The sequence below is a fragment of the Lactuca virosa genome, chromosome 3 (assembly GCF_052849685.1).
Source record: "Lactuca virosa cultivar CGN04683 chromosome 3, Lactuca_virosa_CGN04683_v6, whole genome shotgun sequence".
Lineage (NCBI taxonomy): Eukaryota > Viridiplantae > Streptophyta > Magnoliopsida > Asterales > Asteraceae > Lactuca > Lactuca virosa.
In genome coordinates, this window is record NC_136428.1 from 400,680,243 (window position 1) to 400,752,331 (window position 72,089).

At 38.6% G+C, this 72,089-nt stretch overlaps 2 protein-coding genes and 1 long non-coding RNA gene across 3 annotated transcripts; 2 read left to right on the top strand and 1 right to left on the bottom strand.

Annotated features, from left to right (window-relative positions):
• Positions 1-11,139: 11,139 nt before the first annotated feature.
• On the bottom strand, positions 11,140-11,706 carry LOC145165013 (uncharacterized). The gene has a single exon (XM_079083653.1). It carries the CDS (start codon positions 11,704-11,706, stop codon positions 11,140-11,142), a length of 567 nt encoding a protein of 188 aa, XP_078939779.1.
• Positions 11,707-30,442: 18,736 nt separating this feature from the next.
• On the top strand, positions 30,443-32,396 carry LOC145167749 (pectinesterase 2-like). Its single transcript, XM_079086986.1, has 2 exons — positions 30,443-31,432; positions 31,515-32,396. Exons 1-2 carry the CDS (start codon positions 30,448-30,450, stop codon positions 32,201-32,203), a joined length of 1,674 nt encoding a protein of 557 aa, XP_078943112.1. The 5' UTR covers positions 30,443-30,447; the 3' UTR covers positions 32,204-32,396.
• A 927-nt stretch (positions 32,397-33,323) lies between these two features.
• LOC145163194 (uncharacterized) lies at positions 33,324-34,519 on the top strand. Its single transcript, XR_013739634.1, has 3 exons — positions 33,324-33,559; positions 33,946-34,048; positions 34,388-34,519. It is a non-coding gene; the product is annotated as an uncharacterized LOC145163194 (long non-coding RNA).
• The last annotated feature ends 37,570 nt before the right edge of the window (positions 34,520-72,089 follow it).

Sequence of the window (72,089 nt, forward strand, 5' to 3'; positions counted from 1 at the left end):
ATTACGATAACAAATAACACATAACATTATTCTATTATAGTATTATACATATACTTACTATAACAGAAAACTTGAATTATTATTCTAATAGAATATTATACGCACAATCTTTAATTTTAAACTCATCTAATATGTGAAAGATATTACTATCATTACATGACATAAACTATAACATTACATGTATTATTCTTTAACATATAACTATTGTCCAACCATAATATTGTTTTATTAAACTTTCACCAATATTGAAACCTTCAAACAATAAATATTGTTTACCAAACATTCATCCATACATATTGTTCAAAATATAAAAAATATAACCAACATTCAAAGAGAATAATACTCCTAATAACGATTAAACTCTTGCAAATATTTTATCAAGTGGATCAACAATCCTCATTCTGTTGCATCCTTTCTTACACCATTTGAAGATGCTTTTCTCAATCACATTTTGCAAACTCCATGGATTGTTCAAATTGTGCATATGTAGGTTAGAATTTGGTTTGCCTAGATCAGGAAAAGTATAAAGGTAAATAGGAAGCTATTACTGCATAAACTCACAGGTTTGTTTTATTGAAGAAATATAACTCAAAAACTTCAATCGATGATGAATACGGGAATTGAGGAACCTGTTGATTATATATACTAAACAAAAACTAATTAGTCTATAATTAGGATTCCTAAAAGTAATCTAAAACTTTCCATGTAGAGAATGCTTATGGCTCAAGGAAATTCTCTGGAACTTGGACAACACTCCAAGGAATTTGCTTCTGGACCGAAGCACACCTTCTATCCACTTCCGAACTCAGGTATTCACTAACAATCGACCCCTGAATTTCTTAATCGAGGGTAATTCTTGCACACCAAGCAAAGCTCTCATCTCTGCAGACCTTATTCGACCTAAGACCTTCATAAGTGGTATGCTCGTTGCTTATCTCCCGAAAGATGTTCAACAATCACTTGCTTATTTTCCACATGCTCTCGAATGAAATGAAATCAAGTGTGAATGTGTTTGATTATTCCATGAACGACAAGATTCTTTGACAGTGCAATTGCTGATTTGTTGTCTATGCGAATCAGAACCTTCTGTTTCTACATTCCTGTCAGCTCAGCCAATAACTGCCTTAACCAAACTGCCTGACATGTAGCTGCAGTAGCTGCCATGAACTCAACTTCACACGAGGACAATGCTACTGTATCTTGCTTCTGGTAGCACCAAGTGATAGGAGAGTCACCAAGGTAGAAAACATGCCATGTTGTACTTCTTGATGGGTTTCGAGCAATACATCATTCCTATGGTGTACTGCAAACCCTAATAGCTTTTGGATCTAGTTTGTCTAATGAACATGCAATTGATAATCCAAAGCCATAAACCCTAGATCTAATAAACTATAACTGAAATTAGGGTTTAGATCTTACCTTTGATTGTTATATAGTAATAACAATCAATTCCTTGCTTTGATTTGCTTCAGAAAGCTTAGTGCCTCAAGTGTTGCACCTCTAATGGAGTCACAAACACCACTAACCAACTTGGATGAAGAGGGAGGAGAGAGGAGACACCAAAACCGGCTGGAAACCCTAATCCAAGTGTTAGCCACGTTTTTGGTGCCCAAGGGTTCCTTATATACTTAGGCTATTAGGGTTATCCAACAAGGAAACCCTAATTTGACTGCCTAAGCCCTAAACAGCCCATGGACCCCTTCTGGAACATGCCTTGGACGATTTCTAATGGGCTTCCCCATAGAATTCGTCCAAACTATTATTCCAAGGTCATCCATAGCCCAATTGCAATTATCCTCTAATTACAATTCCAGTCCCCTAAGTTTAATTAATCTCTTTTAGTCACAAAATTAATTCTTAATTAATTCTTGACTAATATTACTTAAACAATATGATTTCTCTTTTAATATATTATTCTTATAATATATTAATAAATCATAATTAAACCTTTCTCTCCTTAATTCATCCTACATATTGCTATGGTGAAGGCAACCCAAAAGGACCATGCTCATAATCGGGTCAAGTACATACCAAAATAGTTATGGACTTAGACACTAATCCAACAGTCTCCCACTTGGATAAGTCTAATAACTATTTTGTATAACTTCAGAACCTGATCAACAATCGTAGCTTTCAAAAGCCGCTGTCAACTCTGATCTTATCAGATATGCGTGTCCTTTAGATAAGGGATCATATATTCCTCCATTCTCAAGATATCGTATAGACATGAGACATGGATTTAAATCATTCTCTCTGCCTATGTATTGTTTCCCAACATCTGATTTATGACGACTGACAACAGACTATAATTGAACACATCAACTTAGTCCCGGCTTGGCCAAGCGCTTAGGGTGTCATCACTAAATCATCGAGGGGCCCACAGATATCGCTTTTATCCCACTTTGGGTAAAAGGAATGGATAAACTTTGACTCAAATGCTCGCTTGCACCTACTGATCGAATCACACACAACAATAAGTTTTATAACACCAAGTTACTGGTGCGTTTACTTATCATCAATGTGTAACCGCCCAGCAAATAACAACTCACACGTCTCGGTTTTAAGAATATACAATATTATCGACTCACAATCACTCGCGATATAATCCATGAAGTGATTCACGTGAGCGTGGGTTTAATCCAATACTCTAATCTTATCAAAGCACTCATGAACTCTGCAGCAAACTTGTGCTATGTCTAAACACTCTAGACAATCTACAGACATATTCATGACAGTCTTCCTTCACACCTACTCCCAACGTATGACCGACTGTGGATGTTTGAATAACCCAGTTATTCTGGAAGTCAAAACATGCAAAGTGAAACACAATAATAATATTAATCCTATATGGCCCCAAAGCTTTTGAGCGTAAATAAAAACACTTTTATTTAAACACCATATTGATTACTCATTATTCATTGCTTACTGTTTCAGAAAATCAACTTATTACTCGAATTATAACCACAATTGTCCCATGCTCCAAGCATGCACACTTTGGTTTCCTATGGTCCATACTTTGTGAAATAGATCAATTGAAAAAAATTTTCCAATGAAAATCATTTCACAATCCCCAATCCTTATTATTAGTATAAGAATACCAAATTCTTACCACTTTTAGAATATGTCAGATTCTAACATTTTATGCAATGATTCTTTCGTAATGTCATAGCACAAAAGTTACCAAGACCCGGCTAATGAAATTACAAGGTATTCTATCGGAAATTGTTACAAGACAATTCCATAGACGTGAAGTCTCACATTCAAAGTACATTCCTTTGAACATCCTTCTCGCATAAAAGTTTCTAATCTAGACATATTTCTTAATATCCAACTCCCATTAATGGAAACATTTCCATATTTGCCATACGACAACTCATTCTTAATAGAATCTTATCTATTCATAATAATGTCAATATAGTCCATTCAGTACTATACTTCCAACTACTTACAAGCGACAAATCCTCAGTGAACCTCAGATCGTCCTTTGATAGTTGTTTAATTATTTTAGTCAAAACCGATTCTAGTCCCTTTTTCCCTCTTAATGCCCTAGGCATTTGGAAAATTTTAGAACGGTCAAATACTATAGCATATGCAATCGATCCTATACTCGAAGCGTATTGGACACGATGCATAATGTCTCACATAAAGACGTGATACTTTATCATCCTTCTGCCATAATATTTTATGTGCCATGTTCCCACAATTCGAACTATGAAGAGGGATGTCGTAATCATAATCGAATTTTGAGAATGCACTATGTATCCTTGACTAAATTTATTAACATCTCTCGATCTAAGCTTTTGAATTTTGAAACGAAGTATAATATTCTCTCCCTTAATTATAGCAAAACAACTTTTCAACCTTTGAAACTTTGCAAAGTGAATCTTTGTTTTCTATAATTAATATTGCTAACTTGCAATACTTACCATAATAATCATGCTCCCACTAACATGATGATTATTTTCCTACCAGCATAACACTTATGCTCCCACTAGCCTTTGCATGTATTCAAAAAACAATTGAACTTCCAGAAAACAATGCTTATTGAATTCCTTAAGTTCATATTTCTAATACCTAATGCTTTGATAAGCCTTTATCTAAGCTTTTTAAGCTCATACACCTTTGCCTTAGATAGCTCACATGTGTGTCTATACAATTCAGAATTTATGTTACTAAGTCCCAAATATTCAGACCAATTGCCAAATCTCACAATTCGAGCTATGAAAAGGGATGTCGTAATCATAATCGAATTTGAGAATACAATTTTTCACAATTGCTATCTTCTTAAAATCTCTCTTAGTGAAAGTATTTCCTCACAATCATTTTCATGAAGGAGGGAAACCTTATGACACTTAGATTTTATGATGTATGTGTTCCTATCCATGTGAATTTGTGAAAACGAAGGTTTGCGACAAATCCAAAACCATATGGACTGAACTTGTTCAATCTTGATTTCTTGCCTCATGGTAACACGAGTGCCTACCATGTCTTCCAAGCAACTCACCCCTACATATCAATGTACTTTCCATTGATCAAGGTGCTTTGTCTTTGTGCATTCAAATGAGAACTCATAGAACTCACATGCACAAGTAACTCAACTGGAAGGGTACATAAACAAGATAACGTCAACGCGATAGGTTATATACCTCAAGTCGTGTGCTAGTGATGATCAATTAGGTTTATTCTTGATTTGTTCTTGAAGCCTTTCAAGACCATTAAGACTCCCACTGACTCCTTGACATATAAGATTCTCTTGTCAAGAAACATTCCTTGACAAAACAAATATTCAAGAGTTAGTGTAGTTTTTATCAAGACTATCACTTCACATAACTGTTTCTAGTTGGTCTTTGTCTTATCCAAGACATCACAACTTACCAATCTCAAATGTGCAGGAATAAGAAGACTTTTTCCAATTCCACATTTGTTGAGTGTTATAAACCTACTAAAGGCGTGTCACTCAAGTCAGAATCTTGGAGTATGATTCTTAAGACTTGATATTGGAACGAAGTATGATTGACTTATTGATTTAACTATTTCCATAATTCTCGATTCCTCTTCTTAGACATGAAAATGCACTAAGACTCACTTAAAGGACCAATTGAGAAATAGTTCTTAATCATTAAGACCTATCATAAAACACAATAAAAGGTACTCTCCCTTCTTCTTAGAATAGAGAAACTTTTATCTTTCTGCCTACTTGATTCTTCTTATTCGTTCTGCTATTGATTGAAGCTCTTTCAATCAACTCAAAATTATACTTAATCTTATAAGTATAACCATATTTACCAAACTTGAGTAAATGATGACGAATATCTTTATCACTCTTGTGGTGGACTTGATCAAAGCACAACCTAGTGTACTTGATCTCCCAGTCCTTCTCTTGACACTTTGTCAAAATAGTCTAATTTCCAAATATGAAGTTTCTCATTCATCACGCAACCTAGTTGTATGATTCCAAGTTTCTTTCCAATTGAAACTTGGGCGATGAGAATCTTCCCTTATTTGGCAAATTCTCAACATTTCCACAAATAACATAATTAAGAATCAAATCCATTATTGCTAATAATAGAAACAATTAAACATCAATTTTTCATACACACCATTGCAAGGATAAATAAATAAGACAAAATCAAAGTTTATTTTATTGCGGAAAAATTTGTCCTTACAATGCAATTCAACTGAAAACTATGCTATTACATATTCCTAAGCAATCTATTCTAAGTCCAAGTAGTAGCTCAAAAATCCAATCTTCAAGCAATGCGATCGAAATCCATTTCTTCACGATTAGATTCAGCTCACTTCTTCCCTTAAGCTTCCTCTCTTTTCTTCGATCCTACAAAACATCAAAATGTAATCTTATCACATCATGTATTAAGAATCTAGAATAGGAACTTAAAAAAGTTAGATGGTGACTTTTACCTGAAGTAGAGCCATATTCCTTGACTCTCCCATCTCTTAGATCTCTCAGGTAGTTTGGGCAGCTTCGTCTCCAATGCCCCTTCTCTAGGCAATAAAAGCAAATGGACTCCTTTGGCACAGCACATGGGACAATCTCATGCTTAGTCCTTTCTGGACTTCCAATGTTGCCAGTGTCCATTGAAGTTTGGGAGTTTGATTCACCAGACAAATTTGCTTGACCTGCACGCCATATCATTGCTGATTCAGCAGCTATAAGCAAATAGGTGAGATCAATGAGGGTCACGTCGTGGTCCATCATATAGTACTCTCTAATGAACTCAATATATGATACAGGAAGCGACTGAAGAACCCAGTCAACAGCCAACATCTCTGAGATATCGACACCTGTCATCCTTAACCTATCAATGTGTGACTTTATCTCCAAGACGTGTGCACACACAGGTTTCCCATCTTCGTGTTTACTTGCCAATAGGGCTTGAGTGAGCTTGAACTTTTCAAGCCTTTGAACTTGTGGGTTAGGGAGAATAATTGGAGGAGGTGGAGGAAGTGAAGGATGACTCTCATTTCCTTGATCGTATCGTGGAACGTCATCTTCATTTGGAAAGCTTGTTCCAAGGGACTTGGGAAGACCATTGAAAGATTTAGACATCTACAAAACGGGAGAAAATTCAAGTTAGTTGATAAGAATCCTTGATGTAACACCCAAAAGAAACATCAAGGCTAGGATCCAAGACAATACTCTACAACCTAGAAGAGGGATGTCGTAATCTAGTTGCAGAATATTTGAAGGTAGGTAAATGACGATTTACCAATTCCCACCATGAAAAACAAAAAATGAAGTTTAAGTTTTAAATGAATTGAAACTCCTAGGTCTTTTGAGATTCATTGAACTTTTCAATGGCATGTTTAATCTCGATTATGCCCTTCAAATTTGCGACTGGGATGCCGAGGATCACAAACAAGGTATGAAAAACCATGCGAACCTACGTGGTGCACTCAATGCTACTACCACCTAATCAATGTGCCGGTTAACCACACACGCTCCATTGATCTATGATAAACATCAAGCCACCCTTCACTACCAATGTCAACCCCCAATTAGTGTGCCGGTTAACCACACACGCTCCACTAACGTTTGACAAGGGTACGAAGTGTAATTCCATGGATTAGCATACAATTTCACATTTTGCTTAAAGTAACTATGATTTGGGAATTTGTAAAAGCATTTAGTTACTTTGTACTTCATTATACTTATAATGGAAGGTTTCGTCCTATCCTACCCGTTCGGCTAACGACCCTCCACTAGTCAAGAGTGCGGTGGGTAAGAGTGGATACCCATTCAATCGCCATTTTATAGGCAATTTCCTTAAACACCCCTTATAGACCAGCTTCGTGAATAAGGCCTACTAACGGTAAGACTGACTGTTTACTCATACATATATATAATATTAGACTTTTAGTGTTATATATATAGTAGAGGGTGTATTTTACACTTTTAAAATACTAGGTGGTCTAATTTAATAAATTATACTTTTAATTTAATTAAATGTAAACCAAAACTTTATGGGTTTATTAAATATCTTTTAATTATACACCTTAATTAATTAATAAAACCATAAGGGTGTAATTTGAACTTTTTCAAAAATACTAGGGTTTTAGAATTTAATATTTCAAAATTAAACTTTTAATCAACTTTTAAATTCCAAAACTTGAGGGCAAGTTTTGAAACATTTCAAAACACTAGGGTTTAGAATTTAATTATTTCAAAATTAAACTTTTAATTAAAAATTTTAAATTCCAAAACTTGAGGGCAAGTTTTGAAACTTTTCAAAACATTAGGGTTTAACTATTTAAATTTCAAAAACAGAACTTTTAAGTTCAAATTTAAACTATAAAACCTAAAGGGGAAAATTAAAACTTTTTCACAAGATAATTCAAATCTTAATTACAAATAATCAATCTTTATCTAATAAAACAAAAGATTATCTAAATTTTGACAATTATCTTCTATTTTGGCAAGGATAATCACCATATATACATAAAATTCGGATTTTATTGATAAAAACTGTTTTGGTAATTATCCCACAGCAAAATCAGCAAGAAAATCGCAAAAATAGGCTGCCAGATCCAAGGACTCGCCGAGTCGGCCTGACTCGCCGAGTTCATCCACTGACTCGCCGAGTCAGAAAGGCAGAGGACAAAAAACTTTGTTTTTCATGCAAAAATCGATCAACCAAACATCAAATTCACTAACAAACAGCCCTAGACTTTGATACCACTGATGGGTTTCGAGCAATACATCATTCCTATGGTGTACATGCAAACCCTAATAGCTTTTGGATCTAGTTTGTCTAATGAACATGCAATTGATAATCCAAAGCCATAAACCCTAGATCTAATAAACTATAACTGAAATTAGGGTTTAGATCTTACCTTTGATTGTTATATAGTAATAACAATCAATTCCTTTCTTTGATTTGCTTCAGAAAGCTTAGTGCCTCAAGTGTTGCACCTCTAATGGAGTCACAAACACCACTAAGCAACTTGGATGAAGAGGGAGGAGAGAGGAGACACCAAAAACGGCTGGAAACCCTAATCCAAGTAGGGTTCCTTATATACTTAGGCTATTAGGGTTATCCAACAAGGAAACCCTAATTTGACTGCTTAAGCCCTAAGCAGCCCATGGACCCCTTCTGGAACATGCCTTGGACGATTTATAATGGGCTTCCCTATAGAATTCGTCCAACCTATTATTCCAAGGTGATCCATAGCCTAATTGCAATTATCCTCTAATTACAATTCCAGTCCCCTAAGTTTAATTAATATCTTTTAGTCACAAAATTAATTTTTAATTAATTCTTGACTAATATTAATTAAACAATATGATTTCTCTTTTAATATATTATTCTTATAATATATTAATAAATCATAATTAAACCTTTCTCTCCTTATTTCATCCTACATATTGCTATGGTGAAGGCAAACCAAAAGGACCATGCCCATAATCGGGTCAAGTACATACCAAAATAGTTATGGACTTAGACACTAATCCAACACTTCTACCATCATCAACATCAACATTATGACATCTATCAATGTAACCTATCAAGCTCATATTTTTACTTCGTTTATATACTATCCCAAAAGATGGAGTACCATGTAAGTAACAAAGAATTTGCTTAATAGCGCGTGCGTGATATTCTCTTGGACTTTGCATATAACGGCTAGCTACTCCAACCGAATATGCTAAATCTGGACGAGTGTGTAAGAGATAACGTAAACACCTTACTATTTTTCGAAAATGGGTAGCTTCAACTTCTGGTTCATCTTCTACTTTTGATAATTTTAGTACCGGCACCATCGAACATTGAGTTGCATTACACTCTTGCATGCCCGCCTCTTTTAGAATCTTCATATCATAACTTTCTTGCTTCACCTTTACACAACCATTTTCTTGCAATACTTCAATACCCAAGTAGAAAGTTAGTTCACCAAGGTCCGACATTTCAAACTGTAACGCCATTAGTCTCTTGAATTGGTTTATAAACTCTAAACTTGTTCCCGTCACGAACAAATCATTTACACAAACCACAACTATTATGTATTCTCCATTTGAAACCTTTCTATAAATCACATTTTCTTGCATGCATCGTTTTTAACGTGTTATTAAGCTTTAAATTCCATGCTCTCGAAGATCGTCGAAGACCGTATAAAGCTTTTGTCAATTTGTAGACTTTTGTTTCTTCACGTTGCTTCACGAAACCTTCCGGTTGGCACACGTACAGTTCTTCCTTTAAGTGATTAATCTTCCATCCGTTCCTAGCCGCGAGAGCAATCAATAGTCTTATTGTCTCGAGTCGAGCTACTTGCGTGAATACTTCATCAAAGTCAATGCCTTGCTCTTGTACATAGCCTTTTGCTACTAGACGCGCTTTGTACCTTGTAATTGATCCATTCATATTTCTTTTAATTTTATACAACCATCTTAACCTAATAGGTTTAGCATCTTTAGGCGGAGGAACTAATTTCCAAGTATTGTTCTTCTCGATGGAGTCAATTTCGGCCTTCATTGCATCGAGCCAATTTTTGTTCACTTTGGCTTCCTTAAAATTCTTTGGTTCTTCATTGAATGACAACATTAAATGATCCACATCTAACTCGTAGTCATTTAATCTTCTTGGAAACACTGAAGTTCGAGAGGACCGCCGAAGTGGGACAAAACTTGCATCATTATTTTGACCATCAACAGGTTGCGATGGGATGCTATCATCGTTATAAGTGTCATTGGTTTGGTCGATTTGGGCCGGATCAGAGAATTGTTCGGTTTCTATTGCAGTTGGGATCGAACCACCATTATCTTGGGTTGCTTGACCATTATTCGACATGACCGTAAATGTACCCGGTCCATTTTCATCTTGATTTTTGGGTTCATTATTCCATTTCCATGTCTTATTTTCATCACAAATTACATGGGCACTAATAATAATTTTATTTCCCCGCGGATTATATAACTGAAATCCTCCTGAATTAGGTTCCTTTCCAAAATATACCAACGGTCGTGACCTATCATCTTGCTTCTTCAAATGTTTTGAGACTACTCTTTCATATGCAATGCAACCAAATACTTTCAGTCTTTAAGGTTTGGTTTTTCACCATAAAATTTCTCGAATGGTGTAGCACCTATCAATGCTCGAGTAGGTGTACGATTTATGATGAACTTTGCATGTCGTACTGCTTCACCCCAAAAGTGGTTTGGAATATTTTTTGCTTTCATTAGGCACCGTGTCATCTCGAGTAGAGTCTGATTTCTCCGTTCGACTATACCGTTTTGTTGAGGTGCATAAGGGGCCGTCAACATACGTGAAATCCCTTATTCGTCACAAAAATGGTTCAACTCAATCGATGTGAATTCTCCACCTCTATCCATATGGAAAGTCTTGATGTCTTTACCGGTTCGTTTTTCAATTGATATCTTGAATCTTTTAATAATTCTGGATGCATCACTTTTGTGCTTCAAAAGAAAATACCACATATATATAGAATAATCATCACTAAGAACTAAAATATAAATATTACCTGCTTGGGTGGGGGGATCAACCGGTCCATAAATATCTCCATACACCATCTCGAGAATATTGTAGCTCTATAAGTAGCTTTCTTTGCAAACGATTGCTTTGTTTGTTTTCCAACCATGCAAGATTCACAAATTTGGTCTTGATGTTAGATTGTTGGTACCCCTTTAGCTAGCTTGTGCATCAAGTTTACCGCGCCAAAATTAATGTGGCCAAGTCGTGCGTGCCATAACCAAGCTTCCTCATTAAACTTGGCTTGTAAGTAATATGGTTTTCCAACTTTTAACTTTATTTTGTAGAATTGGTTTTCATTTCTCGGGACTTTCATAAGTAATCTTCCATCTCCATGTCGCATGGTTAGAAAATCATCTCGCATTGGAATATCATAATCGGCTATTGTAGATTGCCCGAGGCTAATAACATTGCTACGAAGTGATGGGATATAATAAATATCCTTGATTAATTTTTTCTCACTGCTTTTCCCGTCGAACAAAATTGACCCTTTTCCTTTAATGCTAACACACGATCCATCTCCAAATCTCACTCTACCCGTTATATTTTTATTTAATTCAGAAAAATAAGAGTAGTTGTCGTTCATGTGGTTGCTCGCACCATTGTCTAAGTACCAAATTTTGTCTTTAACGGCATTTGCTTCAACTTTTGGAGGGATGTATTTGTCTTCATTTAATAACACCGTTTCTTGAATTGTATTCATCATAAAGAATATGTCTTCTTCATGATTTGTATCTCCTTCCCGTGTCTGATTAAGGTTAGCCTCATGATTTTTGATTTGATCCAGGCATCTTCAAGCGAAGTGTCCGTATTTATCACACCGGTAACATTGGATGTTTGAGAGATCTCTTTGCTCACATTGTTTTCCTTTTTTCTTTTGATCTTCACGATTTTTAGAGGATTCCGAGTGACCGTGCTTTTGGGTGTTACCCCACCACGTCCACTACCACGTCCTCTTCCTCGGTTATTTGAACCCCGACCTCTTCCTCTTGATGAATCGATGTTTCTATTGGATGATTCGGTTTTGGAATAAAGTAATTTATTTTGAGTCTCGATTACTTTGTCTTCACCCTTGATTCTTTCTTCATAAGCTTTTAAGTGACCAACCACGTCTTCAAAGCCTATCGTTTTAAGGTCCAAAACTTGTTCAAGGGTTGCAACTATATAGACAAATTGCTTAGGGAGGCTCATAAGAAACTTCTTCGCAAGCTTCTGTTCGGTCATGACCTCTCCTAGTGAAGCGGATTTTGAGGCAATTCCGGATAATTTTGTAGCTAACTCGTCTATTGTACTAGTATCACTCATATTTAGATTTTCAAATTCCATGATTAGAGTTTGGAGTTGGGCTTCCTTTACACGATCGGGTCATAGGTTACGAGTTTTAATCGCTTCTCATATCTCTCTTCCGGTTTTCAAATTACCGATTTGAAGGATTAAATCCTCCGAAATTGATTGAAACAACAATTGTAACATCCCAAAATTCAAGGCCAAAAATTTCGTTTTGATTAATTAAAAATTGCTTAATAAATCTTGCTCAATCAATTAATAACATTCTTAATAAACAATTATCAGAGTTTTAAATCCCTAAGATCATCTAGTGCGGAAAACATGGTGTGATGCGCTGCGATCGCCCCGAGCTCCTTCCTTGGAAAAACATTAGTACCTGAAAGAAATAGGTGAAAGCCGTAAGCATGAAGCTTAGTGAGTTCCCCAGATACAACATACCATACATATCAACTGATCCATACATGCCATACGTAACCATGAGCCATACATAACAAACATATCCATAATCAAGTAAGGTGCTATGTGCCAAACATAGTCTTGCTGTTTTGCCACAGGCCGCACGTGGTCTTTCTTGTCAAGCATGGGGCAACTCCCTGGGTCTTACAGACAAGTGCCAAGGGCCACCCCCTGGTCTTCCATGTAAGCGTCACAAAGACAACTATACATACTACTCTACTAGGCTACGCAGCATACAGTGTACCATGAGCCACCTCCTGGTCTTTCATACATGTTGCCTACGGCTAACCCCCGAGCCTTCCTACCAAGCATAATGACATACTGTGCGCCAGGAGCCTCCTCCTGGTCTTTCATGCATAATGCCTAGGGCTAATCCCCGGGTCTTCCTATCATAAATAATAACATACTGTGTGCCAGGAGCCTCCTCCTGGTCTTTCATGCATAATGCCTAGGGCCAACCCCCGTGTCTTCCTATCATACGTAAACAAAATGGACCGGCATTGTGGCCGTAGACCCATACAAACAATGAGGAGACTCACCTCACACTGCAGAAGATTCGCCGAACACTTCTGACTGCTAACCGTCACTTCTGAACTGCTGACCCTTCAGCTTCCCAAACTATCAATACCCAAAACAACATTTAGACCATAATAATCCAAAAGTCAACCCTGGTAAAACTTGGTCAAAGTCAACATCCAGTTGACCTGACTCGCCGAGTTGGTCCACCAACTCGTCGAGTCCATGTTACTCCAGCCCCATACAACCCCGAATCCACTCGTCGAGTCTAGCAATAAATCGACGGGTTCTCCTTCAACTACACAATCGGGACCAACTTCATCCGACTCGCCGAGTTCATCCTTGAGCTCGTCGAGTTCATCATCCACCTATGAATGTGTCTAGTCTGTGACTCGTCGAGTTGTATGAACAACTTGTCGAGTCCATCTTCATAACAAAGGAGATTGACTTAGACTCGCCGAGTTCTTCCAAAAACTCATCGAGTATGATGAACTTCATGACCATTATGGACTCGGGCCGACTGAGTCCCTTTCCAAGCTCACTCACACCCTTAATAGAAGCGTTTTGGGGCAAGAACTGGCCTGACTCGCCGAGTTCCAATACTGACTCGCCGAGTCTCTCTATGTCCAACACTATTCAGACAATTTCAGACAAGGTTAAGGCATCCTAGACCCAGATCTGGCCTCCTAGGGTCGTGATATCACACAAAGCCACTACATTTGCACCAATGCATGGCCCTTTTACTAAAAAAGGCCAAAACAACTCCTTAAACTTTGCATGGAGGGGTACAATGGCATAAAGCTTCCACCTTTATGCCCCTACTACTCTGAATACCTCCAAATCTGGAAGGATCTAGTTTGGGGATGTCTAAATCCCACAAGACATCCTTCTTGGATCATAACTCCATAAAAAGGGACATAAAGAGATCTATCAAACTAGAAGTAAAGGTGAGAACTTGATTACCAAAATAAGCAGCAAATGGAGTGAATCTTCTAGATCTACTCCTTCCTCTTTGACCTTCCAACCTCCTTCTTCTTCTTCTAGACTTCAAGAACACTCGAAATCCTTCAATAAAGGCTCACACACTCAAAGATAACACTAAGGTTTCGTGGGACAGGTTCTGGACAATGGAGGCTACAAATGAGGCTGATAGAATGAGAATAAGATGCTTAAATAGGGCACCAACTCCCGATTTAGGGTTTTCCCAAAACCTGGCCAACTCGCCGAGTCAGTCCTCTGACTCGAGTAGGTCACTTAACCCGCGACCAAAATCGTGCTCCTACTTGTCGAGTCACCCATCTACTCGACGAGTCACTCCCTCATCTTGAGGTTTTCTTTCCTTTATATGTCTTCGGAAATCAGGGTGTTACGACTCTCCCCCACTTAAACTAGACTTCGTCCTCGAAGTTCTCCACGGTCAACTACCTTACCATCCGGATACCACTTTACCACTAGCTACACACTCCGCCCATCCGATCCAAACCTTGAAGATGTCATCTTCACAATAACCCGATCATTACTACCTTCGAGTATAACAATTTTACCCAATCGGTAACCTTACGATACTCCTGTTACACTTACCCTCGATGCACAAGGGGTTCACCCTCTTACCCTACACTGTCACTGGCCTTTCCAAGGCACTTTCCACAAGCAACAGACCTTCCCAATCTCCTTCGAAGACCAATCCTCTGCTAAAACCGCAATCCCGGCAACTACCAGTGCCGGAACAATCCCACAACGATGCTCCAATACTGAAAACTCCACTCAGCGTGAGAATTCAGACAATCCTCCGGGTAGCAGATCCCTCTCTGCTACGATTAAGGCTCAGACGAGAACCACATCACCGAGCCAAATCATCTACTCTGAGACCATTTGATTATGCGGTGAGCAACGTAGCACCACCCGATCAGCTCACAGCTCCTTACACCAAATCACTTAGCATCATTCCTTCCTGAAGTCCTGCTGACTCCCATCTGCCTACCGGATGAACCGATACCGTCCTGGTCCCAACTGATCTACCATTACCCAAAATACCGGTCCCCCACCGGTTACCGAACGCAAGAACATTCCCTCAGTCACTCTGAGCGACTTAAGAAGATACAGCGACTACCTGAATTGCTCTACCAGCCCAGCCACTCTGGCTCTAGAAGATCTAGGATCCCGATCCCCTACCTTACCCTAAGGTCTCTACCAGGTCTCACCTGCTGCTAAAAGAACACCGGCCTCGCCCACGGGTCTCACCCATCTATACTTCGGTGCGACCTCTTCCACAAGTCTCAACTATCCAGGGCTATGCAGACCCACTCCTCCTCTAATCTCAACTAGCAAGAATTTCCTGATCTTACCATGCTAACTCGGAGATACGGGCCCCCCGCCCACATTCCGCAAACTAAGTTGCTAATGAATGCTACGGCTTACCCGCAGTCTTACATCACTCCTGGTCTCCAATGACCTACTGCCTTCCGAATCCAAACATATTGTGGCCCACTCATATCCGGGCGGCTGCCCCGCCCTATCTTAAACTATCTGGAAAAAAAAAACCCTGCCAGCGAATCACGCATCTGATACATTCGTACTGCCGAATAGGGACCGACAAATTCTACGGGCCACCCCGTAGTCTTACTATACTTGTTCTGCCAACTAGTGAATGCTACGGGCCACCCCCATAGTCTTATAACACTTATGCGCTACCAGCCAACTAATGCTACGGGCTACCCCGCAGTCTCACCACACTTCTACGCTATCTGCCGACTAATGCTACGGTCCACCCCGCAGTCTTACTATACTAATGCTACAGGCCACACCGCAGTCTAACTATACTAATATACGATTGCTACGGGCCACACCGCAGTCTTACAACTCCCTTACTCTATCTGCTAACTAGTGAACGCTACGGGCCACCCCATAGTCTTACAACACTCCTACACTATCTGCTAACCATTGCTACGGACCACCCCGCAGTCTTACCCCACTTCTCATACTATCTGACCATCGGTGAATGATATGGCTATCCGGTAGTCTGACAACACCTTCCGCACCGACTGGCTGCTAGTGGATGCTACGGCTAACTCATAGTCTTACAACACCTTCCACACTGACTCGACCACTGACCATGGTCTTTCGCTGAATACTAATCCGTACACACCCATAATCGAGCATACAAGCGCAATCTAGTACCCCAATCTGTACTCATGTCCTAACTGAAACTCCCAACCGATTCTTCTGAAACTTGCTATTAGATATCCCGAGAATGCGATCTCACAATTGGCAAGTTTTCCGAACTTCCAATTCACACTATCCTCAATTCATAAAGCCGCATGGGCCGTCTTTCTCCCTGACAGGAGAGCGAAACTTATCCCAGTTTCAGAACCGCTTCTACTCCTGTAACATGATTGTTTCTCCCCCACTTAGCCTCGACTAAGTCTTTACGACATGCGAAAATCCGAGGATTTACATTCCTTCCTCCCTTACACAATAGGCATGATAACTACCATCGCCTTAATCTTGCTAGCGATGCTTCACTAGCCCACCTCAAAAACCGTACGATTACCGAATACTAGATGAACACTTTCTGCATCCCCAATACTGATAATCCCATAAGCTTAGCCTGACGTCCCTCTCAACTTTAACGTCTAATTTGCCGATGTTCGGAGCAACTTCTTCAGCGATAGACTGCTTCTCTTGACGCCCTCACGAACTACTCCTGGCATAAAGACTGTTCTTCACCGAATCCTGACAATGGCGGATAACTACCCTACTAAAGTCTGACCTCGAATTGTCACGTAATGCCCCTGAACCGATCTCGACCGTACTCAAAATAACACTAATTGCTTCCAAACCAGTAAGGGAATTTGACCCTACGCTAGCTGCTAGTTATTCCCGGTATGCAATTGGCATATGACAATTCCGAAAATTTAATCCGAATACGAGCAGAGAGATAACTCATACATACTATCAGCTGAGACCGAGGTAAGAACAATCATGATACATATAGAATCGAAAATAGCCATTGATACATACCTGCAACATTCCCTGCTGTAATCCAGATCTCCCTCATCTGTCACTGCAAGTCCCTACCCTCTTACCCATCCGTAATCCTCAAAGTTGTCGGGGCAGACACACTCCCTGCTCCTCCCCTCATCGTCGGGTAGTCGGCCTTCTTGTAGTCCACCTGATTGCAGTGAAAACACAATGGGCCTGCCCCCTGTGGGCAGTCCCTGCTGACGTGACCATCATTGCCACACTTGTAGCAGCCTGAACCCCTGGAACGACAATCTCCCTCGTGCAGTTTCCCGCACGTGTTGCACTGACTTCGGCCCTACCGACCTACTAATCGCTGATCTGAAGTCTTGGGTCTCTTCCTGGGACCCTCCAAAGTATACATCTGATCCGACCTCCTCTTCGCAATGTGCTCCAAATCAATCTCCCTTTCCCGCGCCCTGGCAATCATAGAGTCAAGGGTCGGGCATGCCAAGAAGCTGACATGCTCCTGAATATCATCTCTCAACATGTCATGATAGCGGGTCCTCTGCATCTCCTCATCCCCTGCATACTGAGGCACCAATAAGGCCCTCTCCCGGAACTTGGCAGTAATCTCCGCCACCGACTCCGTCGTCTGTCTCATGTCTAGGAACTCCCTGGCCAGCTGCTGAAGCTCCACAGCCAGCGCAAACTCCGCCCTAAAATTGGTCACAAATTCGGACCAGGTCATAGCCTCAATGGCTGAGGCTCCCAAGGAATCGCCAACTGACTCCCACCAGTCTCTAGCTCTTTCCCTCAAGCATCCTGCAGCAAATCGAACCTTCGACCCCTCAGGACAGAAACTCGTCAACTGTGCAGACTCAATGTCTGCAATCTATCTCCTGGCAACAATGGGGTCCTTCACCCCATGGAAGTCTGGCGCGCCACTCCTCCTGAAGTCCTTGAAGGACAGTGTGCGCGATCCTGACTGGCTGGATGCCATATCACTTCGGAACGCTCTGAGGCGATCCTCCATCAGCTCAATAATCCCTTCCTTGATCGACCCGAAAATCACCGGGGTCGACTCAAGGATACCTCTCGTGATCTCATACGCGATGAACTCGCGTAGTCCCTCATCCACTAGCTCGGAACCTGCACCCGAACCTGATCCTGAACCGGATCCTGATCCTCCTGCTCCGTTTCGCGTAATCATCACCATTCTGAAACGAAACACATAATTGTCAGGGTCGCACGTAACCCTAGAAGGTCTCACATACTACAAGTTTCCTGGTTCTATCTCGGCCCTCCTTGACTCGAGTACGGATCCTCTGCTTTCAGTAGTACTGGCCTATACTACCTTCAACATCTATCCGTACTTTCTTCAAGGATTGCTTCGACTGCACCAAGTCCCCTCTACTACTGCTGCTCTCTGGTACTCTCCTCCTAGGCTTCCCTAGGTTCCCAAACCCACTCAGTCCTTAGCTGCTGAAAGACTCTTAATGATGCCAATTAACCACTACATGAATACCATCACATGTGATGAGGCTCGGATAATCCTTCGAGTAAAGGAATCATCCCTACAACGGTTAGACTCAGACAAGAGTTGTGCAATAGGGTCAAGTCCAGCACTCTGAGATTATTCAACCCTGATCACATGTGACTTAACGCATTCATCTAGTAGCTAACTCCCACCACTTAAAGTCCCACAAAGAACAAAGCAAGTAGCATTCATACAAACGAAAAATCTAACCAAACAAGCCATTCTATCCTCGTATTAGGAATCTACAGTAGCATGCAATTCAATGGCTTATACACTCAGGCATAACCTAAACAGGCCATCCTACTACTGGCTTATCAGTTCTAGCATGCAGTTCTACAAGTTCACATAAGCATACAAAGGCATCTCTCCTAGATCCTTAGCCATAATCTAGCATGCGAATCACATAATCATAACATACCACATATCTAACATGTATTGGTATTTTGGGAACCACTTACTTGAGCTCGGCCGATTGCACGCATAACACACCTTGTTCTTTTCAAAGTTTGAGTCCAGACACACCCAAGAGTGTGCCCGAATCCCTCAAACCAAGGCTCTGATACCAACTTGTAATATCCCAAAATTCAAGGCCAAAAATTTCGTTTTGATTAATTAAAAACCGCTTAATAAATCTTGCTCAATCAATTAATAACATTCTTAATAAACAATTATCAGAGTTTTAAATCCCAAAGATCATCTAGTGCGGAAAACATGGTGTGATGCGCTGCGATCGCCCCGAGCTCCTTCCTTGGAAAAACATTAGTACCTGAAACAAATAGCTGAAAGCCGTAAGCACGAAGCTTAGTGAGTTCGCCAGATACCACATACCATACATATCAACTGATCCATACATGCCATACGTAACCATGAGCCATACATAACAAACATATCCATAATCAAGTAAGGTGCTATGTGCCAAACATAGTCTTGCTGTTTTGCCACAGGCCGCACGTGGTCTTTCTTGTCAAGCCTGGGGCCACTCCCTGGGTCTTACAGACAAGTGCCAAGGGCCACCCCCTGGTCTTCCATGTAAGCATCACAAAGACAACTATACATACTACTCTACTAGGCTACTCAGCATACAGCGTGCCATGAGCCACCTCCTGGTCTTTCATACATGTTGCCTAGGGCTAACCCCTAGGCCTTCCTACCAAGCATAATGACATACTGTGCGCCAGGAGCCTCCTCCTGGTCTTTCATGCATAATGCCTAGGGCTAATCCCTGAGTCTTCCTATCATACATAATAACATACTGTGTGCCAGGAGCCTCCTCCTGGTCTTTCATGCATAATGCCTAGGGCCAACCCCCGGGTCTTCCTACCATACGTAAACTAAATGGGTCGGCATTGTGGCAATAGACCCATACAAACAGTGAGGAGACTCACCTCACACTTCAGAAGATTCGCCGAACACTTCTGACTGCTAACCGGCACTTCTGAACTGCTGACCCTTCGGCTTCCCGAACTATGAATACCCAAAACAACATTTAGACCATAATAATCCAAAAGTCAACCCTGGTAAAACTTGGTCAAAGTCAACATCCAGTTGACCTGACTCGCCAAGTTGGTCCACCAACTCGTCGAGTCCATATTACTCCAACCCCATACAGCCCCGAACCCACTCGTCGAGTCTAGCAATAACTCGATGGGTTCTCCTTCAACTACGCAATCGGGACCAACTTCACCCGACTCACCGAGTTCATCCTTGAGCTCGTCGATTTCATCATCCACCTATGAATGTGTCTAGTCTGTAAATCGCCGAGTAGTATGAACAACTCGTCGAGTCCATCTTCATAACTAAGGTGATTGCCTTAGACTCGTCGACTTCTTCCATGAACTCGTCGAGTCCGATGAACTTCATGACCATTATGGACTCGGTCCAGCTGAGTCCCTTTCCAAGCTCACTCACACCCTTAACAGAAGGGTTTTTGGGCAAGAACTGCCTGACTCGCCGAGTTCCAATACTGACTCGCCGAGTCTCTCTATGTCCAACACTATTCAGACGATTTCAGACAAGCTTAACGCATCCTAGACCCAGATCTGGCCTCCTAGGGTCGTGATATCACACAAAGCCACTACCTTTGCACCCATGCATGGCCCTTTTTGCTCAAAAAGGCCAAAACAACTCCTTAAACTTTTCATGGTGGGGTACAATGGCATAAAGCTTCCACCTTTATGCCCCTACTACTCTGAATACCTTCAAATCTGGAAGGATCTACTTTGGGGATGTCCAAATCCCACAAGACATCCTTATTGGACCATAACTCCATAAAAAGGGACATAAAGAGATCTATCAAACTAGAAGTCAAGGTGAGAACTTGATTTCCAAAATGAGCAGCAAATGGAGTGAATCTTCTGGATCTACTCCTTCCTCCTTGACCTTCCAACCTCCTCCTTCTTCTTCTAGACTTCAAGAACACTCTAAATCCTTCAATAAAGGCTCACACACTCAAAGAGAACACTAGGGTTTCGTGGGACAGGTTCTGGAAAATCGAGGCTACAAATGAGGCTGATAGAATGAGAATAAGATGCTTAAATAGGGCACCAACTCCCGATTTAGGGTTTTCCCAAAACCTGGCCAACTCGCCGAGTCAGTCCTCTGACTCGTCGTGTAGGTCACTTAACCCGCGACCAAAATTGTGCTCCTACTTGTCGAGTCACCCATCTACTCGACGAGTCACTCCCTCATCTTGAGGTTTTCTTTCCTTTCTATGTCTTCGGAAATCAGGGTGTTACAACAATCCTTTCACGATGTTGTTTTTCTTCACTTCATCTAATTCGACATCAATCACATCCCAAACGCCATGAATCCCGAGTAGCACCTCCATGCACATCCTCCAAATTGTGTTGTTCGTCGATGTAAGATTGTCGGGCATTGGAACGTGAATAATGTGTGTCCGTTAGTCGGTGGTTGCGACGATTATCCTCCCGACATCGTGGTTCAATTTCTGATTCCTCCACACTAATCAAAATTTTGATTTGTTTTTTTTCTTTTTCTTTTTAATTTAAATTGGGCTAGAAACTTATAAGTCAAATATTGATTAAGAAAGGGCCCAAAGTCAAATAAAAAAACCACGCCAATTAAAAGCCAAATAAAAACAGTTAAGTTTCTTTAGGTCAAAAGACGTTTGAAGCACCGATCTCTCGCACCGATCTCTGGTAGGTTCACGATCTTTCTTCCTCATTTCGTGTGTAAACAACTCACGATCTCAGAGCTATTCACGAGTCAAGTTTTAGTCACCGATTACGCTTCGAGCATTCGTCGATTACCCTTCAAACAATCGAACACCTCACGCTTGAGTTCATATTACCCTTCAACTCCCTGCTGCCACAATCCCAGAGTAGGTGCCGATCTGAGTTTGAGGGATTACTTGCAGTCACTAAGTTCTTTTCCCTTGTTGTCGCGATTTGTTTTGCTGCATAAACTCACAAATTTGTTTTATTGAAGAAATATAACTCAAAAACTTCAATCGAAGATGATTACAGGAACTGAGGAACCTGTTGACTATATATACTAAACAAAAACTAATTAGTATATAATTAGGATTCCTAAAAGTAATCTAAAACTTTCCATGTAGAGAATCCTTATGGCTCAAGGAAATTCTCTGGAACTTGGACAACACTCCAATGAATTTGCTTCTGGACCGGATCACGCCTTCTAGCCACTTCCGGACTCATGTATTCACTAACAAAGTAAAATCAATGTAATCAAATATTTATCAGAACAAAATATACAGAATATACAAACTACATTCAATTAATAAACAAAATAAAAAATTTGTAACATATATAAGAATAATTAACAATAGACTTTTATTCAAAAAAATTTAGCATAAAAATAATAACTCAAAAAGTCTAATGAAATCATAAACAAGTTGTGTGAATATTAGAAAACTTTTGTTGATTTTGAGTTTTCATAATAACTTAAAATCTATAGTCATGACAGTTTTGAGTTACCTATAGAGTTAACATCTAGATGCAAATATGCTAATGATTTCACATATTCTACATAAATCAGGGTTTAAATGACAGGTTGTATATACTATATTACATTACATTGTGACTTTTAGCGATAACTTTTACAGTAAAAAATCTCAATTAGAATACATCGTGGAAGATACACAATGATTTTGACTAAAAACTATACTATAATAAGAATATAGAGTTTATAGAATATTCCATATATGAATACATTAATGCAAAATCATACAGAAAGATAAGTTCGATGATTACAATACATTCACTCAAAATCACACGCTAAGATAAAACCGTGAAGAGATTATAGTATTATACGTTACCTATAATAAATCTAGATGCAAAATTTGAATCCGATTGTGTAGAATAAGTCATTTGGTGGAATAACATGCTTCATTTTCTTTAATTTAGGAATGGTTGATGATCCGAAACTTGATCTGATTTCCGAATCAGAATCACAAGCTTGAAAACCCAAATGAGAAGGAATCAGAAATTTTGTTATATCAGAATGCCTAGAATATTAATGTATTAAACCTTATTTTAATGTATGTGTACTACATTATCTAATTAATCAATAGAATAACATTAGAACTCAAATTTTATTAATCATAATACTTAGAATATTACATACTTTAAAACAGAATATGATATATAATTTCAAAATATATAGCATTGCTTCATTATTTTGACTAAAAACTACACTATAATGAGAAGACATAGTTTTATAGAATATTTCATAGGTGGATACATTAACAAAAAAATAATACAGATAGATAAATTTAATGATGATAACACATTAACGCAAAATCACATGCTAAGATAAAACAGTGAAGAGATAACTCTAGATGCAAAATCTAAATCCAATTATGTAGAATAAGCCATTTGCTAAAATAATGAGCTTCAGTTTCTTTTATTTAGGAATGGTTGATGACCCAAAATTTGATATGGTTTCAAAATCAGAATCACAAAGTTGAAAATACAAATGACAAGGAATAAGAAATTTTGTTAAATCAGAATGCCTAGATATTTATGTATTAAACCTTATTTTAATGTATGTGTACTGCATTATCTAATTAATCAACAAAGTAACATTAGAACTTAAAACTAATCATAATACTTAGAATATTACATATTTTAAATCAGAATATGACACATAAATTCAGAATATATGGGATTGCTTCATCATTAACTAAGTACTATTACAATACTTCACAAAAAGGTTCAAAGCCAAGTTGTTTCCAATAAAACAAGAATGTATAAGATCAGATATTACACATCATTTAAAAAAAGGATAAAAACAAGTTGTTTAATTTCAACATAATCATAATGTTTAAAACTGTAATGTGACACATAATTTCAGAATATTTCACATTATCTTATAATGAAAGGTTTAAAGAAAGTAGTTTCTACCAAAAGAACGTCCAAAATCTAAAAAGGAAGCAAGATCTAACTTATCAAATCATAATATGTATAATATCAAGTTATTTAGCACATAATTACTTAACTTTCACCAGTCCATCAAATTAATCAAACAAAATAACACCTAAAATCAAATTATATTTAAAATACATGCATTCTGACAATGATTCTGTTGAACCACCAATAATCTATGATGAATGTACGATTTCTAGTGTTTTTCACTGCTAAAACTCGAATAAGAGCCTTTGGTTTTTCACTAGATCCTTTAATTAATCAATCAAAATAAAACCTAAAATCAAATTATATTTTAAAATACCTGCAATCTGAATATGCAGTTGAACCATCGATAATTTATTATGAATATGCGATTTCTAATGTTTTTTGCAGCTAAAACTCGAATAAGAGGCTAGCGTCTTTCAATCCTATGGTTTTGTCGATGTTAGGGGTTTTCTGAGTACTGATCCATTCGTTTTCTTAATGATGAGTACGATTATTAGGGGATTTTGTTGAAAAACTATGGAATGAAGATTGATGAATGAATTTAATCGAGAAGAATTTGAAGGGGGGGGGGCGGAGGGGAAGGATATTAACAAACTCAAAGAATTTGGAGGAGAAGATGGAAGTGAACGGTGAAGTGATCAGATCCAATCTATTGAGTGAAAAGTACAACTCTACCCCTCTGTGTATTTCAATTAGCGTAAATGTCACTATAGCCTAATCATCTATCATTATTTATCCGATTTGGTCACTAAAGTATTTTTTGCACAATATGTCATTAAACTTACAACTTACCTGTCTATTAAGTCACTTTCGTTAGTTTTTAACATATTCTCCGTTAACCAATTATTATAAATTACATGAATGGTCCCTATGATTTCAATTTCTTTCGTGGTTGGTCCCACACCAACACAGTTCATCACTGACATCACTAACGTTCAATTCCGGCAACCACCACCCTTCACCTCGGGCAACCCCGTTAACCATTATTCCAACATACGATCACTCACAAAAAAAAATCTCAATCGAATTTAATTTTTATAAAAAAAATAATTTCAGCGAGTTTCAATTTTCAAGAATGCAATTTAAAAAAAAAAATGTTCAGAATCAACATTGAATGAGAGTGTAACAATGTCTATTTGCTAAATAAGAAATTAATTACCAACAAGATATTCATGAGTTAATTTTTTCTTACAAAGAATGCATCAATACTACTTACCTTCACAAAGTGTATACATGACATGCATATTAGAATTGGATTATCCAAATGAAATTTTTATGTAACACCCAAATTTTCAAAACAATTTTTCATTTCAAAACATACTTTCCACCACATAAAAATCACAAAATCATAATAAATCTCTGTATCATCACAAAACATGTCCCAAGATCTCATATAAATAAATCCTCTCTCGTGTGTACGAATCATGTCGGCGCCTTCCCGCGATCCTCACTAGTACCTGAAACACATCACACAACAACTGTAAGCATAAAAGCTTAGTGAGTTCCCCAATATACTACATACAACACATACGCCACTCGAGGCTACAATACGACCCTCCGGTCCGATGTGTCTCAGCGGGACCCTCCAGTCCCGTAGCTCGTTGGACCCTTCGGTCCGGTCTATATCGTTGGACCCTTCGGTCCGGTCTGTATCGTTGGACCCTTCGGTCCGGTCTATACAAAACATAGCATACATATAACACAATGCACATAATCTCATACATACACATAGCATACAAGACCCTCTGGTCTACACATAAATACCACTCTAGGTAATGTATAGTGAGAAGACTCACCTCAGATGTCTCGGATAATATCCCGCCCTTGTATATACTGATCTAGCCTCTGCCTATACACATAACATAATCATCTCAATCAATCACGACTCTCTAGGCTAGACTAGACTCTCACATGTCCTCTAAGAAGGCTAAAAGGCTATTTTACCCTTCAAACAGTCCACAAGTTCCATTGTTGACCAAACCCAAAAAGTCAACAAAAGTCAACGGTCAACCCTTGACCAGACTCGCCGAGTGCACAAATGTGAGTCGGCGAGTTCAGTCGTGAACTCGAGTCCTCTATCCCCCTTCTGACTCACTGAGTCATTCCCCCAATTCGGCAAGTCACTCACTGTCTGTCCTTGGACTCGGCGAGTTCATGTCATGCACAAACTCAATTGACCTCCTGAGGTCAGATCTGTTCCTTAGAACCATAGATCTGACCTTCCCAAGCCTGATAATCACGTAAAGCTTGGATCTTGACACTCATGTGACGCCTAGGAGGCTTTACTTGGTGATTTAGCCCCAAAAACAACAACCTGAGCTCATTGCCTCCATAGCTCAACATAAAGCAAGCTGGAATAAGCTCTTTAGACCACTATGGGTCCAGATCCGAAGTCTCAAAGTGAATAGGGGCCATATTCTCACAACTCCTTCCAATAAAAGACATAAAAACTCTACATCTATGGATTCCTTCAACAAAACAAATAAAGGGGTGACATAATACCTCAAAGATGAAGTCTTTTGCTCGAAATCCCCAGATGCACAACCTCCTTGGTCCCCTCCAAGCTGGAATCACCTCCTTCTTGTAAGAATCAATCACAAAGATCAAGAAATGGCTCCTTTCCTCTCACAAACACTCTAGCTCTTTTAGGGTTTCTCTCTGGGGTTTGGTAGCCGCAAGTGACGGCCCTAAGGGCCTTTAAATAGGTCCCAAACCCAAGAAATTAGGGTTTCATTAAACAGCGTGGACTCGCCGAGTCCACGTATGGACTCGCCGAGTCCAGTCATTAATCCAGTCCAACAATGCGCGGCTCTACTCGGCGAGTCTAAGCGCCTACTCGCCGAGTCCCTCTCCAAAACTAAAAAATAATTAGATAAATATAGTACCTAGAAACCCGGATGTTACATTTTACACAATGCAACACTAAATGCAGTTCACTAACTACCAACGTATACATTTTTATTTGGGACAAGAACCCTATAAAAAAACTGATCATTTTTAATGCAACTATTTCACCAAATAATATCAAATGTAGTTTGCAAACTTATAAGATGACATTTTTTAGTGATCTAACATATTTTTGGTCGATTTAAGGGATTTAAGTGGTTGAAGTTTCTACCAAATGTATCATATTTTTACTTAAAATTGACCGATAAACTAAATGCTAAATCAAAAATCATGGGGGTTGCTCGAGGTGAATGTTGGAGGGTGCCGGAAGTGAACGGACGTGGTGCAGGTGATGAACGATACGGGTAAAGGACCAACTACAAAAGAAAATTGAAACCATAGGGACCATTCTTGTAAATTATAATAACTGGTTAACAGAAGATATATTAAAAATTAACGAAAGTGACTTGATAGACAAGTATGTTGTAAGTTTAATGACCTATCGAGCAAAAAAAATATTTTAATGACCAAATCGGATAAATGACGATAGTTGATTGAGCTATAATGACATTTACCATTTCAATTAAGCATGGATTTCAATATAATTTCAATTTTGCCACCGCCTCTCAATTTTGCCACCGCCTCCCATCAGATTTTTTGTTTTAATCTCAACCCTCTTTTTTTTTTCTTAATCAGTGGTCATCAATTGGTCCCCTTGTTTCACAAAATCATCTTGTCTCATATGAACTCAACCATATATATATATATATATATATATATATATATATATATATATATATATATATATATATATATATATATATATATATATATATATATATATATATATATTCAACGGTCTAACAAGAATAATAGCCGAAATGTTTTTGGAGTTAAACCGAAAAATGGTATTCGAGAGGTATCATTATTATATATATTAAAGTTGTGGAAGAAAGGAATAGTAAAGTTGGCATACTTTGTCCAGCTTTGGCCCCTTGATTTACATATCCGGTCCCTGTACTTCTTTAATTAATTTATTCATGTCCTTTTGTTTGTGTTCCATTCAACTTCCTATTTTTTTGGCAGAATTGGTCCCTGTATTATTGTTGGAAGTTAGGAATACTAAATTTGGATGTTTTTTAACAACTTTGCTCATTATTCTTTACACATTTTGACATTTTTGGTCCTTGCAATCAATATTTTTACACTTTTTTGGAACCTTTTAATATTTAAAGTTTAGCCACAAAACTTTAACGGTTTGACAACTTTGATCCCTTTTCTAAAAAGTTGCTAATTCCTACCCCTTTAATTCTTTAGCAATTTTCACACTTTTGGTCCTTGCAGTCAATTGGTCCCCTTGTTTCACAAAATCATCTTGTCTCATATGAACTCAACCATATATATATATATATATATATATATATATATATATATATATATATATATATATATATATATATATATATATATATATATATATATATATATATTCAACGGTCTAACAAGAATAATAGCCGAAATGTTTTTGGAGTTAAACCGAAAAATGGTATTCGAGAGGTATCATTATTATATATATTAAAGTTGTGGAAGAAAGGAATAGTAAAGTTGGCATACTTTGTCCAGCTTTGGCCCCTTGATTTACATATCCGGTCCCTGTACTTCTTTAATTAATTTATTCATGTCCTTTTGTTTGTGTTCCATTCAACTTCCCATTTTTTTGGCAGAATTGGTCCCTGTATTATTGTTGGAAGTTAGGAATACTAAATTTGGATGTTTTTTAACAACTTTGCTCATTATTATTTACACATTTTGACATTTTTGGTCCTTGCAATCAATATTTTTACACTTTTTTGGAACCTTTTAATATTTAAAGTTTAGCCACAAAACTTTAACGGTTTGACAACTTTGATCCCTTTTCTAAAAAGTTGCTAATTCCTACCCCTTTAATTCTTTAGCCATTTTCACACTTTTGGTCCTTGCAGTCAAAACTTTTACATTTTTTGTCCGGGGCAAAGCCCAGACTTTTCATCCTTGCACTTTCTATGTCTGTCATATTTATCAAATTCGGAAACAACATTGAAAGCTTCTGGCCCCCGCGTAGCGGGGGTAACCTTTCTAGTTCTTAATTAAATATGTTAATTAAGTTATAAGTAATTTACAAATATGGTCGTATGGTAGACCATCATTCTTAAATTGTTCCAAAAGGCAAAATGATTATAACGAAAAATATGAGATTTGACTACTTATGTTTAAAGCAGATATAAAAATTAAAATTTAAGAAATTAAGGAATCTAATTCTTATAAACGATTTTATTAATAAAAATAACGTGTTTTTTTTTTTGAAAAATGATTGTTTGTTCCGGAATATCATATTCCAAATTTCGTATGACCATTTCGGAATTAGTGGGCAGTAGGTAGGGTTTGGGTGCGGGATCTGACACCATCGTACGTCCAAACTAAAAAAATGCATTATGGGCTGTCATCCGAGGGAAATTCTGGAGAGGCCGCACAAATTGATCGGTTATATATTTATTAATTTTTTTTTTGTTGATTTTAAGATTACAGTTAAGTTGTAGATTTTATAAAAAATAAAAATTATACAAAAAGAAAAAGGGAAAAAATAACACAAAACACATTTTACACATTAGAAAAAACTAATCCGGAACGAGTGTCCAGAATCCTACTCCGGTGTTTCGCAGAACTCTTCAGAAGAATTTATTCCGGACAAAATGATTTTTTTTATTTAAAGTTGTATATTTTTTTTAAATAGTTAATTTATCCGGTGTTTCGGAGAACTCTCCAAAATAATCTATAAATATATTGTTGAACAACTTACTTAATATTAAAAAAAAATCAAAGAGCAAATTTGATTTTCATATTAAAAGTAAATTACGTACATGCTAACACTATTTAAAAGTTCAAATTCAATTTATTTTTTCATTTATTTTTAACAAAACTAATTAAAAAAAATAAAAGGTCAAACCAATTTATAAGAATACATAGTTTACAGAATTGTTGAATTGGGTGTAATATGTAATATCTACTTCATACAGATTCAATAAATTATATTCAACTACAATAAGGTTAAACGTTGTGTTCAATAGATATGTAGTACAATAGTCAATATTTATTTAACTATTCAATATAAAAATAAATAAACAATGAAACTATTTTTTACAAAATGATTAACAAATAAATGATTTTGTTAATTGGTAATAATACGTTACCATCAATTAAACTGTAGTTTCTATTAATAAACTTAAAATCTATTTTCTCGATGCCGTGAGTTGATTTTGTGTTAAAACTGGCAAGTTGACATGCACAGCTTGTTTCGGGAAAAACCATCTGATTACAAGTGAATAGTTGTGGTGGACTAGTAAAGGTGCATGGTGCACCCTTTGGTTGAATGTTAAGGTTCGACTTCTATATAAACCAACCTTTGCATGCAAATATTCTCCACAACCAAAAACACCTAATTACCTCTCTTTATTCAAGAATATTTTCCTTTATGAAGATGACTAAGTTTTCAATTTTAGCAACCCTATGGCTATTTTCATGTCTGTTCCTTCTCGTTGTCTCTCCGGTTGCGTATGCTTACTCCAAGTCGGAGATCAGTTCATGGTGTCGCCAAACACCTCACCCGCAATCGTGTGAGTATTTCTTGTCGAGTAATAAAGATTCTGCTCCAGTAAAGCAAAAACCTGATTTCCTCAAGGAGTTGTTGAAGGTGACGCTAGAACGAGCGTGCAAGGCTGAGTCGCACACTCGTGAGCTTGGCACGAAATGTCGTAACAAGCTTGAAAAAGCTGCATGGGAAGACTGCCTCGAGCTTTACGAAAACACTGTCGAAAGAATCAACATGACTATTGATCCTCGTAAGCCATGTAGCCAATACGAGATGCAAACATGGCTTAGCACTGCCCTCACGAACCTCGAGACGTGTAAAGCTGGGTTCCAAGATCTAGGTGTTGGTGGCTACATGTTGCCATTGATGAACAACAATGTATCCGCTTTAATCAGCAATACATTGGCAATGAACAAAGGAGGATCTCCACCGAATAATGTACAAAAAGGGTTCCCTACTTGGGTAAAGCCCGGTGATCGAAAGCTGTTACAATCTCCAACCCCGGCTTCTCAAGCTAACGTGGTGGTGGCGCAAGATGGTTCCGGCAACTATAAAACGATAGGAGAAGCCATAGCCGCCGCCGGAAAGAGGTCTGGTAGCGGGAGGTATGTGATCCACGTTAAGGCGGGTACTTATAAGGAGAATATCGAAATCGGAACCAAACTGAAGAACATAATGCTACTAGGAGATGGTATTGGAAAAACCATCATCACCGGTAGCAAAAGTGTCGGAGGAGGTGCTACGACTTTCAAATCAGCAACAGTTGGTAAGCAAAATTATTGTTAAACATAAAAAACACACCGTTGAATATTACCAGTAATTTAAAATTAATACTTTTACTTTATCAGCTGTCGTTGGAGATGGATTCATTGGACGAGGTATTACTGTAAGAAACACCGCCGGACCACAAAACCACCAGGCGGTGGCACTGCGTAGTGGTTCTGATCTCTCGGTGTTCTACCAGTGCAGCTTTGAAGGCTATCAAGACACGCTATATGTTCATTCTGATCGACAGTTCTATAAAGAATGCGACATATACGGGACAGTTGACTTCATTTTTGGCAACGCTGCTGTGGTGTTTCAAAACTGCAACATTTATGCACGTAACCCTCCTAACAAGACCAATACAGTGACAGCACAAGGAAGAACCGATCCAAACCAGAACACCGGAATCTCAATCCAGAACTGTCGGGTCATGGCTGCATCGGACTTGAGAGGTGCCACAGGCTCGGTTAAGACGTATCTTGGTAGGCCATGGAAACAATATTCGAGGACTGTTTTTCTGAAAACATTTCTCGATGGTTTAGTGGACCCTGCCGGCTGGTTGCCATGGAGCGGTAGTTTTGCGCTTGATACGTTGTATTATGGAGAGTACATGAACACCGGTGCTGGTTCATCCACGGCTAAAAGGGTTAATTGGAAGGGATACCATGTCATCACTAGTGCCACAGAGGCTGCAAAGTTCACAGTCGGAAACTTCATCGCCGGTGGATCTTGGTTGCCGGCAACCAGTGTACCGTTCTCTTCTGGCCTTTAAATCACTCATTGGATATGATTAAATAGTTGAATATCTTGGATTGATTATTAATTAGATGTTTGTTAGCTAAAGAATAAAGGGTTGGTAATTCAAAAGTCCAACAATATGTCATTGTCTTAATTCGTTAAAGTTTGTAAAATTTTATAGTTTGTCATTGATTCGTTCTGGATTTATTAAAAGAAAATTTTATGTATCTTATAAACAATAATAGAAAGTGATATATTTGTTAAGATATACCAATTTGATCATTTACCTTATCTTAACAATGGACATACCAGATTTTGTCATTAATCTATGTTGTGGTTTTGTTTTGTTGAATTCCTAAAAGTCGGAGGACTGATTGTATCAAAGATAGAAACTGAAGTATAAGAGGTGCATAGCTCGTACGAGATTGTAGCGAAGTTGTACCACAATTGGATATAATTTCACTACAAGAAATAAGAGAATTAGCTGCCATAATATCGCTGCAAAAGATATCCAATGCGGCCGTAAAAGCCTTTAGCAATGACATGTTGCCGCTAACGCGTCGCCGCAATTGCTTCATAGCTAATACTCATATAACACCGTTATTGACTGTCATCTCTAATGAACACGCCGCTAATGACCTCGCCGATATTGACTTGTCGTAAGTAATGTTGTCGCTGATGTTGAATACATTGCCGTTATGCTCTTGTCGCCCCTATTACATCTATTAGATAACACAAACTTATTATTTAAATATGTATGTGTATGTATCATATATTATCTCTCATTTAATATAGAAGATTAGTTTGTATCTTATGATTATAAATGCACAGACCTCACACTCGATTAGATGTGTGATTGAAATTATAAACATTCTATATGGTATAGGCCTAACAAAACCCTCATCCTTCAAAATTCGTCTCTTTTTCTTACCCTAACCCTTCCGATTTCTTATCTCCTGGTACCTCATCACCATGTCGATTACTACAGACGGCACTTTCACCATGAATATGCTTCTCCATAAGATTCCAATTAAACTTTGTTCCACAAATTATCTTTTGTGGCGGAATCAAATGATGCCCCTCTTTTCTTATCAGGAGCTTTTAAGCCATATTGATGGCACCTCCATTGCTCCTCCTGAAACAATTGAAGCAAATAACAAATCAGTCCCAAATCTTGCATTCTCCATATCGACTGATTTAGATCAAAAGGTTGTTATAGATCAAAAGGTTGTTATTCTACTCAGTTCCTTTATCACTGAGGAAGTTGCTGTCGAGGTCCTTGGTCTCTCTACTTCTCGCTCTATTTGGTCTACCTTGGAGTATGCATACAACAACTCGTTTGTTGAACGCATTCCCTATTTACAAGATTCTCTTTGCCAAATGACAAAAGGTACGTCTTCTTTTTCTCATTATGCTCGCAAATTCAAGACTTATTGTGATATTGGCCAACCTGTTGATGAGATGGACAAAATTCATTGGTTTCTTTATGGATTGGGAGCTTCATTCGAAACCTTCTCTATTGTTATTCAAACCTCTAAACCTTCACAAGTTTTCAGAGATTTAGTTGCACAGGCTTAAGGCCATGAATCATTCCTTTAAACTCTTCATGGTTCCACTACCCCTCCTGTTGCTTTCATGTCTCGACAGACCCGATCCAAACATTGTCAATTATGTCGAACAAATGGGCATTATGCGTCTTCATTTCCCTATCTTCATACTTATGCCACCAATGCACCTACTTCAGACTGTAATCTAGCATGTGCCTTTCATTCTCAGTGCCACGTCATGCAAGGTCATCCTGATTGGTATGTTGGCTATGGAGCAACTACGAACATGAATTCTTCTTCGGACAACGTCTCCCAATCGGCCTTTTACTCGGGTAATATGCATGTTTCTTTTGGTAATGGGGTAAAATCCGCATTTCTCATATGAGTTATACTATGATTTAAAAAAATCTATTATTGTGTGATGTATTCGTTGTCCCTAACTTAACCAAAAATCTTCTATCTATTACTAAACTCACCACTGATTAACCGGTTGATGTTCTCTTTTCTCAACCATTTCTCATACGGGTTATACTATGATTTAAAAAAAAATCTATTATTGCATGATGTCTTAGTTGTCCCCAAATTAACAAAGAATCTTCTATATATTAGTAAACTCACCATTGATTACGTGGTTGTTGTTCTCTTTTCTCAACCATTTTTAAATATTCAAGACAGGGTAAGCAAAAAGGTGATTGCACAAGGAACGTATGAAGGTGGTTTATATGTGCTTCGAGATTGCCCTATAGCTTTGGTTTCATCTTATGGAGTTTCCAGCAAAGCCTCATTTGAGTTGTGGCATAATCGTTTAGGACATACTTAATTTGATGTCATCTCTATTTTAAACACCTTGGGTGTTTTGCATGTTACTTTAGTTTTACTAAAACATCTTATGTGTGAACCATGCCCGTTTTCTAAAGGGCAAAGATTACCATTTGAATCAATTCCAAAATGTTATTTATACCCTTTTGATTTAATACATTGTGATATGTGGGGACCATCTTGTTGGATTAGTGTCTAAGCCCGTAACTATATTTGGTATGTACTTGACCCGGTTGTGCATGGTCCTTTTGGGTTGCCTTCACCAAAACAACTTGATAGGATGATTTATGGAGAAAGAGAGGTTATTATGGTTTATTAATATATTATATGAATAATAAATTAAAAACAGAAATCATATAGTTTAATTAATATTAGACAAGAATTAATTAAGAATTAATTATGTGGCTAAAAGACATTAATTAATTAAAGGGGACTAGAACTGTCAATTGTGTGATAGTTGATATTAGGCTGAGAATCCTTATGGATTAGGGCATAGATGAAATTAAGGAGAAGTCCATCTTAATTTCGTCCAAGGAGGCCTTATTCCAGAAGGTTCTCAAGTTACTTAGGGCCTAAGTCATCCAGTTAGGGTTTTGACTGAAAACCTAGAAGCTCAAGTATATAAGGACCCCTAGGGCTAGCAAAATCGGCCACTTGATCCCTTGGAAGCTTGGAGCCGACTTTTGCCTCTCATCCGCTCTCCTATACATCATTCTCTTGCTTGTGGTGTTTGTGAGCCATTAGAGGTGTTACACTTGTGCCACTAAGCTTCTTGAAGATCAAAGGATTCTTGCAATCATAGAAAATGTATCATCTAAACTAGTTCATTATAGATTTCGATTTCTATGTATGCTAGATTAGGGTTTCAAGTCTTGGATAAATTGCATGTATAATAGAGAAGCCTAGATCCAAGCTTTAGGGTTTTGTATGAGCACATAGGATTGTTCTTTTTTGTAAAACCCATCAGTGGTATCAGAGCCTTGATTGGCTTCTATTGTATTTAATGCTTTGTGTTTTCATTCTTGCTTGAAAATCGATTTTTTGGCCCCCTGACTGACAGACTCGGCGAGTCCCAAAGTGGGCTCGACGAGTAGGATGAACTCGACGGGTCCATAAGGGGACTCGGCGAGTCGGGCCTTCAGACAGAGGGATTCTCGGGATTTTATGCCTATTTTGCTATGAGATAATTACCAATTCACTTTTAACTCATAAAATACGAATTTTATTAATATTGGATGATTATCCTTGCGAAAATAAAAGATATTTTCAAATTAATTGAATAACTATTTCCTTATGTGATAAATGTTAATTATTTGAATTTATTTGATCATTATCTTGCATAAAATTGGATTAGGTCAAAATTTGATAATCACCATAATTAATTGTTTAATTATTTATTTGAATTTTGATCTAGTTAGTTTTGAAATGTTTCAAAACTTGCCCTCAAGTTTTGGAATTAAAATTTTTTAATTAAAAGTTTAATTTTGAAATTATTAAATTCCAAACCCTAGAATTTTACAAGTTTAAAATTCACCCTATACTATTATAATATTATAAGAATAATTATTATATATATGTATAACTAAATGCTAGTCTTAACGTTAGTAGGCCTCATTCACGAAGCCGATCTATAAGGGGGGTATAAGGTTATGGCCTATAAAATGGTTGTTTAATGGGTGTCCACTCTCACCCACCGCTTCCTTGATTGGTGGAGGGTCGTTGGCCGAACGGGTAGGATAGGGAAAACCTTTCCTCATTAAAAATATAATGAATTTATAAAGTAACTAAATGTTTTTACAAAATTCCCAATCTTAGTTACTTTAGGCAAAAGTGAATTTGATGCAATTTCCATGAAATTACACTTTGTACCCTTGCTAAGACGTTAGTGGAGCGTGTGTGGTTAACCGACACACTAATTGTATCTAAGCAAAGGTAGCAAAGGGTGAGTCGATGTTTGTCATAGATCGATGGAGCGTGTGTGGTTAACCGGCACATCAATTAGGTGACTGTAACTTTGGGGGAACCATGTACATTTGCATGGTTATTCACACCTGGTTTGTGATCCTCGGCATCCCAGTCACAAACTTGTGGGGCATATCGAGATTTAAACATGCCATTGAAAAGTTCAATGAATCTCAAAAGATCTAGGAGTTTTTAATACATTTAAAACTTAATTCTTTTTTGTTTTTCATGGTGGAAATTAGTGAATCGTCATTCACTTACCTTCAAATTATTTGCAATTTAAATTACGACATCCCTCTTTTAAGTTATAAATAATGTTGTTGGATCCTAGTCCTAATTTCTCATTTGGGTGTTTAATTGGGGATTCTTATCTAATCAAACTTTGTCTCTTTTTCTTTTTCAGATGTTGAATTTGAACAACAACGCTTCCGGCTCAAACGCCTCAGGCTCATTCTCACTCATGAATTTGTATGGGAGGGTGATCTTTGACGGAAACAATTTCAACGATTGGATTCGTAACATAAGGATGGTCACCCGCTACGAGGACAAGGAATATGTCCTCAACAAGGAGCTGAAAGAGGTGGATATGAATACTACTACTCCCGAGGAGATCGCTGCCTTTGAGGCCCATGAGCGTGATGCCACGAAAGTCCATTGCATCATGCTGGAGACCATGACTGCTGAACTCCAAAAGTCCTACGAGGACTTCTATCCCTACGAAATGCATCAGGACTTGGTTGAAAGGTATCACCAAAGTGCAAGGCAGGAGAGGTACGAGATCATCACTTCCATGATCACTACGAATATGAGAGACGGAGAGTCTGTCACTGCTCATCTGCAAAAGATGCAAAGGAATGTTGACCACCTGCTGAAGTTAAATGTTAACTTCGATGAAGAGCTGGCGATTGACATCATCCTTCATTCACTGCCACCCTGCTTCAACCAGTTTCGCATGACCTACCACATGAACAAAGAGGAGGTCACGTTGAGCAAGCTGCAAGGTCTATTGAGGACTGCCAAGAGTAACCTCAAGGACAAGTCCGTTGCACAAACTCCTACTCCTGCTGCTGCCCCTGTTTTGGCTATTGAGCAAGGAAAGGGTAAGAAGAGGAAGGCTCCCTCAAAGATCCAGCATAAGGGAAAGTCTCATGATGGCACCTCTTCTAGTGGAACCAAGGCTGGTCCTACTAAACCCAACTCCAACCCCAAGGATGCAGAATGTCATCACTACCACGAAATAGGGCATTGGAAAAAAAGCTTCCCGAAATATCTGCAAGATATCAAGGATGGGAAGATCAAGCCGTCCTACAGAGGTATTTACACTATTCAATCTAATGATTCATCACATGCTATTTCTTGGGTACTTGATACAGGATGTGGTTTTCATATTTGTTCTGATTTGCAGGGCCTAAGAAGAAATATGGATGTGGAGCATGGGAAGATAAACTTGATCATGGGGAACAGAAGATCGTCGCCTGTCACCAAGATTGGAGTTTACTCTTTAGTGCTTAGTAATGGATTAGGACTAGATTTGAATAATTGTTGATATTCACCAGATATGGAAAGAAACATCTATAAGTCCTCAATCTGCTTGTGTATCAATCAGACCCGTTTGATGGTGCAGAATCCCAATCAAACGGATGATGCCAAATCAAATGAAGAAGAAGGAGAAGCAGAAGATGATGAATCTTGTATGAATTGATATGAATTAAGATCCAGATACAAGATTCACACACACTAAAGCTCCTCTCTTCTCTCTCACTTTCTCTCTCTACAATATGGTCTCACTTCTATGCCTTACACTTCTCTACACACTCCTCACCCTATATATATGAGATATGGGCCGTACACGGGTGTACTGCCGTACACCCGTGTACGGCCGTACACACAAACCGTAAACACATACAACATTACATAAAAATATATTTTCCTATAAAAGCAAAGTATAAACCAAATTTAGACCCAACAATCTCCCCCTTGGTTTATAGCTTTCTTTTCTAATTGACCCAACAAGCTCCCCCTAAAAAGTAGCGGGCTTTTCTCGTCAATCTTCAATGGGAGCTTGGCTTCAGCTTTAATCTTCAATTTCTTCACGACTTCAAGATGAACATATGAATCTTCAATAAATGACTTCATCTTGAGCAGTTGGGCTTTTCTTCAAAATTTGACTCTTAACGCACATTGGGTGAGGAGGCTTCTTAATAAGATTCTTGAAAGATAGCGCTTTCAGCTTGAGAATCTTCAGAGAGAACAGAGAACGAAACTTCTGCATCACTTCAGCAGGTTCATAGATAGCAGCAGACTGATTGAGGAGGCTTCAATACAATCTGTCACATAATCTTCAAGAACAGCTTGACCTTGCTTCTGGGTTTAAGGATTGAATGTTGAAAGAATAATCTTCATTTCTTTCTCCTTCGAATGAGAATTCTTCGATGATCACGGATGAAGGCTTGGCTTGGAAATTTTCGATTCAGTCTCCATGAGTCTCATCTACATCTGAATTCACTTTTCAAGACAAAACGAAACTAAAAGAAAATTTAGCACACAATATTTTTGGATTTTTCATATATTCTGAAAAAAATAAAACAGAAACAAAAATATTTTTGGATTTTTGATTTTCTTGAAGAAGAAATAAAACAAAAATAACACTATTTTTGGATTTTTAATTTTCTGATTTTTGTTTGATTTTTGAAAATTTTTAATTCTCCCCCTCAATTTGTGCATAGAGGAAAACTATGAACAAATTTAACAAAAACAAAAATATTTGGGATCAAAGTTGTCAAGCAATCCAATATCGTTTATCAGCACATGCCTGCATGTTTAGATCTGGTCAATCACCGGTATCGTGGTCCACTTAAACACAAAGGATGTTGAAAGACTTGGACAGATTATAAGTGACAAGTCATTGTGATATATATTCCTAAATGGACATTTAGCTGACGACGACCAAGGATATTGTTGTCCACTTAAATTAAGCAGCAAGATCTACAGACAACCTATTAAATGGTTCAATTTTAGATGTACTAGAACGTGTTTCCCACTTCCCGATATACCCCAGTAATCAAGAACATCCAAATAACTCCTTACTTTAGGTGAGTATTCAATCATTAAGAAAGAAGTCAGATATAGAAGTGCATATGTCGTATCCCAGGTCGGATGTCTTCCAATCACACAGAGGGAACAACATATGACTAACATAGATAGAGGGATTGAGAGGTAGAATGTTGCATATGCTGTGTCCCAGGTCGGATCTTCCGATCACGCAGAGGGGACAGCATATGGCTAACAGATAGAAAGAATTTCATAGATAAGGAGGTGCGTAGAATTAGAGTTGCATATGTTGCAATCCAGGTCAGATATGTTCCAATCACGCAAATGAAACAACATATGACCGACAGATAGAAAGCAAGAAAATAATTTCCTACAGACTTACTTTGTCATAACCCCCCAGTTGCCCTATCAATACCGGAATTAAGGACATGAGTCCATACATCAAGGAAATGTTGAGCCACAGTTCTAGATAATTAACTTTTAGTGTATCTCGCAGGTTCCCATGTTTATCTCACTGCTCAATCTACCCGAGCGTCATATGTTCAGTCCAAATGAAACTGTCTAAGTTCATATTAGTCAAGTCCTTTCATGGTCAAGCAATGTCTAGTCCTTTTGAATCCTTTGTGCCTACCAGCACATTGAATACAGAGTCTAGACAATTCGGCTTTAGTGCATTACACGCATCATAAATTGCCCTTTAGCACTATACTTCATATCACTTCCCAAACAATATCTACTAAAGAAAGACATATAAGGAAATTAAAGAAAGATGTCTTTGAAATGAAACAGTGTAAGATAAACTCAGGAGTATAGAGAAGAAAACTGAAACCGTAAGTCACCGATTGAATTTGCATCCAGAAGGTCTGAGAACAGCACGCATAATCTCATAACAGATCCGAAAATTCTTCACATCATTAAGCACTAACCCCATGTGTGATCCCTTCCTTTCTTCCTTTCCCGCAAAGGACACATACTCTCAAACAAAGTTCTGAATTTTGTACAGTTGAGAGATGCCTCCTATCATGTGCCTGGAACAACCACTACCAACAAACCGAAGTCTGATGATATGCCTCCATAGCTGCTCCAGCACAGAGCGGGATCAGTTGATCTTTGGAACCCAGTCCATTTTGAAACTGGGTTGACCTTTGTCATCCTTGCACGGTACTCTCTCCCATGACATCACTTGTTTATCACAAACAGAAGATGTAGAAATATTAGAATCATTAGAAGATGTGGGAGATTGAATCTTTGGTACCGATCTGTAGTTGGGTTTAACCCATTTCTTTTTTGCACCGATGGGTGCCTCGATACTTGATTTTGAACTTGAAGTCGGCTGCCGAGATGACTTTGACCTAACCGGTCTTGGCTTCACAGGAGCATCTCTTGGATTGGACTTCTTGGCCGACATTCCCTTCTTGCCCTTGGGATTTTGATTCTTGGCCATTTGTGCGTTCCAGTCGCCATTGTCTGAACGTTGCCTCAAAGGGTTTCTTATGAAAGATCTCCCTCTTGGTGCGTTCTGCCAGCCTTGTGCGTAGTAGGGAATGTATGCGCGATTTGGACAATTTCTGGCAATGTGTCCAGGTGTTGCACAGTGAAAGCAAGTCTTTTTCTTCACTGGGAAGTTGTTTCTTCCTGCCTCTGGTGGCGTATCCTTGCCTTGTCTTTTATTGTTCCCACAAGCACACTTGCAACATGCACTCTGTTTCACTGGAATTGGTGGCCTGTATTTCTCAACAGTAGGTTTGTTAGGAGTAACTGAGTTATAAGCAATAGAATTCGAAGCAACAGATTCAGAGTTCAAGGAGTCATTGGATTGTTCAATAGTTTTCTCCTTGTTCTCATCTTCTGCTGCTTTACCTGCACAGGAAGCAGAATCATTAGTATCTTTCATCTCAACACCCTCAGTTGCCTGTTCAGCAGCTGTTTTACCGTATACCATAAATGGTTCTCGGTCAATTTCAGCTTGAGTTAATGGAGTGTTAGTATAAGTGTGATTGAATGGGGGAGGTACACCTTCATATCCTATTCCTACTTGCTTTTTGTCCTTCCATTTCATTAGTTTTTCAATCATTGTTGCCCCTTTGTCACTTGACACATCGAAATTTTTAAAGTTGAAATCGGCATTTTCAAAACGTATTTTCCAATTTTCAAGTTCCTCAATGACAGTAGCAAGTTCTTTCTGAAGATATATATAATTGACACACTTATTGCTATAGTCCTCTTGTAGTCTCCTGAAGTCCTTAGTTTTGGCCTCTAGTTGTTCTTTCAATGGTTTCTGGCATTTCCTAAGTTGGTATCCTTCGTATTTTAGTTCCTCGTTCTTTCTTCGTAGTAATTCATAGTGTTCACGTAAATTCTCCAAGGAAAGTTCATTGACTTTGATGTTAGAAGAACTCATTGTTTATCAAAAATTCCCTTTGACTAAAAACTCAAAAGTCAACCTTAAAAATCAAATTTAAAAAGTCAAACTTAAAAGTCAAACCGAAAAGCTACATTTGAAAATTTGAAAGTCAAACGAGAAAGTCAAAGTTTAAAGTCAAAGGTCAAACCTTAAAGTCAAAGGTCAAAAATAAAAATCAAAAATTAAAAATCAAAGTTTTTGGATGAAAATGAAATGTAAAGATTTGAAAAACTGAATTTTGGGCAAAAAGTGTCAATATAGCAAAATTAGGAACCTAAATCGAGTCCTTTTGAATTAAGTTTCGAAGGTTTAATCCATCTAGCAATCGAGATCAGCTGGTAAGGCGCTTGGTTGAGTGCATGGGAGATTCGGGTTCGATCCTTGCAACCCCCAAAATCACTTTTGATTATTTGCTACTGCTACGAAGTGTATAAAATCTAAACGAGCAAGATGTTTAACGAGTTGACTTGTAGCTCAACTGGTAAGGCGCGTGGTTTATCAATCAGAGGACCTCGGTTCGAATCCAGGCACCCTCAATTTCGCTTCCCCTTTTTTTAATAAGATGCTGCGGAAAATCCGAAGCCGGACTACCGTGTACGGCCGTACACCGAAGACCACACACCGAGGCTGCACACCGAGCCGCACACCGAGGCCGCACACCGAGCTGAGCCGCACACCGAGTTCTTTCATGCTCACGTACCAGCCTCTTATTGGGTCAATGCATTTAGTTCAACAACGTTTATTATAAATCATTTACCTACCAAGGTACTTGGAAATCACTCTCCGTTTAAATTATTCTAGTCACTTGTGCCTCACTATGGGAAATTTCACACCTTTGCATGCCAAATCTGAAACGTCCCTATTTTCAACCCAAAGTTTTCATTTTTATTTATTAAAATATATTAGAGTGTAATTACAATGTGCGGAAACATGTGGAGAATGTGCGTATGTACAGTCGAGCCTTGCCTTTCTCATGAATCATTGAAGCTCCTGAAAACATTTAATAACAACTGGGTAAGCACAAGGCTTAGTGACTTCCCCAAAATACCATATACCACAATACATATACAAGCATACATATAATGGCTCACGATCTGCCAATAAGATTTGTAAAATGTGTGGGCATGTAAGCTCGCGACCTCTTTAACCATTCCACTATCATGCCTAACTATAGTTACATGGGTCTATAGGTTCCCAACCTCTCTAACCATTCCACCATCAACCCATACCTATGTCTAATATCATAATAATTACGCATATAGAGACTACACTTTAGATTATACAAATACAAGCACATTTATACTTTTCCTAACATACATGGACATGTATTGTAATACATAGTATATTGAGGTAACTCACCTGGACAGTTTCTCAGAATATTAACAGCTTTTTGGCGATCCCAATGGCAGGCAACGTGCCTAACGAGTATTAACCTATAATACTATACTTATTAGTCCCTATGGGAATATGGTAATGAAGGTCTAGATCTTTCACTAATCCGAATGAATAATGAGAGTTCTATCAAATAAGGATCGACCGGGCAGGATAGTTGGGAGGCAGGATCATTTCGACATATAGCTTTTCTGAAATCCAAAAAACAAGCCAACGTAACCATTCTAGGCACCTCTCTCGTAAGTAGATCAACCAGTATTATAACTTGGAATTACTGATAAATCTTATTTATAGGTTCATAATAACGACTATGACTATAAATATAAGTTACAATTAAATTAAGATAAGCACAACTTAACCTACACAAAAATTTTAGCGTAAACCGAGAAATTGCCCCGGTAGAACACCGACCCGATAGCTCCTATTTGTCGGGCTCCTGGAGTTCCAGAGATTCTACTAAAATACCCTAAAAGTTGGGAGGAAATCGGACTCAAAGGTAGGAGAGTATTTGATAGAGTTTAGGAGAATTTTGGTGTGAAAATGAAGTGAATTCGGAAGGGGTATTTGTAGTAATAGAAGGGTGCATCGTGCAGTTCCTGGAGGCACGTCACGCACTCGAGTCTTGTTGGCTCCTCTGGTTACTTGCCACGTGTCGCCTCAACATTCGCCCACATATCTTTCTTTTAGAAGCTGCCATGTGTCACCATTTTATGGTGCCACGTGTCATAATCTTGTGGAGCCACGTCAACATGTCTCTTGGAGGAGTGGGCGGCCGACCTTCCCACATGGCGCACTCCCGTGCTGCCATGTATCAGCCCAGGCAGTTTCGTGCAAAATTCATAACTCCTTCATATGTTCTCCGTTCTCGACTATCTTTATATCGACGACTTCATATTTATGAGATCTTCAATTCTCGTTTAGATTGTTTTGGCTAACAGTCAACCGATTTGAATTTCGATTTGTGTGCCCGCACTGCTGCACTGAAACTTTGAAAAGTCATAATTGTTAGATAAGGTGTCTAAGTCCATAACTATAATTGGTATGTATTTGACCCGAGAGTAGCATGGTCCATTTGGGTTGCATGGCACTAGAACAATCTGAAGGATGGACATTTGAGAAGAGGTTATTTATGATTTATTAATATATTAAAAGTTCTAATATATTAATATGAAATCATATTATTTAATTAGTATTGATCAAGAATTATTTTGGAATTAATTTAGTGATTAAAAGAGACTACTTAAATATATGGGGATTGATTGTGTAAATCATTGATTCTTATAATGTGGGCCAATGATCCATAATTCTTTAGGTTGGGCTAAACCAATGTGACAACCCATGGATAATCCATGGAGGTTTAAACCTATGGAGCCTAAGGAATATGGAAGGTTATGCACATTAGGGTTTACATGGTGTAACCCTAGTTTTGCCACACTATATAAGAACACCCTAAGCTCTTAAAATCGGCACCAAGTAGTATTTGGAAGAGTTATAGCCGAATTTGGTGCAAGACATTCTCTCTCAAGTCCTCCATTCTTGGTGGTCTTGTGTGAAGCATTTGAGACATCACATTCGGGGTGCTAGGCTCTTAAAGGTCCAAGGAATCAAGCTACAAGAAAAGGTATGTCATCTAACTAGTTTTTGTTATACAAGTACCCATGTTTTGTATGCTAGTTAGGATAATGCTTTGGAAAATCAAATTGCATGTATAATTAGAGAAAACATAGATCCAACTCATTTAGGGTTGTATGTGCACCTTAAGGTTGTTAAGATGCTCAAAACCTATCAGTGGTATCAGAGCCTAGGATTTTTTTCTATTATACTTGATGTTTTATTGGTTTTCAAAGTTGAAAAATCGAATTTCTGCATTCTGTCAGGTGATGTCACACCCCAAAACCAGAACGGCGGAAACGTTCTGGGGTGGAGGACATCATGTACAGTATCATAACAAAGCATAATAGTAAACAAGAAACAACATCCATTGCATTAATAGAATAATTTTAATACAAACGAGTTTTGTAAAGTATGTAAGACACCATAAACAATGTATAATCAAAATAAAGATCAGTCTTGTATATGCTCCATCTTCTCAAAAGTTTCATCTGTACCTGTCTACCGATGGCCTGAGAATACAAGTTATTTTGAAAGAGTTTATCAGCTTTAATGCTGGTGACTTCATAAGTATTTAGTGTCATTAATTGTATGAAAACGTTTGTAACAACTTAATGTAGTAACTGATTTCAAATGTTTGTAAATAGTATACTCCCTAGAAAATCCTATATTTTCCAGTAAAAATGTAGTCTTCTACCAAGACCCGATTGTTTGTATGTTTGTTCTTTCGTAATAGTAAGAGTTTTCCCCGATGAACTATTATTATAAAAATATAGTTTTCTTAAATGTGTACGTGATAGAATTACAAAGTGAATGTCGTAGGAAACTAATGTTTTCCTCAGCAGTGACACTGCTGGTTATAAAGTGAAGAAGCACAGACTCCAGGTAGTACTAAATGTACGGTACACCTCGGGGAGTCTAAAGTAGTAAAAAAAATATAGACTCCAGGTGGTACCCAATGAACGATACGCCTCGTAAAGTCTAGAGAAATGAAATGCAGACTCCAGGTGGTATTAAATGAACAATACGCCTCGGAGAGTCTGTTTGCCTTTAATTCTTAATTGGTTAATTTAAAGGTTCGAATGTAAACTCGTATGTAACCATGATGTTCGACGGCTGAATAAGTGATGACCCTCGGGTGTCATATGTAGTATGGTGACATTCTGTCACCCCTTGGCCTTATCGGCTGGGACTGTAGCTAGCAGTCGGGGTGTGGGAGTGTCTGTCTTGTATATATCTATACACACAATGCCCGCTCTCCCTCCAGGAGACTCTGGTTACAAAGTGATACCACGATGAAGTGTCGTATCGAGTAGTAGTATGTCACATTCTGTTATAGTATGCAAATGTTGTGTAGTAATTCATAGTGTAGTGATGTTTTCTCCTTTCTAGTATGTAGTATGTTCCTTTGTATAGTGTATAGTATGTTCTCTTGTATAGTGTATATTGTGTATTGATTCATAACTGTACTGACTCTTGTAGGTGTCGTTGTAATAGTAATAGTGAGTAGATATCCCTTAACTATACCTATTATAGTTAAGTAGAAATGTTGTTTGTATGCCTTTGTTACACAAAGGTACTGAAACTGTAGTAAAAGCTTTTATATCCACACATATATATACGATATATAACTAAGATTTCAAAGACATTCAGACAAATAATAGGATACCCTAAGTCCACAACCAAACAAGGAACATGAAATAAGGTGAGCTATCAGTCCTAAGTCCTTCAAATGTTACTTATATAAATATAACTGTATAGATATGAGTTTGGCAAGAATGTAAGTTTAAAAGAATTTGAAAACAGTTTTAGCATTTAAAAGAGTTTAATAAAAGGTTTTGAAATGCTTGAAATCCATAAGTTTGATAACAACTTGAAAGTAATAGTAAATCTTTCTGTTTGTTCTAGTCGTTAATCATATGCGATTAAAACAATGGCTAGAATGTTTCAACTTGTATCCCCCCTAAAAGCATTTAAAATCATTTAAAAGGTTGATTAAGGGGTATAAACTCACCTGCAGTGAGTAACTCGAATGAAAGGTCGATGTAGGATCGCCGGGTGTCAATTGAAGTCTTAAGCACAAACGAATCCTATTTTTCATATAATAACACATATATGAATACACTTAGGGTATATAACCTCTAATAGACACTTGGACACGCCTTAGGGACATGAAAACACCTAGAATTGAGTGTTACAAACAACCCTTGAAGTCGCTAAATGAGTGTAGGGTCTTAGATTTGAGTGTAAGGCTACCAAACTCAACTTTTATGAGTGTGCGGCCAGGTGTGCGGCCAGAGTGTGCGTCCAGGCCTGTGTGCGGCCAGGCCTGTGTGCGGCCGTACACTCCCATCTAGATGTGTCCAAATCGATTTTCCAAGGCCTGGGGCTGATCCTAAGAAGGTGTTTTGGCCGTTGTTATGCTTAGATGAGTGGTTAAGTCTTTTTGAGGCCCAAAAGATGTGTGTGCGGTCACACATGATGTGTGTGCGGCCGTACACACATGAAGATCATCTAGAATGATGATTTCATGGATCAAACTCGAGAAAAAGGCTTTCAAACGTGTTGTAGTAATGATCTAAGGATGTTTACTTACTTGTTTTGAAAAGGGGTGTAAGGTTGACTTAGGGTCCTTTATATAGGCTAGAGTGTGAGGCTAGGAGGGTATGCGGTCGGCTGTGTGCGGCTGGCTGGCCGCACACTCGGGTGTGCGGCCACACACACCTTGCTGGGTGTGTTTGGCTCGACTTTGCGATGATACACACATTCTCACCCTTACTAAGACTCATATCTAGGTTATACTAAGCCTCAATCACTCATATAGACCCAAAACTTCATTATAAAATAGTAAAACGAGGCTAACTTTGATAAAAATGAAGAATGTTCAAGTTAGAAATTTCGGGTTGTCACATCATCCCCCCGTTAGAGGGAATTTCGTCCCTAAATTAGAGTTTAAGCGAATAAGTTATTACAAATAACTAAATAAAAATATGAGGATATTTAAGTTTCATTTGATCCTCGCGCTCCCAACTGAATTCCGGTCCTCGCTTGGCGTTCCTGCGAACCTTCACAATTGGGATACGACTTTGTTTCGTTCGCTTGAACTCTCGGTCCATGATCTCTACAGGTTCTTCCACGAAGTTGAAGCTCTCGTTGATCTCGATCTCGTTGAGTGGGATTACAAGAGTCTCGTCGGATAGGCACTTTTTTCAAGTTCGAGACGTGGAAGGTAGGATGTACGTTACTAAGCTCGTGGGGTAGGTTGAGTTTGTATGCTACAGGACCGATTCTAGCGAGAATCTCGAAAGGCCCTATGTATCTTGGATTTAGCTTTCCACGCTTACCGAAGCGTATCAAGCCCTTCCAGGGCGAGACTTTCAAAAGAACTCGGTCTGCCACCTGGAATTCCAAAGGTTTCCTTCGTTTGTCAGCGTAGCTTTTCTGTCGGTCTCTAGAGGCTTTCAATCGTTCACGAATCTGAACGATCTTCTCTGTCGTTTCCCGAATGATCTCCGGACCTGTGAGAGTGATAACTATTGTTGTAGGAAAATTCGATGAGGGGTAAGTGAATATCCCACGCCTTTCCAAAGTCGATCACACAGGCTCGCAACATATCTTCTAAGGTTTGGATAGTTCTCTCACTTTGTCCGTCGGTCTGTGGATGGTAGGCTGTACTCATGTCAAACCTTGTTCCTAAGGAGCTTTGTAGTGACTGCCAGAACCTCGAAGTGAATCTACTATCTCTGTCGGAGATAATGGATATAGGAACACCATGCAGTCGTACTATCTCCCCAATGTATGTTCTTGTGAGCTTCTCCATCTTGACGGTTTCTTTGATGGGTAGGAAGTGTGCGGACTTGGTCAATCTGTCGACGATGACCCAAATGGTATCAAGTCCACCCGTTGTCTTGGGCAACTTGGTTATAAAGTCCATAGTGATCCGCTCCCACTTCCATTAAGGTATATCCGGTTGCTGGAGTAGACCTGATGGTTTCTGGTATTCGACCTTGACCTTGGCGCAAGTAAGGCATTTACTTACGAAGGTAGCGATCTCCGCTTTCATGTTAGGCCACCAGTATAACTTTTTAAGATCCAGATACATCTTATCTGAACCTGGGTGGACGGAATATCGAGTGTTGTGCGCTTCCTTCATGACCAAGTCTCTGAAGCCACCGTGACTCGGTGTCCAGATCCGGCCCATGAGATATAAGGCTCCATCACCCTTGACCTCCAAGTTCCTTTCCATTCCACAAAGGGATTCTCCCGCCACATTTTCGGGTTTTAAGGCTTCGGACTGAGCCTTCTTAATCTGTGCGGATAGATGGGAATGGATAGTCATAGTTAATGACTTGATTCTTCGACCAGAATATTCTTTCCGACTTAGGGCGTCTGCTACCACGTTGGCTTTACCCGGATGATAACGAATTTCATATTTGTAGTCATTGAGTAGCTCGACCCATCGTCGTTGTCTCATACTGAGCTCTTTCTGGTTGAATATGTGTTGTAGACTTTTGTGGTCTGTAAAGATAGTGCTCTTCGTACCAAACAGGTAATGTCTCCAGATCTTTAGGGCAAACACGACTGCTCCTAATTCGAGATCGTGGGTGGTGTAGTTGACCTTGTGTGTCTTCAGCTGTCTTGAGGCGTAGGCGATGACCTTTCCTCGTTGCATCAGAACACAACCGAGCCCTTGATTCGACGCATCGCAATAGACCACGAAGTCTTCCGTTCCTTTGGGGAGGGACAATATCGGTACGGTGCACAATGCTCGTTTTAGCGTTTGGAACGCTTTCTCCTGCTTCTCTTCCCAGTCAAAGGCCACGCCTTTTTGGGTCAATGTTGTAAGGGGTTTAGCAATTCGAGAGAAGCTCTGTATGAATCTGCGATAGTAGCCAGCGAGGCCTAGAAATTGATGAATTTCTGTAGGCGTCTTTGGTGCTGACCAGTTCTCAATAGCTTTAATTTTGGACGGGTCCACGTGGATTCCTTCTTCGCTAACCACGTGTCCTAAGAATTCGACTCTTCGGATCCAAAATTCGCACTTAGAGAACTTCGCATAGAGTTTCTCCGATCGTAGGGTTCCTAGGACTTGTCGCAGATTATCACTATGCTCTTCCTCACTTCGAGAGTAGATAAGTATGTCATCGATGAAGACGATGACGAACTGATCCAAGTAAGGACGGCATACCCTATTCATCAAGTCCATGAATATTGCAGGGGCATTGGTCAACCCGAATGGCATCACTACGAACTCGTAGTGTCCGTAACGAGTTCTGAAGGCTGTTTTCGGAACATCCTCCTCAAGCACCCTTAACTGGTGATACCCGGATCTCAGGTCAATCTCGGAGAAGTAGCTCGCCCCTTGCAGCTGGTCGAATAAATCGTCTATGCGAGGTAGGGGTAACGATTCTTGACTGTAAGCTTGTTGAGTTCCCTATAGTCGATGCACATACGGAACGATCCGTCTTTCTTCTTGACGAACAAGACCGGAGCTCCCCAGGGTGAGAAGCTTGGTCTTATAAAGCCCTTGCTGAGCAGTTCGTTAAGTTGGCCGGATAGTTCCTGCATCTCGGCTAATGCCAGACGATAGGGCGTTTTGGCCACGGGGGTAGCTCCTGGAACTAAGTCGATTCGGAACTCGACTTGGCGTTGCGGGGGTAATCCTAGAAGTTCTTCCGGAAAGATGTCAGGAAAATCGCGTACTACGGGGAGGTCTTCCAGATCTTTTTTGTTTTCCAGCTTGTATCGACAACGTGCGCTAGGAATGCACGACATTCCTTACGCAAGTACTTCTGGGCTTGAATACTCGAGATGATACGAAGGCTTGTACTGGGTTTGTCTCCGTAGATCAACAAAGTTTCGTTATTTGGTAGGTTTAGGCGGACTGCCTTCTCGAAGCACATAATATCGGTACGATGGAGACTCAACCAGTCCATGCCCACAATGACATCGAAACGCTTGATTGATACTGGTATGAGGTCGATTGGAAATGAATGATTATCTAGCGTGAGGGTACAACCTATGTAAATCTCATTAGAACTCTCTGTCTTTCCGTTGGCCATTTCTACGACGAAGGTTTCTTTTAGTGCTTGCGGTGTTTGATTAAGTAAGTGTTTAAATTTTTGGTTTACGAAGCTCCTCTCTGCCCCACTATCAAATAGAATACAAGCATAAGAGTTATCGAGAAGGAACGTACCCGTGACTACTGTGGGGTCTGCCACGACTTCATTGTGGCCAATAACAAGTAGTCTTCCTGCTCCTCCTGCATTCCCAGTTTTCAGACAGTTTCTTTTGAAGTGCCCTGTTTCACCGCACCCGTAGCAGGCCTGGCTTACTCCTGCACCGGGAACCTGGGTGGTGGGTTTGGGTGGTGTTCTACAATACCGGGCGGTATGGCCCTTCCGGTCGCAGTTAGTGCAGTGCATCTCTCGGCAGGGGCCGTTATGATGGAAGGAGCACTTGGTGCACTTAGGTAGGCTCCCTGCATTTGGTTTCGCTGGTACAGGGGCAGCAGGAGTAGTGGCAGCATGGACAGCCACCGTCTGTTGGTTCTTGGAAGAGGGTTGAGCTGATTTGCCCTTCTTTCGGTCCCAACGATTCCTCTTGTTGTCAACTGTTTTGGTTGGTGCGGGGGCAGTCATTGCAGTATTTGTTGGGGTAGAAGGAACCTCGTGATCAATAAGCCTTTGGGCCAATTCCTTGGCACTGTCAAAGGTCGCAGGATGTGATGCTAAAACGTTCCCTCGATATGGTGGTACCAGACCCTTGATGTATCTTTCGATTTTCTTACTTTCGGTGGGAACCATGTTGGGACATAGAGTCACCAGGTCGCAGAACCTGGCTGTATAAGCCACTATGTCGGAACCCTTCATTTTGAGGTTCCACAGTTCCTCCTCGAGCTTCTGAATTTCGCCCCTCGGGCAGTACTCCCTTGTCATAAGGTCCTTTAGTGTATCCCAGCCCATGACGTTGGCTGTTATCAGTGAGAGTGATTTGACATGGCCATTCCACCACGTTAGGGCCCTTTCGGTGAAGGTGCAAGCAGCGAACTTTATCTTGCTTCCTTCAGGGCATTAGCACATCTCAAAGATTGCTTCAGTTCTCTTAATCCATTGGGACAGTGCAATGATCCCTCCAGTTCCATTGAAGTAAGTTGGTTTGCAGCTGATGAAATCTTTATAAGTACACTCCCGTGCACGTGGATGGATTTCACCATGGCTAGAGTTGGTGCTAGTCCCCGTTCCACTAACACCACCAGAGTTTACTTGAGCCATGGCGGCGGTCACAGCTGTGGTCACAGTTGCCTGAAACATCACCGCATCGAACTGCGGAGGGGGTGGTGGTGGAGTTTGATTTGCACGTCTGCCCCCGGTCGGACGCGGACGAGGCGGCATCTTTTTACTGAAAGTTGTTAGGGATGATGATAATAGTGAGAATCAATTGAAAGTATGATGAGAGTGTGCCATGGACTAAATCGCCATAGTCCAACTATCAGATAGAGTCATAACAATAGAGTAGTGGAACATAAGTGTATGGACTTCCCATAGATTAGATAACTGCCAATATTACTGGTATTAATGATGTAAAAAGAGTTCAGGAAAAATGACCTAACAGTAGGTCTTACATCAAACCATAAGGGGAAAATGTTGGCAGCTTAGAAGTCTAATTAGAGTACTTTAAAAAAAACTAGGAATATTTTATAGACAAGTGCTCCCTAGGGCACAGAAAAAGGCTATTCCTTAATCCAAAAGAAAAGATTAGTCGACATCTTCTACCGGCGACGGGTATCCCTCGGGCGAACCCTCAGATCTGCCAGTTGACGTACAACTTCCTGAAGATGTCGTTCATGCGCCCTTTGACGCACTCGGAGTTTCATGACTTCGGCTCGGGATGCAGCTAGCTGTTGCTGCAGAGCCTCGTTGGTCCTCCTTGTTCTTTCCATAGCCTCTTCGAGTCGGCGAATGCGGACTGTGTTAAGGCCAGAGTTGGCGTCAACTTCCACTACTCGGTCGATGGCTGCATGACCCTACTCGGTCGATGGCTGCATGAGCCTCCCTCGTTTATGTTGTAAAAGCTTTGGTCTCCGTTGAAGGGTAAGGGTTGACCCTGCTCATCGCTCCAACGGTTCAAGGTTGTTGCCCACAAGGGAGTGGGACCTTGAAATGCCGGACGGGGGTTCAGGTTTGGGACTTGACTCTCTTGGGGTAGGTTGTTGACCTCTGGTTCGGAGTCGGAGCCATATGAAAAGCCTTCTGCGAGGTGATCATCCAAAGGGATTGGGTGATCATTTTCTGGCTCATCATCCAGCCATCCACCAATGTCTTGGTTGGGATAATACGGATCGTCGGGGATATGGAAGCCAGCCATGTTATCTACGCGAGAATGGGGAAAGAATAGTTATTAGACGTACTATTGAAGATCCTTTTTAGTTGGCACATAAGTAATTATAGTAACACAAAATACTCCTATAGTATTTTAGGTTTAAGTTCTGTTCTAATGTTCTTGTTGTAGTAGTGTTGGTAAGTTTTTAGACTTGTTGCAACACCACAATCATTCTTAGGCACATGCTAGTCACTCTTCGGAAAATATAGTTGATCAGGCTATATCCTCCTAGGTTTGACTATATGTCTCTAAGCCTAATTGTGTAGTTCAACAATCGTAATACTTTTGTTCTGATCCAGTATGATACTGACCCTAGTATGAATAGATGCATATATACTTAGTTAAATATTTTATTATTTAAAAGTATATATTCTTGGTCAGAGTGTTTTAATCCCGTTGCGTTTACAGTTTGTATATCTTTTATGGGTTGATATACTCGATTCACTATAAACAATGCTCTGATACCAATCTGTCACACCCCAAAACCGGAACGGCGGAAACGTTCTGGGGTGGAGGACGTCATGTACAGTATCATAATAAAGCATAATAGTAAACAAGAAACAACATCCATTGCATTAATAGAATAATTTTAATACAAACGAGTTCTGTAAAGTATGTAAGACACCAAAAAAAATGTATAATCAAAATAAAGATGAGTCTTGTATATGCTCCATCTTCTCAAAAGCTTCATCTGTACCTGTCTACCGATGACCTGAGAATACAAGTTATTTTGAAAGAGTTTATCAGCTTTAATGCTGGTGAGTTCATAAGTATTTAGTGTCATTAATTGTATGAAAACGTTTGTAACAACTTAATGTAGTAACTGATTTCAAATGTTTGTAAATAGTATACTCCCTAGAAAATCCTATATTTTCCAGTAAAAATGTAGTCTTCTACCAAGACCCGATTGTTTGTATGTTTGTGCTTTCGTAATAGTAAGAGTTTCCCCGATGAACTATTATTATAAAAATATAGTTTTGCTTAAATGTGTACGTGATAGAATTACAAAGTGAATGTTGTAGGAAACTAATGTTTTCCTCAGCAGTGACACTGCTGGTTATAAAGTGAAGAAAAACAGACTCCAGGTAGTACTAAATGTACGGTACACCTCGGGGAGTCTAAAGTAGTAAAAAAAAATGTAGACTCCAGGTGGTACCCAGTGAACGATACGCCTCGTAAAGTCTAGAGAAATGAAATGCAGACTCCAGGTGGTATTAAATGAACAATACGCGTCGGAGAGTCTGTTTGCCTTTAATTCTTAATTGGTTAATTTAAAGGTTCGAATGTAAACTCGTATGTAACCATGCTGTTCGACGGATGAATAAATGATGACCCTCGGGTGTCATATGTAGTATGGTGACATTCTATCACCCCTTGGCCTTATCGGCTGGGACTGTAGCTAGCAGTCGGGGTGTGGGAGTGTCTGTCCGGTATAGATCTATACACACAATGCCCGCTTTCCCTCCAGGAGACTCTGGTTACAAAGTGATACCACGTTGAAGTGTCGTATCGAGAAGTAGTATGTCACATTCTGTTATAGTATTCAAATGTTGTGTAGTAATGCATAGTGTAGTGATGTTTTCTCCTTTCTAGTATGTACTATGTTCCTTTGTATAGTGTATAGTATGTTCTCTTGTATAGTGTATAGTGTGTATTGACTCATAGTTGTACTAACTCTTGTAGGTGTCGTTGTAATAGTAATAGTGAGTAGAAATCCCTTAACTATACCTATTGTAGTTAAATAGATATGTTGTTTGTATGCCTTTATTACACAAAGGTACTGAACTGTAGTAAAAGCTTTTATATCGACACATGTATATACGATATATAACTAAGATTTCAACGACATTCAGACAAATAACAGGATACCCTAAGTCCACAACCAAACAAGGAACAGGAAATAAGGTGAGCTATCAATCCTAAGTCCTTCAAACGTTACTTATATAAATATAACTGTATAGATATGAGTTTGGCAAGAATGTAAGTTTAAAAGAATTTGAAAACAGTTTTAGCATTTAAAAGAGTTTAATAAAAGGTTTTGAAATGCTTGAAATCCATAAGTTTGATAACAACTTGAAAGTAATAGTAAATCTTTGTGTTTGTTCTAGTCGTTAATCATATGCGATTAAAACAACGGCTAGAATGTTCCAACTTGTATCCCCCCCCCTAAAAGCATTTAAAATCATTTAAAAGGTTGATTAAGGGGTATGAACTCACCTGCAGTGAGTAACTCGAATGAAAGGTCGATGTAGGATCGCCGGGTGTCGATTGAAGTCTTGAGCACAAACGAATCCTAATTTTCATATAATAACACATATATGAATACACTTAGGGTATATAACCTCTAATAGACACTTGGACACACCTTAGGGACATGAAAACACCTAGAATTGAGTGTTACAAACAACCCTTGAAGTCCCTAAATGAGTGTAGGGTCTTAGATTTGAGTGTAAGGCCACCAAACTCAACTTTTATGAGTGTGCGGCCAGGTGTGCGGCCAGTGTGTGCGGCCAGGCCTGTGTGCGGCTGTACACTCCCATCTAGATGTGTCCAAATCGATTTTCCAAGGCTTGGGGCTGATCCTAAGAAGGTGTTTTGGCCGTTGCTATGCTTAGATGAGTGGTTAAGTCTTTTTGAGGCCCAAAAGATGTGTGTGCGGTCACACATGATGTGTGTGCGGCCGTACACACATGAAGATCATCTAGAATGATGATTTCATGGATCAAACTCGAGGAAAAGGCTTTCAAACGTGTTGTAGTAATGATCTAAGGATGTTTACTTACTTGTTTTGCTGATTGGGGAGGAAAACATGAAGAACTCTTGAGAGAGAATGTTCCAGCTTGAAGGAGTGTGAAAAGGGGTGTAAGGTTGACTTAGGGTCCTTTATATAGGCTAGAGTGTGAGGCTAGGAGGGTGTGCGGTCGGCTGTGTGCGGCTGGCTGGCCGCACACTCGGGTGTACGGTCGCACACACCTTGTTGGGTATGTTTGGCTCGACTTTGTGATGCTACACACATTCTCACCCTTCCTAAGACTCATATCTAGGTTATACTAAGCCTCAATCACTCATATAGACCCAAAACTTCATTATAAAATAGCAAAACGAGGCTAACATTGATAAAAATGAAGAATGTGCAAGTTAGAAATTTCGGGTTGTCACAGGTGAACTTGCCGAGTCCACTGGGTGACTCGACAAGTCCACTCAGAAATGGACCAAATCGACGAGTCCAGTTCATGTACTCGCCGAGTTGGTGGTCCAGTGTGCAGATTTTCGAGTTTTGGCCGGAAAGTGGATTAGGATCATTACCCCAAACTGTGTTTTGAACCATGAAATCTGTTTTTCCATAAGGTAATGATCATGCTTGTCCAATTAAAAGATAATTGTCATAATTTCAAGATTTGTATTAGTTTATATGATTAGACTAATTTCTTGAAGATTGATGATATGAATTATCTTGTGCTTGTGAGTTTAACTAGATCATGTATGAATTTTTGATTATTGTGTTATTTAAATTAATGATCTTAATGGTTTTAATGAACTCCATAACTTGTCCTCAAGTTATGGAAAACCAAAAGTCTTTTCCTTAAAAGTCATTAAACTCATAAGTTAAGAAAATGAAAAGTTTTGAATAGTGTCAAAACTTGTCCTCAAGTTTTGGAATTTGTAAAGTCACACTTATGAATACTTTAATTCCAAACCCTAGAATTTTAAAGTTTAAAAGTCAACCCTTATACTATTATGATATTATAAGTTTAATAATATATATATGTATAAAACAAGTCAGTCTTACCGTTAGTAGGCCTCATTCACAAAGCCGGTCTATAAGGGGGTATAAGGCTACTGCCTATAAAATGGCAGTTTAATGGGTGTCCACTCTCACCCACCGCTTCCTTGACTGGTGGAGGGTAGTTAGTCGAACGGGTAGGATAGGACATTAATTCTCGTTAAAAAGTATAATGATAATTATAAAGTAACTAAACTTTTATTAAATTCCCAATCTTAGTTACTTTAGGAAAAATGTGAATTTGATGCTAATCCATGAAATTGCACTTTGCACCTTGCCAAGTCGTTAGTGGAGCGTGTGTGGTTAACCGACACACTAACATGGACTAGTAAGGGTGGCAAAGGGTAGCTTGGTGTTTATCATAAATCGGTGGAGCATGTGTGGTTAACCAGCATATCGATTAGGTGATAAATGACATCAAGTGTACCAAGTTAATTTGCATGGTTATTCACACCTAGTTTGTGATCCTCGGTATCCCAGTCACAATCTTGAAGGGCATAATCGAGATTTAAACATGCCACTGAAAAGTTCAATGAATCTCAAAGGAATCTAGGAATTTCAGTCCAATTAAAACTTAATAATCAATTTCATTTTTCATGGTGGAAATTGGTAAATCGTCATTTACCTACCTTCAAATATTTTGCAAGTTGGATTATGGCATCCCTCTTCCAAATTGTAAAATATTGTGTTGGGTCCTAGCCTTGATATTTCATTTGGGTGTTATATTAAGGACTCTTATCTAATCTAAACTTTGTCTATCTTTCTTTTCAGATGTCTTCCAACACTGCTTCTGGCTCAAACCCTACTGGCTCCTTCTTTCTCATGAACTTGTATGGGAGAGTCATATTTGATGGCACTAATTTCAATGATTGGATTAGCAACATCAGGGTGGTCACTCGGTATGAGGACAAGGAATATGTACTAGACAAGGAGTTTAAGGAAATCGATGAGTCTCAGGAGATCGTTGAGTTTAGGACTCATGAGAAGGATGCTACCACGGTGTCTTGTATCATGTTGGCCACCATGACAGCTGAACTCAAAACGTCATATGAGGACTTCTACCCTTTTGAGATGCACCAGGACCTGATGGAAAGATACCATCAGCATGCTCGTGAGATGCACCAGGACCTGATGGAAAGATACCTCCATGATAACAACCAAGATGAATGATGGTGAATCCATCACGGCCTACTTGCCGAAAATGCAAAGGTTTGTAGACCATTTGCTAAAATTAAATGTGAACTTCGATGAGGATCTGACTATAGATAGCATTCTACACTCCTTACCTCCATGCTATGACCAGTTCCGCATGACCTATCATATTAACCAGGAGGAGGTCACACTTAGCAAACTTCAAGGGCTTTTGAGGACTGTGGAAAGTAGTCTCAAAGGTAAATTGGTTCTTCCTACTCCTATAGCAACTGCCCCTGTCTTGGCAATTGGACATGGGAAGGAGAAGAAGAGGAAGGCTCCCTCCAAGAGTCGCAAGGGAAAGTCTCTTGATGGATCCTCTTCAAGTGGAACCAAGGCTGGTTCTGCTGCTCCCTCTTCCATTCATAAGGAAGCAGAGTGTTTCTACTGCCATGATAAAGGGCACTGGAAGCGAAGCTACCCCAAATACTTGCAGGATGTCAAAGATGGGAAGGTTAAGGCCACCCATGCAGGTATTTATACTATTCTATCTAATAACTCATCACATTCTTGTTCTTGGGTCCTTAATACAGGTTGTGGAATTCACATTTGTTCTGATTTGCAGGGACTAAAAAGAAGTAAGGATGTGGAGCACGGGAAGATAAACTTGATCATTAGGAATAGGAAGGTTTCACCTGTCACCAAGATTGGAGTTTATTCTTTATTGCTGATTAGTGGGTTAGAATTAGATTTGAATAATTGTTGCTACTCGCCTGAAATGGCGAGAAATGTTATTTCCTTTCACGGATGGTACAAACAAGGTTTTAGTTTTTCATTTGATAATGAAATTGGTGCTATTAATGCTTTTTATAATGGTGTTTTTTTTATTTTAAAGCATTGCCTTGTAACGGTGTATATGAAACTGTGATGGTTGTAGACAACTTAGGAAATAATGTGTTGAACATTGATTCTTCCAATGAATTGGATAAAGCATGCTTATGGCATTGTCGTCTTGGACATGTCAGCAAGAAGCGCATAGGCCAACTCCAAAAGGCTGGAGTTTTGGAGTCATTCGACTTAAGGTCGGATGACACTTGCGAATCTTGTTTACTTGGAAAGATTACCAAGTCACCCTTCACTGGTACTTGTGAAAGGAGTGAAGGTTTGTTGGATCTCATACACACCGATGTGTGTGGGCCCTTCATAACCGCCACAAGGGATGCTAACCGCTTCTATGTGACTTTTACTGATGATTACAATAGATATGGCAGTGTCTACTTAATCAAACATAAGTCAGAAACCTTTGAAAGATTCAAAGAGTTTAAGCAAGAAGTGGAGAATCAGCTGGGCAGGAAGATAAAGATGCCCCGATCCGATCGGGGTGGTGAGTATCTTAGTATCGAGTTCTTAGACTATCTTAAGGAATGTGAGATTGTTTCACAATTGACACCACCTAGGACACCACATCTTAATGGTGTGGATGAGAGGCGCAATCGAACCTTATTGGACATGGTTCGTTCCATGATGAGTCGAGCTTCATTGCCTATCTCATTCTGGGGGTATGCCTTATAGACTACCGCCCATATCCTTAATCTAGTCCCAACTAAGAAGTTTGCAAAAACACCTCACGAGATGTGGATAGGGAAGGTTCCCTCGTTAGCACATATCAAGGTTTGGGGTTGTGAGGCTTTCGTGAGGCGTGAGACTCACGACACGTTCGAACCTCGAAGTGAGCAATGTATTTTCATCAGCTACCCACACAAATCCTTTGGTTATCTCTTCTACAGATCGAGTGACAATGTTGTATTCGTTGCGAGGAGAGGAGTCTTTCGCGAGAGAGAGCTCATAGGCCAAGGAGACAGTGGGAGGAAAATTGACCTTGAAGAGCTTCAAGAGTCAAGCGGTTAAGGAACCTCAAACACTAGCAATCAACCTGAGGATGAAACTCATGTTAATCCAGTTGACGAGTCCGTGCCTCTGAGGCGCTCCAGTAGAGTTAGTGTTCCACCTGTGTTATATGGTTTTCATATAACATTTGAGGGTGATACATTTATCAGTGATAGCACACTGGTAATTTTGGATGAACCTAACAATTACAAGGAAGCCATGGCATGCCCCGTGTCTGCTAAATGGAAAGAGGCAATGGACAGCGAGATTCAGTCCATGTATGACAATCAAGTTTGGAACTTGGTTGCCAATGTACCGGGTCATAAGCCAGTCGGGTGAAAATGGATCTTCAAGAAGAAGACTGACATGGGTGGAAGGTACACACATATAAGGCGCGAATGGTTGCAAAGGGCTTTACTCAAACTCTGGGAGTTGACTATGATGAGACCTTCTTGCCAGTAGCGAAGATTAAGTCTATTAGGGTTATGCTAGCCATAGCTGCATTTCATGATTATGAAATATGGCAAATGGATGTCAAAACCGCTTTCGTTAATGGAAAGTTGGCTGAGGATGTTTACATGAGTCAGCCAGAGGGTTTTGTCAATGCAAAGTACCCTAATAGAGTGTGTAAGCTTGAGAAATCCATTTATGGATTGAAACAAGCATCTCGCAGATGGAATCTTTGTTTCGATGAGAAAGTCAAAGAGTTTGGCTCTTCGAGAAGCGATGATGAGTCCTGTATATATGTCAAGGCTAGCGGGAGTGCATTTAGCTTTTTGGTGTTGTATGTGGATGACATACTACTCATAGGAAATGATATTCCAACCTTGTAGGAAGTTAAGTCCTGGCTTGGGAAGTGTTTCGCTATGAAGGACCTTGGAGAAGCTACTTACATCCTAGGGATACGGATATTGAGAGACAACAGTAAGAGACTAATTGGACTTAGTCAAAGTACCTACTTGGAAAAGGTGTTGAAAAGATTCAGCATGATGGATTCCAAGAAAGGTGAATTACCGATCCAGAGTAATGCCAAATTAAGTAAAACTCAGAGTCTGAGTACAGAGGCTGAGATAGCTGAGATGAGTCGAATACCATATGCTTACGCTGTTGGCTCGATCATGTAAGCTATGACTTGTACTCGCCCTGATGTGGCTTTTGCTTTGAGAACAGTCAGCAGATATCAAGGGAATCCTGGTAACGCTCATTGGACTGTGGTTAAGAACATTATTAAGTACCTGCGGAGGACTAAGGACTGGGTCCTTACCCTCGGTGGGAGTGATGACTTGAGAGTGGTGGGGTATAGTGACACCATCTTTCAGACCGACAGAAATAATTTCCGCTCTCGGTCGGGCTGGGTATTTACCCTGATTGGAGGAGCAATAACTTGGAAAAGTTCCAAGCAGGAGACAGTAGCTGATTCAATGTGCGAATCAGAGTACATAGCAGCAAGCGAGGTGGCGAAGGAGGAAATAAGGCTAAAGAACTTCATCGGAGACCTTGGAGTTGTACCAACTATAAAAGAGCCTATGGAGATTTTCTGTGACAGCGAGAATGCGGTTGCCTTAGCCAAGGAACCAAGGGATCATGGCAGATCCAGTAACATTGACATAAAATATCAGTTCATAAGACATCGAATAGAAGAAGGACTCCTCGTAGCAAAGAGGATATTGTCAGTGGAGAACCCAACAGATCCCCTCACGAAGGGACTGAGTAGGGTTAAGCACTTACAACATGCGAGGCGCATCAGGATGAAGGACGATATTAGTTTTAATGATTAGATAGTTTTGAAACTTGTAATAGTTGAAATGTAGTTGACATTTGATGATTAAATAAAAGGTGTTTTTTTATTTATAAGTAATGTTACTATCTTGTGTCAATCATTTACTATTGTTTCATTTTGCATGTTTTGACTTCCAGAATAATTATATTATTCAAACTGTCCACAGTCGATCATACTTTGGAAGTAGGTATTGAAGCAAGACTGGTATGAATTTGGCTTGTAGATTGTCTGAAGTGTATTAGACATAGAAAAGTTTGCTACAACATTCATGGGTGCTCATAAGGTCTGAGTATTAGATTAAACCCACGCTCACTTGTATCACTTCATGGAATTTATCTCGAGTGATAATATCATATAAGTCTTCAAACCAAGATATATGAGTTGTTGACTATGAGTTGGTTGTACATTGATAGTGCGAAACCGCATTAGTAACTTGATGTCATAAAATGCACTATTGTGTATATTTAACAAATAGTTAGTACAAGCATATACTGTCGAAGTTTATCTGTTCCTTTTAGTCCTTAGAGGATTAAAAGAGATATCTTGGGCCAGTCGATGATTTTGTTTTGACTTATGTGTCGGGCCCAGTCAGAACTCAATTGATGTGTTTGATTAAGTTCTATGTCAAACAAATCGGAAATCGGGAAACAAATGTTCGACAATAAGAATGACTATGTTCCATGTATTTGTCCGGCTGATATCTTGAGAACAGATGATTATATGATCCCTTATCTAAAATGGTGTGTCATAGTTCGACAAAGGCTTTTAAGAGCTACGATTGCTAGTCGGTGTTTTAGGTCATACTTTCAGCTATAGTTATTAGCCTTATCCAAGTAGGAGACTGTTGGATAAGGTGTCTACATCCATAACTATAATTGGTATGTACCTGACCCGCGAGTAGCATGGTTCATTTGGGTTGCATGGCACCAGAACAATCTGAAGGATGGACATTTGAGAAAGGTTATTTATGGTTTATTAATATATTATAAGTTCTAATATATTAATATGAAATCATATTATTTAATTAGTATTGATCAAGAATTAATTTGGAATTAATTTAGTGATCAAAAGAGACTAATTAAATATATGAGGATTGATTGTGTAAATCATTGATTCTTATAATGTGGGCCAATGATCCATAATTCTTTAGGTTGGGCTAAACCAATGTGGCAACCCATGGATAATCCATGGAGGTTTAAACCCATGGAGCTAAGGAATATGGATGGTCATGCACATTAGGGTTTACATGGTGTAACCCTAGTTTTGCCACACTATATAAGAAGACACTAAGCTCCTAAAATCGGTACCTAAGTAGTCTTTGGAAGAGTTATAGCTTAATTTGGTGCAATACATTCTCTCTCAAGTCCTCCATTGTTGATGGTGTTGTGTGAAGCATTTAAGGCATCATATTTGGGGTGCTAGGCTCTTAAAGGTCCAAGGAATCAAGCTACATGAAAATGTATGTCATCTAACTAGTTTTTGTTATACAAGTACCCATGTTTTGTAAGATAGTTAGGATAATGCTTTGGAAAATCAAATTACATGTATAATTAGAAACAAACATAGATCCAAAGCATTTAGGGTTGTATGTGCACCTTAAGGTTGTTAGGATGCTCAAAACCTATCAATAACATCATCTCAGGAAGTCAGATTTGGATGTTCTTTATATGTACGCTCTCACTTTTATGACTATTATGACTTTCGCTTAGATCACTTAGGCTAATAAGTAATCTATCAAAAATTCACTTTTTTTACCATACGTGAAGCCGCGTCGTTTTAATCGCGAAACTTCGAAGAAGCATTACTTCTTCATACGAAGTCAGTTTTAAGCGTTCTATATATCTACGAAAATCGTATCGACGTTTCCTACATGTTTTTGACAATTACGTGAGATAAAAAGTAATATATTTCTATTTTGAATTTTATAAACGACAGATTATATTGAATTCTGTTGGAATCCGAAAATCGGGTGTTACAAAGTCTATCCTTATTTACGTGATTATTCTGCTCATAAACTAGCTCCGCGTAGTATTTTATGTGGTTTCATTGGTTACAATTCTCAATACCGGGGTTATAAATGTCTTGACCTAATGACATCTCGTGTATATATTACAGGCCATGCTAGGTTTAATGAAAACTTATTCCCTTTTTTCAGGTACTTCTAATCACATATATTTTGCTAAACTGGACTTGTACTCCTTTCTTGATGATGGACCTAGTCCCTCGCCACCTGCTCCAATGAATGGGTCTGCTGTTCCTTCACTTTCTTCTTGGCCCACAACAAAGCCTGTTTTAGATCCCTCCAAGGACGTCACTGTTCCACCTTGTCATCTGTGTCAACCCGGTTCAAAGGATATTTTTTCATCACCTTCATTTGAGCCGCCAAAATAGCCATCTGATCCGCCATCAACACCACCACAACCAACTTCTTCTTTATTCGTTCCACGTACGCCACAATCTTTTCATCCTATGACTACTCGATTACATGTCGGGATTACCAAACCAAAACAGTTTTCGGATTTTTCTTCTCTTTCCATGCATGGTTTACATGTTGCATTTTTTTCTTATCTTGAGCCCAAAGGCTTCAAGATATTGCTAAAAATCCAAAATGGCTGTTTGCAATGCAAAATGAAAGGGAAGCTCTTAAACAGAATCACACCTGGAGTTTAGTTCGTCTTCCAATGACCTATAACATGGTCGACTCCAAATGAGTTTAATGTAAAAAATATAAATCTAATGGTTCGAGAGAGCGAATTAAAGCACGTCTTGTGGCTCAAGGTTTTACTCAAATTACCGGTCTTGACTACTCTCATACATTCAGTCTGGTTGTTAAAGCATCAATTGGTCGCATTGTTTTGTCACTTTCCATCTTACATAAATTGTGTCTCCATCAAATCGATCTCAAATACACTTTTCTTCATGGTCAATTAAATGAGACGGTCTTCATGGAGCAACCTCCTGGCTTTATTGATTCTCAATTCCCTAATCACGTTTGCAAGTTGTCTAAAGCCCTATATGGGCTGAAACAAGCCCCACGAGCATTGCTTCATCGTCTTAGCTTATTTTTACTTGTAAACATGTTCACTTGCAGTCGTACAAACACCTCTTCATTCATCTATGCCAGATACTCATGTGTTATGTACTTGATGGTCTATGTAGATGACCTAATTTTCACTGGTAATCAAGAATCGCTAATCTCTTCCTTTACTACTCGCTTAAATGAAAAATTTTCCATTAAAGATCTTGGTGATCTTAATTACTTCCTTGGCTTAGTGGTAAGTTGTACCGATGATGGTCTGTTTTTAATTCACTCCAAATATGCTAAGTATGTTCTTACTTAAGCCGATTGAATTGATTCAAAACCAGTTCCCACACTGCTAGCTACTCATGAAACATTTACTACAAGTGGACCCTTATTTTCAAATCCTACTCTCTACCGTTCATTAGTTGGAGCTATACAATATTTGACTATTATCAGACCGCATTTGTCGTATGTTGTTAATCAAACAAGTCAATATCTTCATGCTCCTACTCATGCTCACTTTTAATCAATAAAACAAACCATGTGGTATGTCAAAGGCACGATTTCATTTGGTCTTATTTTTCGTCGTGCATGAACTATTGAAATCTTGGCCTACTCTGATCATGATTGGGAACATTTCCTTGAAGCTCGTCGATCCACCTATGGCTACTCCATCTTTCTCGATGGTAACTAGGTCTCTTGGAGTGCAAAGAAACAACCCACAGTCTCATGATCTAGCTGTAAAGCGGAGTATTATGCTATGGCTAACACCGCGGCTGAGATTGTTTGGATTACTCATCTTTTACGAGACTTGCATGCCTTACCTTCGGATCGACCAACTTTTTTATGTAACAACAAAAGTTCCCTCGTCATGACTCAAAATCCAGTCTCTTATAAACTAGCCGAACATATTGATCTGGACTATCACTTCGTTCGAGAATTAGTTGATTCCGGAAAAACCTACACTAAGTTTGTTTCAGCCAAGCTTCAGGTGGCATATATCTTCACCAAGAGTCTTCCGTGTGCTCAGTTTGAACAATTTTGCGCTATGCTACGCCTTGGTCCACCACCCATTCTCTTGAGGGAGATATTTTATAATCACATACTTATTATTTTAATTTGTATTTGTATGCATCGTGTATTATATCTCCTTTAATACAAGAGATTAGTTTGTACCTTATGATTATAAATGCACAGACCTAACACTCGATTAGATGTGTGATTGAAATTATAAACATTTCATAAGGTCATTGCTATTTTTTTTAATTTTAAAAATTATACAGATTAATTGCTTATACAAATGGAAAAAAATACTACTAATATATAATGGAAATTACATTACATGTATATAATACATATAAAATATTACAAAATTCAGAATAACATTCTGTTACTTAACAACGATAAATCATAAAACTATAAAAACTACTCGTGTTGATCATCGTCGTTTCCTTCCTCATTTTCTTGAGTGTTTTGGTTGATTTTGATAGACAATCATCAAATCATATTGAAATTGACGCTACGAACGTCACGTTTTAAAGAATAACGTTAACATCTGTCAATAAAAAAAAAGTATACAAGTTAAAACAACAAACTAAGAAAAACCAAATTAGTCATTAACAGTTAAGTCACAACAAAATTAGTAAGGTACCATATTATCAAACTACCAAATTACAAATTTAACAAATTACCAAACTGACAAATTTATGACAAATACATCAAGTCTTTAACAATATAACAAACTATCAAACTATTAGATTCATAACAAAGGCATTAAATCCCCAATTTAGGAAAGTACTCAACTACAAAATTTACAATAGATACATCAAGTCCGTTTTAGTCTTTACCAAAGAATTTAATTACCAAATTACTAGAATAAGTACATGCATTTGTTGCGATGCTTATAACTGTGACTACTACGCAAATTGAACACTAGAATCCGCTACGAAAGAATATTTACGTACGATTATTTTTACATGTCCCTTTCGAAGACCCAAGACCTTGTACAAAATGGTCATCACATCAAGCAGAGTTGGATTACTGGAGAAGGTTGATAGTTGAGTTTGTATAGTAAATTCACAAACTAAAGCATTATGTATTTTACAAAGATGATCAATATACTACTAATTAAAAACAAAAACGGTAATATATTTCACTTTTAAGAAATAAAAACTTACATATGGTTCTTCGACTATTGGGTTGTCGAATGTCCCATCTATATTAACATTAACATTGTGATATGTTTCATCTCCACACAAATTCAATTTAAAATTAAAAATTACATTATAATTTCAAAAGACTTACATACACACTCACACATACACACACACACACACACACACACATATATATATATATATATATATATATATATATATATATATATATATATATATATATATATATATATGTATTGTAACACCCGGTCCTTGCACATAAATCCCTTTCTTTAATTTTTAAGTTTAAGTATGGAGGTTTGATCTACGCATGGCGTAGATAGCCTTCTATGCGATGCGTAGATGGATACTTTGAGGTGGGGTTTCAGTGCCGTACGCAGGGCATACGTGGCCGGAGCCAAAACCTTAATTTCAGGATTTTGAACCCTATTTAAAGGCTCTAACCCGTTGATGCCTTCTATTATCAGCCTCCACTCCCTTTAAGCAGCCACCTCAAAACACTAATCTTTATTTGAGAGTTTTTTGTGCTATTGAGTGTTTTGTGTTCATATTTGAAGGAAGGATTCCATTGGAGAGCATTTGGCAAGCTTCAAGCCTTGTGGTTCTGGAACTTTCAACTCAAAAGCATTCTCCAGGAGGAATAAAGTTCAGAACTTGATGAGTATCTTGATCGATCTTGTTAGCTTTTAGGTTTATGTCCCTTTTCGTCCCATATGTTGGATTAGGTGTCTAAGCCCATAAGTATAATTGTTATGTACTTTACCCGATAGTAGCGTGGTCCTTTTGGGTTGCCTTCGCCATAGCAATTTGATAGGATGACTTATGGAGAAAGAGGTTAATTGTGATTTATTAATATATTATAAGAATAATATATTAATTGAGAAATCATATTATTTAGTTAGTATTGATCAGAAATCAATTTGGAATTAATTTGGTGATCAAAAGAGACTGATTGAATATAAGGGGGCTGATATTGCAATTATGTGATAGTTACAAATTGGGCTTATGGATCCCTAGGAAGGGGTGGACGAAATTTCTATGTGTAGCCCACATAGATTTCGTCCAAAGGGGGCCTTCTGGAAGGATCTACTGGACTGCTTAAGGCTTAAGCAATTAGATTAGGGTTTTACCTGAAACTCTAGTAGCTCAACTATAAATACACCCCTTGGCTCCTTGAAATCGGTTGATGCACTTAAGAAAGTACCCTATCCAATTTTTAGAGCCTCAACCTTTCTCTTATAATCTTCCAATTGCTACTTGGTGTTTGTGACTTATTAGAGGTGCAACAATTGAAGCACTAAGCTCTTGAAGGTCAAGATCTACAAACTACAAGGAAAAGGTATTCATCTAACTTTGTTTTAGTTGTAAATCTCAAAATTGTATGCTAGATTAGGTTTTATGCATTGGACAATCAATATTACATGTATAATTTGAGAAAAACCTAGATTAAGCATTAGGGTTGCATGTGCACCATAGGAATGTTGTAGTGCTCAATACCCTTTAGTGGTATGAGAGCTTAGGGTATTTTTCTGTTATATTTGATTCCATGGTTAATTGTTCAAAGATTAAAACAATCAAAATCTGGACTCTGCCAGATGAACTTGACGAGTCCAAAGCCTGACTTGACGAGTTGACTCGTCTGATTGCAGAATTTTCGAATTTCAAGCCAAAATTAGATAAGGATAATTACCATAAGTTGTTTTAACTGATTAAAATCGATTTTTCTGATATGGTAATGAATATCCTCATCTAATTAAAAGATAATGGTCAAATTTTATGATAATTACTAGATTATGTGATAAATTAATTATTTGTAAAATTTGATTTGAATATATCTTACCAAATAAAATTGGATTAGTTCAAATTTTGATAAAGATAAAATTATATGATAAATTTAAATGGTTTTAAAATTTGATCTAGAAAGTTTTGAAAAGTTTCATAACTTGCCCTCAGGTTTTGGAATTTAAAATTTGATTAAAAAGTTTAATTTGGAAATATTAAATTCTAAGAACCCTAGTGTTTTAAAAGTTTAAAATACAACCCTTCTACTATTATAATATTAAAAGCTTAATAATTATATATATGTATAAGATGAGTCAGTCTTACCGTTAGTAGGTCTCATTCACGAAGCTAGTCTATAAGGGGTGTTTAAGGAAGCGGCCTGTAAAATGACCGCCATTGGGTATCCACTCTTACCCACCACACTCTTGACTACTGGAGGGTCGTTAGCCGAACGGGTAGGATAGGACATTAATTCCTCATTAATAAGTATAATTGTTGGGTCTTATTGTGTTGCGTCATGGGCTTGTGTTTTGTATCCGGATTGGGCCTGTCCATCCGTGATTAGCTAGTAGGGTTAGACTATAAATAATGCATGCATGTATGCATTAAAAGGTTAATGTTCGTGATTATTATCGTTTTAGTTTTGTAACCCTAAACACCTCTACAGTCGAAGTTCTTAATCGAGCTCTTCTGAGGTGTTAAAGCATTAATCATACGACACATTCAAAGCCATTCTTGTGTTCATAATTACGTTCTTAATTGTTTGTCTGCATAGAATCTATTGATCCTAATTGAACTTTGGTTCAACAATTAGTATCAGAGCGGGTCTTTGAAGATCCATTGATTTTTGAAGTATCGGTTCTTGATTTTATGATTTTCTGCACAAGTTATTCAAGATTATTGGTGTTTTGTCGTTTTGGAATCAAATTTTTTTTCAAGCCACTGTTCATGAAGATCTATGATTTCCTTCTACTGTTCATCTGGGTAATTTTTTTTAATCCGATTCGTATCTTGTAAGTGTTTTCTGATTGGATCTGATCATTAGTTTTATCCAAATTCAACGTATTGTCGATGATCAGTTTCATTGTTATTAGGCCATTAATTCGTTCCTTCGCTGTATTGTCGATCAAAATCAATTATTGGCTTCATGGATAAATTTCATTCTTTTTCCCCCATAAATCCAGTTCATTTCTGTACATCTGGTTCAAATTGGGTCCTAATCTTAAATGTTTTTTTCTTGTCGTGATACGTCTCGAGCACATTTTTTTCGTTGACCTAAATGGCAAAAGTTTTGGGGATTGTTTCTGTTTCTCGCTCTCACGTTCTTATCGCATCTTCTGTTTATTGAATCGATTCCTTAAATCACAAAATTGTTATTTTCAATAATCGAAATCAAGTCTTGTTCAAGTTTGATAATCGAATCCAAGTTGTTTGATTTGTTCAACATCTATTTTGGTCGATCGTTTGACATAGTTGTGATAAGTTTTGTTTCGGGAATCAATATTGACTTTTCTTGATCTGGAATCGATTGGAAGAAGTTGTTCTTGGTGGTCAATGCTTAAATGTCAAAAAAAAAATTGTTGTTTGGAATTCACTGGGTCTTGCAATCGGGGCTTATGACATTGGAACGAATGAAATTGAATTCACAATCGGAATCGGAACCAATGAAATCAGAATTTGGAATATGGTTGTGTACCCGTTCGCAATTGGCTGTCAAAGATTATAGTCAAAATAGGAGCGAATGGACTCGGAATCGGAAGAATTGGATTGTGTTCGGAATCGCGCACCATTCGGAATTGCGATGCTCGGAACCGATTGATTCGGAGTCTGGAACCTTTGGATTCAGGGATTGGCTTTGATTCGCATTTTTGTGCTCGGAACTAAAGTGTAATTCGTGGATGTCGATTTCTTGGATTCGGAATTTAATCGCGTCAATGTTGTTGCTGTATTCTTTCATTACACTGATTTAATGGGGAAGATGACTCAAGTTACAATTCTGGTCCCTGAAACTTTAGTGATTTAAAAGTTATGGTCCCTGTATATTTCATGACTTGGCAGTTTTGGATCATATTCAGAAACCGTTATAAATGAAGGGAAATGTGATACAGTTTTATTATTTTAATCCCTATCTTTCAGCAATGTGACAGTTTCAGCACATCTTACGGAAAGTTTGCAAATTTGAGGGCTGGTGAACAGTTTTGGATTTTTTAATGCACATATTTTTTTCGTGAACAGAAAATTAAGGATTCCATCAAGTCTTGGCGGTTCGGAAAGTCGTTTTTCGCAATAACGTCAAATTTTCTCGACTATTTCAGATTTTATACTTCATCGTTTATATCATTTTGTCGCGGGGAGCATAGTAATTTTTTTTATCCATTCAAGATCATTCTTATGACCATTTGAAGGCTTTATAATCACGTTTTTTTTATAAATCGGGGGAGAATTTGGTATGACCATTCGAAATTAGATTTGTGACTTTTCAAATTTGAAGATTTTTAATAAAGCTTGTGGTAGAATTATGAAGGTAGCTTTTACAGTAGCAGTTTTTCGTCGAGCTCTTCTAAAGCTTTTACAGAGAAGTATCCTTTACAGTAGCAGTTCTTCATCGAGCTCTTCTAAGGACTTGTTATATCTTCGACTTCTAATATTTTCTCGATCAAGTGGCGTTATGAATCTTAAAATTTGGGTTGTTACATGATAATTTTTGGTGGCTTATATCATTAGCTTATTTGAAGATCACTGTGACTTGTAGGGGGAGTTCTTCAAAGACAAGAAGTGATTTGGTTTCTTAATTCTGAAATGGGTTTTTATGACGGGTTTGGCTTTATTGAAGATCTTTGGGATTACATTCGAAAATGAAGTTTAAATACATTACTTCAGTGATTGGTTTATAAATCCTAGAACCCGTGGTTGAAGACTATTGAACAATCAAGATTCGTGGATTGCTTCAAATATTCCTCGTTGCAAGATATTTTCTTATTTGATAAATGCTTGTTTTGGAAGTTAAAACATTGTCATCCATTCCATACTTTGAGGGGGAGATTTTAGGGTTTCAAAGTACTCCATGGATGATGACAATGGGCCCCCTTGATGAAGTGTAGGTTAAAAGCTCAAGACTTGCCTTTTCCATATAAATAGTCATGTATTATTCATAATTAGGGTTAAGAGTGAGGAAAAATATAGCCACCA

Bases quoted from the DNA above. Each gene is read 5' to 3' on its own strand.
- LOC145165013 (XM_079083653.1), bottom strand. From the start codon at position 11,706: ATGAATACAATTCAAGAAACGGTGTTATTAAATGAAGACAAATACATC.
- LOC145167749 (XM_079086986.1), top strand. From the start codon at position 30,448: ATGTTAAGGTTCGACTTCTATATAAACCAACCTTTGCATGCAAATATT. The intron at 31,433-31,514 runs GTAAGCAAAATT...TTACTTTATCAG, and splicing joins TTTCAAATCAGCAACAGTTG to CTGTCGTTGGAGATGGATTC.